Source organism: Bufo bufo, chromosome 6, assembly GCF_905171765.1.
Source record: "Bufo bufo chromosome 6, aBufBuf1.1, whole genome shotgun sequence".
Taxonomy (NCBI): Eukaryota; Metazoa; Chordata; class Amphibia; order Anura; family Bufonidae; genus Bufo; species Bufo bufo.
The window spans coordinates 45,752,284-45,824,372 of NC_053394.1; the positions used below are offsets into that span (position 1 = coordinate 45,752,284).

General features: G+C 42.2%; 1 long non-coding RNA gene across 1 annotated transcript; it reads right to left on the minus strand.

The window, feature by feature from the left end:
- Positions 1–26,892: 26,892 nt before the first annotated feature.
- Positions 26,893–31,660, minus strand: LOC121004366. The gene is made up of 3 exons (XR_005779699.1): positions 31,645–31,660; positions 30,891–30,897; positions 26,893–26,999 (listed from the first exon to the last, which is right to left on the minus strand). It is a non-coding gene; the product is annotated as an uncharacterized LOC121004366 (long non-coding RNA).
- Positions 31,661–72,089: the final 40,429 nt, after the last annotated feature.

Consider the following 72,089-nt stretch of genomic DNA (forward strand, 5'->3'; position numbering starts at 1 on the left):
GATCCCTCATGAATTATCTGCATGCCATTTTTTTGCTTTATTGTGCTTGTTTGTTCTTTTTTCCTTTTATTTTACCTTTTATGTACCTTTTTGATTTATTGTCACCTACGGTGTATTACATAAGTTTATGTATATGCTTTGTGTATATATGTATATGACACTGATATTCTCTGTTCTATAGTGTCTGATGAAGGCTAATACAGCCGAAAACGCGTTCACATGAATGTCGCATATTACCTGCAAAAATAAATTGCAATCAAAGTATACCTCTCACTGCTGTGATTTTTGTTAAACTACACTCTGGGGTGGGAACCCTATCCACAGCGGAGAAAACCCGGTGTGAACAAATTTGTTCTACTTATTACGTTTCCCTGATTTGGAACGCACCAGGAACACCAAAATGGCCGACAACACCTTATCCTTTGCAGATAACGAGATTTCATCCGTTCTGGCGCAGGTCACCTCATCCAGTGATTTCCTCCAGACACCGGCAGTTGAACTGCAAGAACGAGATCTGGAACGTGAGACCAAAAAGCTGCAAAATTTCGAGCTACATAGTGTTACGCTGGCCGAGTACCTCAAAAACAAGATGATCCCTAGGGGATTACGCATAAGGACACGTCCGACGTTTTTTAAGGATAATCCAGATTATTGTACCAAATTCGAACAGATCCTCAATAAGTGTTCGATAGATATCATGACGCTAACCCTGATGTATATCCATTCAGCTATGACTGAACTTAAAATCAAGATTCGAGCAATAGAATCTCAATTACTTGATCTCCTATCTAAAGATGAATACAGTACTCTACAAGAGAAGATATCCACTATCCTCCTAGAAAAACGGAAAGAAATCGAGTTCTCCAAGAAAAAGAAATTTCTGCGAGACACAGAAGATTATAAAAGCAACAGAATCTACCATTGGCCAGACTTCACCGGATTTCGACCAAGGAAAAGTGGAAGAGCATCCTCCATGGACTCTCAGAGATCAGCTTCGAGCCAGGATTCCCGCCAGCCTGACGAACAACGCAGACCTAGGAATACCCGAAGACCACCTAGAACTGGGACAACGCAACAACAAATGTCATCCATCACTACCAGATCTCAGGTACCGTATAATTCAATTAACTCACATTCCACGCACCCGTTACCGTCATCTGAGTCATTGGTGATTAATATCTCCTCGACTCCCCTCAGTCCATCCGAACTGACTTTATTGCAAAAAGGACTATCCTTTTGCCCCTTATACTGTTTAAACAGTTTTGAGCTGGAACTTGACTTATTGCGCTTTTTCAGAAATATTCGCCTTCGAACACATTTCGAAGACGAAAATAGGGAAGTGTATCCTACTCCTGACAAGGAAGGTTCACTCATATCATCACGGGACCTAGGCTTACGTACCAAAAGTACATACATGCCCCCCCGTAACCAACCAGCCGTGGAAACCTTTATCAAGCTGGTACAAAGAGACACTGATACTTTTATCAAAGGGGTTAGAGAGGGCCAATACAAGTACACGAATAACCTGACCAACACAGAAAGAATATCCCTAGAGGCACTTAAACGGGTAAAAAAGCTGATTTTGAAACCTGCAGATAAGGGTGGGGCACTTGTCGTGATGGACAAAACTCAATACGTGGCAGAAATACACCGCCAACTTAACGATACAGAAGTCTATACAAAATTAGACCACAACCCCACGACATCTGTAGCCACCTTAATCAATAATACCCTTAGACATCATTATACAAAGGGCACTATTGACACTCCAACTGTCAACTTTCTAACTAAAGCCTACCCCATCACACCGGTTTTCTATATATTACCCAAAATCCATAAAGATCTCCATCATCCTCCTGGCCGACCAATAGTAGCATCCACTGAGTCCATACTATCCCCTCTGTCCATCTTTCTTGAGAAGGTCCTTACCCCTCATGTTAAATGTACCACATCTTTCCTCCTGGACACTACCTCATTCCTCAAATTAATTAGACAATTGGACCCATTACCACCCAACACGTTTCTGGTCACCTGGGATGTCACTAGTCTGTATACCTCCATCAAACACGAAAAGGGCATTGAGGCAGTTATGACTATGTTAACCAGTACCGATTTGCACAAGGACATCATCTCACTATGCCTTGACCTCCTAAAACTAGTACTTCATCACAACTTTTTTATGTTCCAAGACACATTTTACTTACAGGTACAGGGTACCGCGATGGGTTCAAACGTGGCCCCTCCTTATGCAAACTGTTTCATGGCACAGTTTGAGTCCACCTACATATACCCGTCAGATCTCTTCACAACACATTGTAAGCTATGGAAAAGGTACATAGACGACATTTTTTGCATCTGGACTGGAACAGAAGAATCTCTCTGCACATTTCACAATCATTTAAACTCCATTTGGCCAGAGCTCCAGTTCACCATCCACCATAGCAACTCATCAATAGCCTATCTGGACACAGTTGTCACCATAAATCCCCAGGGCAAACTCCAAACAGACCTTTATCGCAAACCGACTGACCGCAATAGCCTACTTCATTTCTCTAGTTTCCATCCACCCATGACAAAAAAATCCTTACCATGTTCACAATTCAAAAGAATACAAACCATAGTAGACGATCCCGCCATATTAACAAAAAGGGAGGATGAGATGAAACAGAGGTTCAGGTCCAGGGGTTACCCAGAACAGACCCTCAAGATTGATATCAAAAATAAGAATCCAAGAAACAACAACAAACGTATCCCATTTGTCCACACCTTTCATCCAAGTACTAACAAAGTCTTACATATCATCCGCAACCACTGGCCAATTCTCAAGAAGGCATATCCTAAAATAGAGGAATTTCATAACCCAGTGCTTTCATGCAATCGTCGTCCCCGCAATCTACGAGATAACCTGGTGAGGGCAGACCTGGGTTCCGATACACGTTTACCTAGACAGATCTTTTTACAGACCCAAAGAAAAGGCACATTCCCATGCCTCACATGTTCCCAGTGTTCCAATGTACAGAAAGGTTCCCAATTTACGCACCCCCAAACTGGTAAAACGTTTAACATAAACTGCTTTTTTACCTGTGACACAGACTTTGTAATCTACCTTATAAAATGCCCTTGTGGAATGGCTTATGTAGGCGAAACTACTCAGAAAGCCCGAGACAGGATCTGCCAACACAAATCTACAATTCGGAGGAAAAACCTTCTGCTACCAGTCCCAGCACATTTTGATAAACATAAACACTCCATATCCCAATTAAAATATCAGGTAATAGAGCAGGTACCTCCACCCCGTAGAGGGGGCAACAGGATCAGAAATCTCAAATTCAGAGAGGCCTACTGGATACACACGCTACAGACGCTTCATCCTAAAGGAATGAACAAAGAGTACGAGATCCAATGTTTATTATAATGTGGTTATGTGTATATATCCAATTATCATATTAACCTTTTTTTTCCCCTTTTTCTGACAGGCTTCCTGATCCCCACCTCTTGGACCACGTGCCGTCTACTGTATCCTTTACCTACATTTCCTACTAACTTACATCAATATTATACCATGTCACATTACACAATAATCATAGTACACTAGTTCTGTATACACACTGTTCGACATTACCAGTATATACTTCCACATTTGGCCATGTACACAGTATATTTTCCCTTCACATATAACTACATTATGTCATGTCCATATCTTCCTTTTCCCTTCATTATTCTATTCCACACCATTCCTTATTCTTTTGTTTTCTTTTTCCAGTCCCCAGTGTTGTTTCAGATGACTGCATCCAACAGACCGACTCACTTCCGGTCGTTGGAACGCAGTCACGTGACCCGATGCGTTCCATTTGCCGATTCACTTCCGGCCAATGGAACGCACGGCGTCACACGTGCTCCATTGCCCAGATCCGCCCCCCTCGCTTGGCGCGCTCTCCGGCACACATTTAAAGCAGTGGATCACACTGCTATGGGCACACATCGCAAACCACTGGTGCTGACAGCACCCAAACTACACCTGTGTGTCCTACATTCTCTCCCTCAATCTCCAGCGGCAATGGTAGGTCCTCCTGAGTGGGGATTAAGCTATCTATATGACAGATTGATATGACATCTTTTTTATCATACTTGGAGTCACTTACCTGCCAGATATGTTATCCTTATCACCATACCTGTGGTTATCCATTTTATCTTGTTATCAGATTGTTATGTCACCTTCATTATCATATTAGGGGTTATCTACTGTTTGATATGTTGTTCTCATTACCATATCAGTGACTATCTCAGGCTATAACTCATTAGAATGGACAGCATTAGAGGACCCTTATAGATCTGGTTTTATCCTTAATCAATCTCTTCAGGCACCACCGCATCGCCATACAAGTCCTATGTTATATGTCAGCGTGATATTTTGTAGCTATTGAATTGGAATTCTACATCAGGATGATCCCTCATGAATTATCTGCATGCCATTTTTTTGCTTTATTGTGCTTGTTTGTTCTTTTTTCCTTTTATTTTACCTTTTATGTACCTTTTTGATTTATTGTCACCTACGGTGTATTACATAAGTTTATGTATATGCTTTGTGTATATATGTATATGACACTGATATTCTCTGTTCTATAGTGTCTGATGAAGGCTAATACAGCCGAAAACGCGTTCACATGAATGTCGCATATTACCTGCAAAAATAAATTGCAATCAAAGTATACCTCTCACTGCTGTGATTTTTGTTAAACTACACTCTGGGGTGGGAACCCTATCCACAGCGGAGAAAACCCGGTGTGAACAAATTTGTTCTACTGATCTCACTGATATGTAATATTTCTTTCTTTTGAAAGCTTTTTGGTACTGAACACAGCGATTTTCCATCATCTGCATCATCTGTCCCTTCCTGCAGACGCCAGTCCCTAATACTGCTGAATTTAACACTTGTTAAAAAAAATAAAAAATGCTGCACTGCTGTCAAACACACACTTTAGTCCTGAAGAGGACTGTTTTGTCTTTCGAGAGCTTTTTGGGAGTTCAATCGTCGTAATTTTAGCAAACCGCTATATGTCCCTGCCTACTGTCTCCTCTCCCTGACGCTGAATGATCCGAGCGCGGGACGTCGGCTCCTATATAAACTAGTACCACGTGTTCCAGGCAGCCAACCAGTGTAAGGCTTATAGCTAACATGGCTATGGCATTACACTGGAGGGAATTAATTACCTGAACGCTGATTGGATGCTTCAGAAGGCGCCAAACGTGTGGGCCGGAGACTCGAGCAATGCAACGAGCCCACGTGGTATTCGGCCGAGTACCGCCAGGAGCCGAGCATAGCGATGCTCGAGCCGAACCCGTACTCAGCCGAGCATGCTCGCTGCATCACTATTTATTTTATTTTAGATTTTTATTATTATTTTTGCTTTTTATACAAATAAACTTTTTCCAGAAGGTGGTGTGCCCATTATATTTATCACATACTTTTTTCCATTTTGGTGGTTTGGATTTTGGGTTTCCAAACAGATAGTGCATCCAACAATTTCCTTTGTGTGTAGTGTGAGCCCCACCATTCATTTATAATTATTTATGATATATAACAATGTTTCTAATCTACTCTAATATTAATGAATTCTAAAAAGTTTGTTAAAACAACATTGACTTTTTCATGTCTTTAAAGATAAAATCATCCCACTATGGTGTGATCATAATTAAGATTCATGAGGCTTGATTTTACTAAGTATCCATTTTCATTTTCTCTGGTATTGAGATGCACCTTGATAAACAGTTGAGTTGAGTGAATTGACCCTAACAAATCAATTCATCTCATTGGACAGAGTTCTTCATTTGTGAGGGGCTGTCTCTTCTGTGAAGAAGCACCCACTTGCCGATTGATTGACAGGACTGGACATTTAGCCTGGCCATCAAGCTTTATGAGCAGGTGCCATCTTTAAAGTCCTGCCCAGCGTTGTACATGTAAGATGCTGAGTGGGTCATTTTCTGTAGAATTCAGAGGTCTAAGCATTGCAGCAGTAATACATACCATATGTATTGTGAAACTAGTCTAAAGCTTATGAGAACACCTAACTCATTGAAAAAGGGTAAGTACACTTTGACCACCATAGAAACTATTAGTTCACTAGAAGGGGCCTAGGTGTTATTATAATATAGACCTTGCAAAGCTCATGAGAAGTATCCAACTCATTAAAGGGCAAATATGCTTGGAATAGTATGGACCCCAAAATGCTGTAATATTAGGAGTATGTGAAACTGACCTGAGTCTGAGCCTCTGTACATCAGTTGGAAGGTTAGGTCAATCTGAAATATCTTGACAAACCCTAAAGTGAAACTCCTTCTAGACTTCTACTTTTTGTCTACCTTTCACATTCATAAGAACCAAAGACATTGGATTAGATCATTCTGGTCATTGTTTTTCTGGGTACATAAATACATTTGAGGATCTTTTCAACGTCTTTCTTGCAATTTGTATTCACATAAAAAACTTGCACAATATATTGGCAAAACCCTTGAATCTTCAAGTTCTAACCATTTAAGATGTTAAGGCCTAATTCAATTTTTTGGAACTATCCAAGCTAAACATATCCTTATTATGTGGTCACATTAAATCATTACATTTCCAAACTTTTTCCCCCCACGGCGTTTATTTACTTGGTAATGTGCAAACAGGGAAGTAATGTACCAGCATTATACTGTAGAGAGATTACTCCGCACACAAACGTGCTCTAAAGATGTGGGATATTGGAATTGCAGGCTCGGTGGTTGTTTAGCAATTTGCATATAAAATGCCAAATCCTTTCTGGCTTAATTTACTGTGACTATATAAATGAAGGGATAAGTTCATTATCTGTGATGAACAGAATGAAACACTTAACCAGTGAACCCCATAGCCTAGTTTTTTGTGGAGGTTACACGCTAATCTTCGACAAATATTTTATTTTAAGATTTAGATGTATAATTTATATTATGAGAAGATTAAATGTTCATTGTTTGTGCTGCAAACATCACAAAAGCTCTTGTAACATTTGATATGTTACTGGGAAAATATCAATGCATTCGGAAAGTCTTCAGACCCTTTAACTTTTTTTCACATTTTGTTATGTTGCGGCCTTGGGCTAAAATAAAAATTCTATTTTTCCCCCATCATTCAGCACTCAATACCCCATAATGGAGAGGTAAAAACTGTATTTTAGAAATATTAGCAAATTTATTAAAAAGGAAAAACTTAAATTTTACATGACACTTGAAATTTAGCTGTGTGCCACTCCAAACTAACTGATTCGGGAAAAAGGCTTGGTAAGAGAGCTAACCAAGAACCCAATGGTCACTCTGGCGGAGCTCCAAAAATCCTGTATGCAGATGGGAGAAACTTCCGAAGGTCAACCATCACTGTAGCACTTCACCGATCAGGACTTTATGGCTAGAAAGAATCCTCTCCTCAGTAAGATGCATGAAAGTATGCAAAAAAGCCCATAAAGGACTCTCAGAATGTCAGAAACAAGACTCTTTCGTCTGATGGAACCAAGATTGAACTTTTTGGTTCATGTTTGGACGAAACCAGGCACTGCCCAATACCATCCCTACACTGAAACATGATGGTGGTAGCATTATGTTGTGGTGGTGTTTTTCAGCAGATATGACAGGAAGACTGGTCACAGTTCTGGGAAAACTTAATGTAGAAAAGTACAGAGCTACTGTATTCTTAAAGGGAACCTGTCACCTCCAACAAACATCCCAAGCCGGAAGCAGTACCTTAGAGTAGCCAGCAGCATGTTTGTAACGATCCTTTTCTTCCTGCAGGCAGATAAAGCAAAAGCTGCAAAAACTTTCTTTAATCCCCTGCCGGCGCGCTTCTCTAGTCAGGCTTGAAGTAACGGAGGCAGCGACCTCCTTGCTTCAAGTCACGGCAACCACGTCCCCTTCCCTGCCCCTTCTCTGTGATTGACAGCGCCTATACACAACAGTTCGGCTGGCTTTGCCGAACTGCCGGCTGTCAGTCACAGCGAAGAGGCAGGGAAGGGGGCGTGGTTCCGTGACTTGAAGCAAGGAGGCCGCTGCCTCCGTGACTTCAAGCCTGACTAGAGAAGCGTGCCGGCAGGGGATTAAAGAAAGTTTTTACAACTTTTGCTTCATCTGCCTGCTGGAATATAATGATCGTTACAAACATGCTGCTGGCTACTCTCAGGTACTGCTGCCGGCCTGGGATGTTTGTTGGAGGTGACAGGTTCCCTTTAATGAAAACATAATCTAGTGTGCTCTGGACCTGAGACTGGGCTGAAGGTTTAATTTCCAACAAGACAATGACCCTAAGCACATTGCCAAGACGACACAGGAGTGGCTTAGGGAGAACTCTGGAAATGTCCTTGTGTGGACCAGCCAGAGCCCTGACTTGAACCCAATCAAACATCTATGGAGAGACCTGAAAGTGGTTGTCCACCATCGGTCCCCATGCAACCTGACAGAATTTGATAAGATCTCAGTAGCAGAATGGCAGAAAATCCCTAAATCCAGGTGTGCAGACCTTGTGGCATCATACCCAAAAAGACAGGAGTCTATAATCACTGACGAAAGTGCTTCAACTAATTACTAAGCAAAGGGTCTGAATACTTATATCAATGCAAGATTTTGTTTTTTCCTTTTTAATAAATTAGTAAAGATTTCAAACTTTCTGACTTTGTCATTATGGGATATTGAGTGGAGATTGAATGATGCTTAAAACTTTTACCTTTTTTCATTTTAGCAAAAACATTCACAGTGCAGGTGGAAAAAGTATGTGAACCCTTGGATTTAATAACTGGTTGAACCTCCTTTGGCAGCAATAACTTCAACCAAAGGTTTCCTGTAGTTGCAGATCAGACGTGCACAGCGGTCAGGAGTAATTCTTGACCATTCCTCTTTACAGAACTGTTTCAATTCAGCAATATTCTTGGGATGTCTGGTGTGAATCGCTTTCTTAAGGTCATGCCACAGCATCTCAATCGGGTTGAGATCAGGACTCTCACTGGGCCACTCCAGAAGGCGTATTTTCTTCTGTTTAAGCCATTGTGTTGTTGATTTACTTCTATGCTTTGGGTTGTTGTCCTGTTGCAACCCCCATCTTCTGTTGAGCTTCAGCTGGTGGACAGATGGCCTTAAGTTCTCCTGAAAAATGTATTGATAAACTTGGGAAATCATTTTTCCTTCGATGATAGCAATCCGTCCAGGCCCTGATGCAGCAAAGCAGCCCCAAACCATGATGCCCCCACCACCATACTTCACAGTTGGGATGAGGTTTTGATGTTGGTGTGCTGTGCCTTTTTTTCTCCACACACTTCCAAACAACTCAACTTTGGTTTCATCTGTCCACAGAATATTTTGCCAGTACTGCTGTGGTACATCAAGGTGCTCTTGTGCAAACTGTAAACGTGCAGCAATGTTTTTATGGACAGCAGTGGCTTCCTCTGTGGTATCCTCCCATGAAATCTATTCTTGTTTAGTGTTTTATGTATCATAGATTCGCTAACAGGGATGTTAGCATATGCCAGAGACTTTTGTAAGTCTTTAGCTGACACCCTAGGATTCTTCTTCCCCTCATTGAGCAGTCTGCGCTGGGCTCTTGCAGTCATCTTTACAGGACGGCCACTCCTAGGGAGAGTAACAGCAGTGCTGAACTTTCTCCATTTATAGACAATTTGTCTTACCGCGGACTGATGAACAGCAAGACTTTTGGAGATACTTTTATAACCCTTTCCAGCTTTATGCAAGTCAAACATTCCTAATCATAGGTCTTCTGAGAGCTCTTTTGTGCGAGGCATCATTCACATCAGGCAATGCTTCTTGTGAAAAGCAAACCCAGAACTGGTGTGTGTTTTTTATAGGACAGGGCAGCTGTAACCAACACCTCCAATCTCATCTCATTGATTTGACTCCAGTTGGCTGACACCTCACTCCAATTAGCTCTTGGAGATGTCATTAGTCTACGGGTTCACATACTTTTTCCACCTGCACTGTGAATGTTTACATGGTATGTTCAATAAAAACATGGTAACATTTAATTCTTTGTGTGTTATTAGTTTAAGCAGACTGTGATTGTCTATTGTTGTGACTTAGATGAAAATCAGATCACATTTTATGACCAATTTGTGCAGAAATCCATATAATTCCAAAGGGTTCACATACTTTTTCTTGCAACTGTATATTATAATAGTAGAAAGCCATAGCATAAATTTAAGAGGTTGTCCGCATTGGAAAATACGCCATACACAGAGGCTCTGCTCTGTGCTAAGGCTACATGTATGTTCACATGCATCAAATATCCATAGTCATCCAGATCCATATAGAAATCCAAGCCTTACACTTGGATTTCTGCTGTGGATGTGCTGCGGGTTTGCAGCAGATCTGTACAACAATTAGCCCCATTGTTATTCCACCCAATTCACCACATCCATGGTATACATCAGATTTGATGCTGATTTTACCATGTGTTGAAATCAGTGTCAAGCCCAATTCATGTTAAGGAGCAGTGCAGCCTCTGTGTACTGCTGCCCACTATAGATTGTGGTTATGACCTAATGGCTTTCCTTGGAGAGCGTTGTGAGTGGCCTCTGTAACATTCAGCAGAGAAGGAGAGGAGAGAGATAACAAGCATCAGAAATGTTCCAGATTTCTGTATGAAAAAACATCAATTGTTTTCCAAAAATGATTACAAATGAATTAAAATGAAAATTCCTCCTGCTCGATACACACATGTAAGCATGGAGGTTTAAGTACAGTCACTATATTTGGTCCTTTGATATTTTACATATTCAATGTAAGCCTTCATCCTTTCATGTGATGTTCCTCATACCATAAATGGAACGTCTTCAAAGTCTGGATGGATAGTTAAGAGGAAATTTACATTGCAGCAGATGAAAGAGGCTCTGATATAAGTAGGATGGGGGAAAGGCTTTATATTAAGCATGTTTAGAGAAGTTAGAGGTTGTTCTTGGAGAACTGATAGCCTCAATGACTCTATTACTGTATCACTGGTACAGAACAGAATCATAGTCTTTAAAGAGTAGGCTTCATTCTCAAGATCAGTGAGTATCCTGGCATTCGAAGCTTCTCTGTTCAGAAAGTGATGGCATGTCCCAGCAATATAGTCCATCTCTTTATGAGTTAGAAAAGCCCTTTTAAAGTGGTCCCTTTAGAAGTTTACGCAAATGTTTATTGAATTCATCAAAGTAAATGTGAATTTTCTCAAATTTGGCATGTATTTATCACAGTTATGTCTCTAGGGCAGTGTTTCTCAACTGTGGTTTGCTGAAATTCAGTCAGAGGTTCCCAGGCAGCAGAAAGGCTTGTCACTTTAAATTATCCAAAGCAGTTGACAAATCTGAGCCAAATCTGAGCCAAAAGATAGCACTGGGCAAGAATTATGTAACTCTTTACTTGCCCCTAACCATTATTCTTTACCTTATCAGAACTGAAATAAAAGTTCGTCAGGAATGGCAAAAAGTTCCAGGTTTTGCCCATTTCAATAGCATTGAGAATCACAGCTGTATACGAGACTCATACTGTCTTTGATGTGTGCAGCATAGTACATGATCATAACACTCAATATACTTTGATGTAATTTGTTTAAGAAGAGACTTTGTGGAACATTGAGAAACAGTCTAGAACTAAACAACATTGTTACAGGCCTGTCACGGCCACGGTTTTGGCCGTGACTCCTTGGGAGCCGCATACAGTTGCCCGCGGTTTGGGTTGTTGTTTCAACCGCAGCTTGAGGCTTGTTGTTGTTTGCCTCAAGTGCGGTTGCCGCGGACAACAGGTATGTGTGCGGTCCCTTTGGAGTTTGTGTGCGTGTATGTATGCACTGTCGTTTGTCTGTGTGCACTCTGTGTAGTGTGTGGTGTGCACGGACACCTTTCCTGCACTGTGGTTGCCCGTTTGTCGTTGTGTACATGTGGTGGCAGTGTCCCGGCCTTGGGGCTGACTCCCAGGACACGGTTGCCACCCATGTAGTTGCCTGCGGCAACAACCACAGTGTGTTTGTTGTGTTGGACACTGTTCCTTTAAGTTGTTGTTTTCCCTTTCCTGTGGTGCTTGAAGGGTTAACTCCCTTCCCAGTGTGTGTGATGTCACTGGGTGTGTCTGACCGTTGGGTGTGGCCTCTTAGGCCTATAAAGCCTCTCACTTTGGCATGGCTCAGTAGGTTGCTTCAGTCATGCTTTGCTGTTGCAGCCTCCTGTGATTTCCATCTTCTTGTAAGGGCCACCCTTCCGGTCATAAGTTCTAATACCGTGATGTGTTGTTGATGTCTTGTGTCTTTGGTTTTTGTGCAGCTATGGATGTCCTGGTCCCTGTGTGTCTTCATGTGTGTGCTGTTTACTTTTGTCTGTGTGGACAGCCTTTCCTAAGCACGGGTTCCAGTCAGCAAGGCTGAGACAGATTTGGTTGGGACTGTTTGGTTCACCTGTCTTATCCATAGTCCTGTTTATTTACCCCCTTCTTCATGCTGCTTGGCCAGTGAGACTCCTGCTCCTCCGTGCCTAGGAGGAGTGGGTTGTCTTACCCTGCTCCTTAGCCCAGGGACCGGTCGGAGGGTAAGTCAGGGATCCGAGGTTCCTGCGCATGGGTCCTCCTACCATCAAGGTCGGCCCATGCAGGTAGGAGACAGGGTCAGCGTTAGGCACGAAACAGGAGGTGACCTGCTCCCTAATTCTGTGTTCCTGGCGAGTAGCGACTGGACATCATCCGCCACCGCACGGCTGAGGATTTCCCCCATCCTCAGTCGTGACAAGGCCCTCCTGTGTTATCTAGATCTTTCCATAGGAGTGAATAGACCATTTCCAGTCAAAGTCAGTATGGCCAAAATTCTTGTAATAACACCTAAAGCTGACATCTTTAAGATCTGCTCTTGGAAGCTACCATGTTACTTTACACATTAGAAACACTTAAAATGGTATCTTTAACCACCTCAGCCCCCAGTGCTTAAACACCCTGAAAGACCAGGCCACTTTTTACACTTCTGACCTACACTACTTTCACCGTTTATTGCTCGGTCATGCAACTTACCACCCAAATGAATTTTACCTCCTTTTCTTCTCACTAATAGAGCTTTCATTTGGTGGTATTTCATTGCTGCTGACATTTTTACTTTTTTTGTTATTAATCGAAATTTAACGATTTTTTTGCAAAAAAATGACATTTTTCACTTTCAGTTGTAAAATTTTGCAAAAAAAACGAGATCCATATAGAAATTTTGCTCTAAATTTATAGTTCTACATGTCTTTGATAAAAAAAAAATGTTTGGGTAAAAAAAAAAATGGTTTGGGTAAAAGTTATAGCGTTTACAAACTATGGTACAAAAATGTGAATTTCCGCTTTTTGAAGCAGCTCTGACTTTCTGAGCACCTGTCATGTTTCCTGAGGTTCTACAATGGCCAGACAGTACAAACACCCCACAAATGACCCCATTTCGGAAAGTAAACACCCTAAGGTATTTGCTGATGGGCATAGTGAGTTCATAGAACTTTTTATTTTTTGTCACAAGTTAGCGGAAAATGATGATTTTTTTTTTTTTTTCTTACAAAGTCTCATATTCCACTAACTTGTGACAAAAAATAAAAACTTCTATGAACTCACTATGCCCATCACGAAATACCTTGGGGTCTCTTCTTTCCAAAATGGGGTCACTTGTGGGGTAGTTATACTGCCCTGGCATTCTAGGGGCCCAAATGTGTGGTAAGGAGTTTGAAATCAAATTCTGTAACAAAAATGACCTGTGAAATCCGAAAGGTGCTCTTTGGAATATGGGCCCCTTTGCCCACCTAGGCTGCAAAAAAGTGTCACACATCTGGTATCTCCGTACTCAGGAGAAGGTGGGGAATGTGTTTTGGGGTGTCTTTTTACATATACCCATGCTGGGTGAGATAAATATCTTGGTCAAATGCCAACTTTGTATAAAAAAATGGGAAAAGTTGTCTTTTGCCAAGATATTTCTCTCACCCAGCATGGGTATATGTAAAATGACATCCCAAAACACATTCCCCACCTTCTCCTGAGTACGGAGATACCAGATGTGTGACACTTTTTTGCAGCCTAGGTGGGCAAAGGGGCCCATATTCCAAAGAGCACCTTTCGGATTTCACAGGTCATTTTTTACAGAATTTGATTTCAAACTCCTTACCACACATTTGGGCCCCTAGAATGCCAGGGCAGTATAACTACCCCACAAGTGACCCCATTTTGGAAAGAAGACACCCCAAGGTATTCCGTGAGGGGCATGGCAAGTTCCTAGAATTTTTTATTTTTTGTCACAAGTTAGTGGAAAATGATGATTTTTTTTTTTTTTTTTTCATACAAAGTCTCATATTCCACTAACTTGTGACAAAAAATAAAAACTTCCATGAACTCACTATGCCCATCAGCGAATACCTTGGGGTCTCTTCTTTCCAAAATGGGGTCACTTGTGGGGTAGTTATACTGCCCTGGCATTCTAGGGGCCCAAATGTGTGGTAAGGAGTTTGAAATCAAATTCTGTAAAAAATGACCTGTGAAATCCGAAAGGTGCTCTTTGGAATATGGGCCCCTTTGCCCACCTAGGCTGCAAAAAAGTGTCACACATCTGGTATCGCCGTACTCAGGAGAAGGTGGGGAATGTGTTTTGGGGTGTCATTTTACATATACCCATGCTGGGTGAGATAAATATCTTGGTCAAATGCCAACTTTGTATAAAAAAATGGGAAAAGTTGTCTTTTGCCAAGATATTTCTCTCACCCAGCATGGGTATATGTAAAATGACACCCCAAAACACATTCCCCACCTTCTCCTGAGTACGGAGATACCAGATGTGTGACACTTTTTTGCAGCCTAGGTGGGCAAAGGGGCCCATATTCCAAAGAGCACCTTTCGGATTTCACAGGTCATTTTTTACAGAATTTGATTTCAAACTCCTTACCACACATTTGGGCCCCTAGAATGCCAGGGCAGTATAACTACCCCACAAGTGACCCCATTTTGGAAAGAAGACACCCCAAGGTATTCCGTGAGGGGCATGGCAAGTTCCTAGAATTTTTTATTTTTTGTCACAAGTTAGTGGAAAATGATGATTTTTTTTTTTTTTTTCATACAAAGTCTCATATTCCACTAACTTGTGACAAAAAATAAAAACTTCCATGAACTCACTATGCCCATCAGCGAATACCTTGGGGTCTCTTCTTTCCAAAATGGGGTCACTTGTGGGGTAGTTATACTGCCCTGGCATTCTAGGGGCCCAAATGTGTGGTAAGGAGTTTGAAATCAAATTCTGTAAAAAATGACCTGTGAAATCCGAAAGGTGCTCTTTGGAATATGGGCCCCTTTGCCCACCTAGGCTGCAAAAAAGTGTCACACATCTGGTATCGCCGTACTCAGGAGAAGGTGGGGAATGTGTTTTGGGGTGTCATTTTACATATACCCATGCTGGGTGAGATAAATATCTTGGTCAAATGCCAACTTTGTATAAAAAAATGGAAAAAGTTGTCTTTTGCCAAGATATTTCTCTCACCCAGCATGGGTATATGTAAAATGACACCCCAAAACACATTCCCCAACTTCTCCTGAGTACGGAAATACCAGATGTGTGACACTTTTTTGCAGCCTAGGTGGGCAAAGGGGCCCATATTCCAAAGAGCACCTTTCGGATTTCACAGGTCATTTTTTACAGAATTTGATTTCAAACTCTTTACCACACATTTGGGCCCCTAGAATGCCAGGGCAGTATAACTACCCCACAAGTGACCCCATTTTGGAAAGAAGAGACCCCAAGGTATTCGCTGATGGGCATAGTGAGTTCATGGAAGTTTTTATTTTTTGTCACAAGTTAGTGGAATATGAGACTTTGTATGAAAAAAAAAAAAAAAAAAAATCATCATTTTCCACTAACTTGTGACAAAAAATAAAAAAATTCTAGGAACTCGCCATGCCCCTCACGGAATACCTTGGGGTGTCTTCTTTCCAAAATGGGGTCACTTGTGGGGTAGTTATACTGCCCTGGCATTTTCCAGGGGCCCTAATGTGTGGTAAGTAGGTAAATGACCTGTGAAATCCTAAAGGTGCTCTTTGGAATATGGGCCCCTTTGCCCACCTAGGCTGAAAAAAAGTGTCACACATCTGGTATCTCCGTACTCAGGAGAAGGTGGGGAATGTGTTTTGGCGTGTCATTTTACATATACCCTTGCTGGGTGAGAGAAATATCTTGGCAAAAGACAACTTTTCCCATTTTTTTATACAAAGTTGGCATTTGACCAAGATATTTCTCTCACCCAGCATGGGTATATGTAAAATGACACCCCAAAACACATTCCCCAACTTCTCCTGAGTACGGCGATACCAGATGTGTGACACTTTTTTGCAGCCTAGATGCGCAAAGGTGCCCAAATTCCTTTTAGGAGGGCATTTTTAGACATTTGGATACCAGACTTCTTCTCACGCTTTGGGGCCCCTAGAATGCCAGGGCAGTATAAATACCCCACATGTGACCCCATTTTGGAAATAAGACACCCCAAGGTATTCAATGAGGGGCATGGCGAGTTCATAGAAATTTTTTTTTTTTGGCACAAGTTTTTTTCTCACAAAGTCTCCCGTTCCGCTAACTTGGGACAAAAATTTCAATCTTTCATGGACTCAATATGCCCCTCACGGAATACCTGGGGGTGTCTTCTTTCCGAAATGGGGTCACATGTGGGGTATTTATACTGCCCTGGCATTCTAGGGGCCCTAAAGCGTGAGAAGAAGTCTGGAATATAAATGTCTAAAAAATTTTACGCATTTGGTTTCCGTGAGGGGTATGGTGAGTTCATGTGAGATTTTATTTTTTGACACAAGTTAGTGGAATATGAGACTTTGTAAGAAAAAAAAAAAAAAATTCCGCTAACTTGGGCCAAAAAAATGTCTGAATGGAGCCTTACAGGGGGGTGATCAATGACAGGGGGGGTGATCAATGACAGGGGGGGGTGATCAATGACAGGGGGGTGATCAATGACAGGGGGGGTGATCAATGACAGGGGGGGTGATCAATGACAGGGGGGGTGATCAATGACAGGGGGGTGATCAGGGAGTCTATATGGGGTGATAACCACAGTCATTGATCACGCCCCTGTAAGGCTTCATTCAGACGTCCGGATGCGTTTTGCGGATCCGATCCATCTATCAGTGCATCCGTAAAAATCATGCGGACATCTGATTGGAGCTTTACAGGGGGGTGATCAGGGAGTCTATATGGGGTGATCACCACAGTCATTGATCATGCCCCTGTAAGGCTTCATTCAGACGTCCGGATGCGTTTTGCGGATCCGATCCATCTATCAGTGCATCCGTAAAAATCATGCGGACATCTGAATGGAGCTTTACAGGGGGGTAATCAATGACAGGGGGGTGATCACCACAGTCATTGATCATGCCCCTGTAAGGCTTCATTCAGACGTCCGGATGCGTTTTGCGGATCGGATCCATCTATCAGTGCATCCGTAAAAATCATGCGGACATCTGAATGGAGCTTTACAGGGGGGTGATCAGGGAGTCTATATGGGGTGATCACCACAGTCATTGATCATGCCCCTGTGAGGCTTCATTCAGACGTCCGGATGCGTTTTGCGGATCCGATCCATCTATCAGTGCATCCGTAAAAATCATGCGGACATCTGAATGGAGCTTTACAGGGGGGTAATCAATGACAGGGGGGTGATCAGGGAGTCTATATGGGGTGATCACCACAGTCATTGATCACGCCCCTGTAAGGCTTCATTCAGACGTCCGGATGCGTTTTGCGGATCCGATCCATCTATCAGTGCATCCGTAAAAATCATGCGGACATCTAAATGGAGCTTTACAGGGGGGTAATCAATGACAGGGGGGTGATCAGGGAGTCTATATGGGGTGATCACCACAGTCATTGATCACGCCCCTGTAAGGCTTCATTCAGACGTCCGGATGCGTTTTGCGGATCCGATCCATCTATCAGTGGATCCGTAAAAATCATGCGGACGTCTGAATGGAGCTTTACAGGGGGTTGATCAATGACAGGGGGGTAATCAATGACAGGGGGGTGATCAGGGAGTCTATATGGGGTGATCAGGGGTGATCAGGGGCTAATAAGGGGTTAATAAGTGACGGGGGGGGGGGGTGTAGTGTAGTGTAGTGGTGCTTGGTGCTACTTTACTGAGCTACCTGTGTCCTCTGGTGGTCGATCCAAACAAAGGGGACCACCAGAGGACCAGGTAGCAGGTATATTAGACGCTGTTATCAAAACAGCGTCTAATATACCTGTTAGGGGTTAAAAAAAACACATCTCCAGCCTGCCAGCGAACGATCGCCGCTGGCAGGCTGGAGATCAACTCTCTTACCTTCCGTTCCTGTGAGCGCGCGCGCCTGTGTGCGCGCGTTCACAGGAAATCTCGGCCATCGCGAGATGACGCATATATGCGTGACTCTGCGCAGGGCTGCCACCTCCGGAACGCGATCCTGCGTTAGGCGGTCCGGAGGTGGTTAATAAACATTACTAGTGTTGAGTGAATCGAAGCCAAACTAATGGACTTCGATCCGAATTTCAGGAAAAAGTTGATTAGCTGCGAAGCCGAATTTTATTGCGCTACATTTTAACGAATCTATTTTTCATGAAATGACGGTAAAAAACAAACAAAATATACTTACCTTATCCATTTAATGGCAAAGAGCTCATCACGGCCATCTTGATTATAGAAATTGCACGAAATCTCACTCATGGTGATGTGTGATGCTGGCCAGCGTAATGATGTTAAGCGATTTCTTAAATCAAGATGGTCACAACGGATGGATAAGGTGAGTATGTTTTTTTATTTTTTTAAACCTGATTAACCCTATAGGGACATTAATTTTAATCTCAGATGCCGCGATCAGCGATGAATACAGCATCTGAGTGGTTCAAAGATGGAGGGCAGCTAAATGAGTATGTAAAGGTGCATATTCCCTCAACAGGGTGTATATTTTGCTCACCTGTTTGAGTTGTGTGAGAATGGGCACAAATCAAGCAATAGTGTGGAGCAAAAATGGGAGGGTCGGTGCAGCCGATGCTATCTGGAAACCCAGAGGCAGGAGCCTGTTAGTCAATGGAGTGGATGCAAGGGGTGAAGATGCTGAACTGTTTGAGAGTCACTTCTGGATGGTAGCTTGCAGGCACCGGAGAGATGACAGACTGTAATATGTTTATTGCATGTATTTCAAGTGGACAATATATTTTGGGGTACCCAGGACCCCTTTATCAAGTCTGAATTTATGTGTCTCCTGGATAAAAGCTGGTTGGGGTTGCGGCTGAGCAGATCTAGCACTGAATCACCTGTAAGCTATCATCCAGAAGTAAGATTCAAACAGTCCAGCCGCTTCTCCCCTTGTAACTCTGAAATTCTGGGAAGACTCTTGCCAGAATATGCCCAGCTTCCTCCATAAAGAGATATAGCATCTTCCATAGTTTCTCCTAGAATCAACGGGCTGTCTGTGCCCTCTATGGAAGTCTTTCATGGCAAGAGAAACTCTTTGACATTGCTCTCTGATCTGCTTGTTAGGTGAAGATCCTGAATTATTTCTATTTATTCAGAATTCCTTAATTAGGTAATTTGAAAATGACTCTCATAGTCTCCATGTATCTACTTTTAATAAGCAACAAAAAAAAAAAATCACGAAAACCATAATCCTAATAATCGTCCTAATAAAACCCATGTAAAATATACCTATACCACAATATTGTCCAAGGCCATTGGTCATGATTTGTCCTTTTTACTGCAGGCTAATATCCAGAAAAAAAAATCATTTTCCTTAATAGGTAAGATAAATTAGAGATCGTAAAAGTTTTATGAAGACTGAATATTCTGTTTCCAATGCATTACTAATTGAAAACTAGGCTTATGCCATAATGTGCCTCTGAAAAAGACCAACAAATTGTAAGTCTTGCTACAGTGCGATATACGGCACATACATAATTCCGCTGCAGTCAGCCACAAAGTACGGGGAGAGCTGGAGTGCGGTTTAATCTATATCACTGGAGAAGCATTTTAGCTCTGAATTTCAATGAGAATGTTAAAAGGTACATCTTCAATGCATTGCATCTCCCATTAACAACAATTGTCTACATTCCCGCAAATGAATCCCTTCTCCCTTATGTCCCCCATCAACTGAAATCGCTTACTTCTCTATTCTAAAGACGCAACAAACAAGACTACAAAATACGTACTATCTGGGAAAAGCTCGCCGTATCGGTGCTAATTAGCAGATGAAACCTTGTTAAACATTTAAAATTATCATTTTTGCCACGCAACAGCAGCGAGGATCCCATTGCTAAATTATTCTATTCAGGTTACGTAAGCCTCATTTTCAAGAAAAGGGAGCTTGGGGATATAAATTGTTTTCAGAAATAATTTCGAATTCATGGCCATTCAGAGCATGGGAGCCGGAGACGATGACGGGAGCAAGAAGACTGCAGAAATGCCTGATAGCTGTGTTAGACTGTCGATGCCTTACAGTTCCACTATGCGTCTTCTAGAAGGCTAATTATCTTTATAATTACAGACATGACACGCTCATCGTTAATTTGATACAGGTTTCGCATTGTTTAAGGCCTGTGGAAATGTTTACAGCTTTGGATGTCGGCAGCTGTTATAGAATGTAAATTGGGGGTAAGATCCTATTAACATCAGTGAAGAGCGGCGGAGAACTATACTTGAGCCCAGGATTAGTCACAAGTTGTAGGCGCCCCTTTAGATTTGAATTTGCCCTATAAATGGATATTTAGGCTTCAAGTACCAGGCTGAAGTCCAGATCTTGTATGGATGTGACCATCGTACACTGCTGTAGGCTCATACTCATAGTTGCCAACAGTTCTACATTTTTAGAGACTTTCCATAATTTTAAAAGACAGACCCGGCAAATTTGGCCCAGTTTAAAAAAAGGATGGGCCTCATGTTACCCCTGCCCACACTGTATGTGAATGGCCCCACTGTACTTGGGGGAATACTGTACCTTTAGGTGTCTCTGACCTTATAATTGGAATTAGTAATTAGTGATGTTCCTTTTGGAGCTATATTATGGAGGTATTCACTTATAGGAGCAATGTTCACACCACATGCACAGAGTGCCTTTGACTTTTGAATTTGTAGGGACCCTGCATGCCAATGTACTAGGTCTGAGCACATGGCTTTTCTATGGGCATCATATCTTAAAGGAGATGTCTCATTATATTCTATTACATGGGACATCATGACGCTGGGAGCGTCAGGTCCTTCCAGAGCAGAGCGAGTATCAGCACGTTCAAGTGGATGAGGTGAGTATTTTTTTTTTTACCCAGCCAAATTGGTGCTGCTATGTGTGTGTGGGGTTATTTATACTTACGGCATTATTGGAGGCCTTTTTATACTAGAAGAACACTATTGAAGGAGGGACACTATTCGGGCTATTTTATACTAGGAGAACAATATTGGGTGGCATTTATATACAGGTTGGCACTATGGAGCGCCCTTACATACACTGGGGCTACTATGGGGGAATTATATTCACTGGGGGCCCTACATGGGGCCATTTTAGTTACTGGGGGCATTGTCGTGGTGAACTGAGCACACTGCAGGGGTTGGAATGCAAATAAACCAATGAAATGAATCTATTTTTCATGGTCATTTGTGACGGCCAAAAAAACAAACGGATGCCAAATGGCTTCAAAACGGGCATTAAAAATGCACAAATGGCCAGAAAATGGTTTCACACATTGATGCAGAATGGCTACAGTGAGTCTGTTTTTTAAAAGCAATTTTTCTTTTCATTGTTGTGTGAATGCAGCCTAATTCTATTGTTATTTAATTAAATCTGGACAACACCCTTGAAGGGAAAATTGAGTAAATGACATGTAAGGACATTTTTTTTTACGACTTTGTTGCATAGACTTTTAAAAATGACAAATGATCACAGTGAAAAATATCCTGAAGTAAGCTGGAATGCAAACAGGTACAAATCATGCATTTTCCTAATTAAAAAGCAATACAAGAGGATTGGAGTCACTGTAATCATGGGCCATTGCTTTTTCAAATTTTCAGGCGGAACGCAAACAAAGAAAACTGCAAGACGCGACAGACTGGAAACAAGATTGGCAACAGAAAGGCTTGGAGTTTAAACAGGATTAATATGCTGAAAAACTAAAATTGCCAAAACAATTAGCAAATATTGGAGGAATGACAAAATGAAACGTCAAAGAAATCTAACAGAATGTTCAACCTATGCAAACATTGAAATTATACTTTTTTAACAATTACTTTTCATAAAATTGTGTTTCAATGACAGGAAAATCATTAAAAAAATTCTAATTAACCTCTTCCTGAAACAGCCATTTTCCATTTTTCTCATTTATGTTTATTACTCCCTGACTTCCAGAAACCATATTTTCTGTTCACATAGACATATCAAGGCGTTTTTGTTTGCAGGACAATTTGTACTTTCTAATATTGCGTAAAAAAAAAATCCCAAATTTTTTATGGATTTCGTTTTTATAGTATTTCCTATGGGGTAAAAATAACATGTTAACTTCATCAGGATGCAAATCAGGATGAGCACAAGGATCCAAAATGTATTGTTATTTAGTATTTTATAGTTTTTCTCATGTTTTCATCATTTGAAAAAAAAAGCTTTGAAAAAATATTTTTTTTCTTTCAGTTGACATCTTCTGACCCCAATTACTTTTTAAAATATTTTTTTTTTATATCTAGGGAGTTGGATGAGGCCTTAGTTTTTCCAGTCTGATCTGTATTTTCATTTATACTATTTTGGGCTGTGTATAACTTTCTTATGGGAGGTGAGGCGACCAAAAACATTGAATCGGACATTTAGATTTTTTTATTTTATACTGTTCATCATATAGGATAAACACATATCATTTAATTGTTCAAGCATTTTTTGAAATGGTGATTGAAATCATATTTTATTGTTTAACATGAGGAAAGGGGTTGATATTTTCTAAATATTTTAAAAAAGTTTTTTAAAACTTTTTTTGTCATTCTTTAAAAACTTAAATGTCACATTTATTTTTCGTCCCCCTAGGGTACTTTAACATGCAATTGTCTGATTTCTTCTATTATAGACTGCAATGATTTAGTATTTCCCCCTATGGGAGAATCAGTGCCTTCCTGCCTATGGAAGGGTTTGATGGGAACTTTACTGTGATAGGCTTCGGAGTCTTCAGAAGGCACTCCCAGTAAATGCCGCTCAGATTATTCCACTCAGATGCCGTGGTAGCAATTGACCACATCATCTGAGGGGTTAAAAGTCTGTGATCGGAGTTGATCTGATCATGGACTTTGCCTCTGTTTTAGACAGCAAGCACCTGGAAGCTATGACACCTGCTCTGCTACTGAACGAGTGCCATCTTTAAAGACCCAAAATCCACTGTACATGTACAGCAATGTCGAGAAGGGGTTAATGAGGTTGTCCAGATCAGAAAAACATGGCTCCTTTCTTCCAGAAAACAGAGCAAATCTGTTCACAGGTTGCATGTGGTATGTAAGCCCCATTTACTTCAACAAAGTTGAGCTGCAATGCCACACTTATTATGGGTAAACTGCATGGACGCTTTAAAGAGGGTTTTCCAAGTGCAGCCTCCCTCTACAGAGTAGCGGTTCACTGCAAAGTGCAAAATAATGTATTTCTGTGTAAAATATACTTTTATTGTAAATGAGTGCACATGGTGTTAATAGGCAATACTCACAGCAACCGCTAGATGGGGCTGGTGTCACCGTGTCTATACAGATAGGAGTAACATTCTAGTCCAGGGGTGGTCGTGGTCCATTTTAGCATGTTGAGAGGCAAAGTGGCGCTGAAGATTTGAAGCTTTAAAATGTAATATTGATTTCTGGCATATCAAGCAGAATGGCTTCCCTTTCCTCTCAATGAAAAAATACAAATCCTCCCACTCCGGTAGAAATGTTCTGTGTTCATCTTCATATTTACGCTTGGCTTTATGTTTCCCAGACACTGCCATGTTTAGTGTGGTGACTTTGCAGCATTCTCCTTACTGAGGGGTGGAGGCTGGCTTTGATTTTGCTTGGATTCCCATTTTTTTTTGGTTTCCTCCAATTATTTTTAGTCCTATGTAAGACACACCTAGGTTTTAGAGGAGGAAAATATTTTTTTTAAAAAACAATCCTCCTCAGAACTCCAAAATGAGACCCCTAATACTCGGATGAGACATCACAAATCAGACACCCCCATGCTCTGATCACCCACAATGCTCAGATGATCTGACATGGGGGGAGTTATGAGCATGGGGTGTCTGATTTGTGGTGTCTTATGTGAGCACTGGGGGGCTTATTTTTTGGGTCTGATGAGGATTTTGGGGTCTTATCTGAGCTCATACTATCCCCATGTCAGATAAGACCCCCATGATCAGTACTTCAATCAAAAACTGTGGACTGTTTTCCATGTGTAGGAGGCTTATCCTGCTGTACCTCTGCTGCCGCTGCTCTGAGGACTGTGGCGCCCTATCCACAGTGACCTGACGTGCGCAGGCTCAGGTAGTAGCGTGGACCCCATAACTTTTTTTTATAGTTACGTGTGAGGGCTCATTTTTGTGGGGTGAACTGTAACTTTTATTGATACCAATTTCGTGTCAATTTGGTGTGTATCACATTTTTATTCGTGTTTTTTAGGCCTCATGCACACGGCCTTGAATGGGTCCGTGATCCGTCCGCACAGCAAAAGAGTTGCAGAGGCACGGACAGAAACACCACGGATGCACTCCATGTTCCGTGCCTCCGTTCAGCACCGCAGCTCTGGATTGCGGACACATTCAAGTGAATGGGTCCGCATCCGTGATGCGGGCAGCACACAGCCGTTGCCAGCATATTGCAGACCTGCTGTTTGCGGGACCCCAATACGGCCATGGCCGGGCAACGGCCGTGTGCACGAGGTTTAGGCAGATGAAGAGATGGGAAAATGGCGAATTGGCTGGATGTCTGCTGTTTTAAAAGACAATATCGCCAACGAGTCATACGGTGGTAGGATAGTGGATAATCATGCTAATTAAGTGTAACTATTGGGAGGATGATTAAACAAGGGTATATAATACTGCACATACGTTTTTTAAATTTTATTTTGCAGCATAAAATACGAGTGCAGCAGTGTCATTATCATTTGGAGGCAATTACAGTCATAAACAGTGAATTTTGTGGCCATTTTGCATTGCCACTAGTGTTAAGCAAACTTCTGTTTACAAGTTCGGCGTACAAGGTTTAGGTTATCTAAGAATTTAGTGATGGATTCCGCTGGTAACGGAATCTGTAATGGAATTCTTACCTGAACCTTGTATGCCGAACTTGAAAACAGAAGTTTGCTCATCTCCAATTGCTCATCCCAAGAAACTACATGGCCAACAGGTGAGCATACCAGAGAGAATTTTCTTCCTTTGGCCATGCTGTTTCTTAATAGGTTACAAAGTCGTTATGTAACTGCAGAAATACAAATATGGCTGACTGTCAAAATGTCCCTCCCAACCACTGTGACTGGGTTATCTACCAGCCGCACATTGCCCCTCACATAGCTAACACTTCAAGCTGCAGCCCTTAGGCAGCACTGATGACATGCAAGCTTGTGGTTGCAGAAGTTGCCCAGCGAGCGTTCAGTACAGTGAGCAATGTGCTCACCCTTAAAGCCACCTCCCGCAGCCTCGGTCTTCTCTTCTTGCTCCTGTACTTTATGACAGCAAGGAGGCGGTGCTGATTAAGTCCCGCGCAGAATGTCCTCAAGCGTCAGGATGTTATCACTGTAGGACTGCTGTGAGTACTTATTAGCGTGGCACTGCAACTCTCGGCAGTGCTGCGCTTTACACTTTGTGACACCAAACCAATGAGGGGCGTTTGGGGAGGCATTGGGCCTCATAAAGACTACAGGCCCGTGGCTGCCGACTATTATAATCCGCCACTGATTAGCTGGAACGCTCCCCTGCGAATCTGCGAGCCGCCTATGTAGACAGAGCGTTGCAGAGAGGAGGAGCCGCAAATGAAGTTGTAAGGAACCGCATGCGGCTCGCGAGACGCGGGTTGGCCACCCCTGTTCTATTCAATCAGTCTAATCAATCAGTTAAGACAAGGTCATTCTAGTCTGAGAGAACAGTGAGAACAGATGCAAAATGTAAGAGCTGACAGCTTAGCCTATCCTGGACCTAGATGCCATCCAGGGCAAGGCTAAAAAGACTTTTATCTACTGGAGAAGCAGGCCAGATGAAGAAAGGAAGTGTAGAGTCAAAGCCATTGGCGATCTGCTGTCGTAAGAGGACCACTAAGTCTCCATTGCTCTGTGTTCAGGAGTTTTCTTCCAGTACATGGATACACACTGCAGATTGGCCATATGTATGAGTACATTGCCCACATCTCACAGGGGAAGTATAGACTGGAAACCTGTTCAAAAAAGATGTACAACTTATCCTGCCATTTAGGGTCTGCCCTTTCTGTTGTATTGTTTTACAAGAAGTTTTACGCCTCATGTCTGAATGCTTAAAGGGGTTTTCCGAGACTTAAATACTGATGACCTCTCCTCGGGAGGTGCGCCCTTTCACATCACTGCATGAGCCCAGGGACCATCAGAACTGTGAGTACTAATACTCCCACCCACTCACTCACCCCACCACTGCACACTGTACAAGATTAACTCATTGAAAATAAGACAGGATTTCCAGCTTCCAAAAAAGACTTTGTTCTTTATTCCAAAAATGACACAGGATAAAAACAATCTAACACGGCAAGCAGGTCTACATGTTTCAGATGCTCTAATACTGAATAAGGATCAGTATTAGAGCATCCGAAACATGTAGACCTACTTGCCGTGTTGGATTGTTTTTATCCTGTGTCATTTTTGGAATAAAGAACAACATATTTTTTGGAAGCTGGACATCCCGTCTTATTTTCATATAGTTTGCAACTGGTGCCCCTTCCAAGCACAGTCCGTGCTTCCATCGCAAGACTGACCAGGTGAGCGCCGCCTACGGAACTTTTATACTTTTGTGCCAAGATTAACTCATTGTACAGAAAAATTCTGGAAATCCTGATAATCTGACCTTTCACAAAAATAGTCTTAACCATGTAAATTAACTAATTGTCCTCCACATTTCTAATAAAGAAGAGGGCACTGGAGTAAAATTAAAGTATCTATGTAGTCCATATGCATAGATCCACATTGACCATTTCAGACCTCTAGTGGTGAGATGCATCAGAGAAATCTCAAAACTCACAAATATCGGTGGCTGACGTCAGGAACACAGCACCAGGTTCTACCTCTTGTTAAGTGACACAAGCATTCAATAGCTGTATTCACACCAATCAATATATCCTGAATCCACCGATTACTGGCAAAGTATTGTGCAAAAAAACAACACAAAATAGGTTACAAAGAAAGAATGCATGGAGAAGAAGGCAACTATGGACTTATGTTAACATAATCAGTGCTACCTAGGCAAGGTTTTTTACATTTTCTAAAATGAATGCTTTTATGCACAATACTATGGCAGTAAAGGGTGGATTGAGCATATTCCTATTGTTGCGAATACCGCTATTGAATGCTTATGCATCAGAGAAATGTCATGGTGTCCCATTGCCAAATAATTGTTAGGTAATGGGGCAACAATAGGATGCTCGTGGTCAGTGCTTGGATCAAAAAATTGCATAGTGTTAAAAAGTGAACATTCCCTGCATGAGATTAGAAAAAATGTCAGCTTTTTTTCCCAGGACTAGCAACACTACTATCTATAGATTGTGTCTGATATTGCATCTCAACCATGGTCAGTTGAAATTGGCTATATTGTACTCATCAACAACAGTAATCGTATACAACCCCCTAATAAAGTTGGTATGTTAGGGTACAGATTGATTCTTCCCAAATCAAAAATGCTCCAATTGATGTATGGAAGTCGAGGGTCTCCTAGAACTCATATTTTCTCTCTCTTGTCTTTCTCTCTCTCTTTTTTTTACTTTTAAATTTTTTTTCTCTCTCTGTCTCTGCCCTTTAAAGGTAGGTTGACAAAAGGGATTTTGGCTGTGACTATTGGCAGAATATTATGCAAAAAAGCCTCCTGGTCAGACACACGGGAGGCAGGTGTCTGCTCAGAAAAAGTTTTGGTATCAGACAAAGTTTCACCCATTTTTCTTTGAAAGCAAGGGTCCAATGGCATGACTATCCAGTAGTCATCACTACAGATGAGCGAATTTCTCCAAAATTTGATTCGGCTGCTTCGCCGAATTTTCCAAATTTTGCATTTTTTTGTAAGTAGTGGGTGCAATGACAGGGAGCTGCAATAGCGCTCCCCATCATTGTACACCTCAGATGCCACGCTCATACATGATAGCGGAATCTGAGAGTAAAAACTGTGTCAAATTAACAAAAAAATAAAATAAATCATACTGCCTCCATTTGCTCACGGCCATCTTGCTCGAAGATCTGGTGCGAAATCTTGCATCAAATGTCCCCACGCACGGGATTTTGACTGAGATATTCAATCAAGATAGCGGGGGCCGGCCACACAATCACAAAGAAATTCGGCTTCGCAGCTAATCGAATTTATCCTGAAATTCGGATCAATTTCCACTTTTTTGGATTCGATTAGCTCAACTGTAGTCATCACTTTGCTTGATGCAAATGATACACTTGTCAGTGTGTAAGCAACCAAGCATGCAGCTTGCCTTGCTCGACAGCATGCCCGAGGACCCAATTTTTTAAGCCTCCGCTTCCACTGTATTGGTCATGGCCAGTGTTGTCATCATCATCACCATCATCAGATTCGTCCTCCAGCACCACCAACTCCTCCTCCGCCTGGTCCTCCTCCAGCTGTAGCTTCTCATCCTCATGACGCACAGTACAATCACTGCCCCTATCTTATCCCTAATGATAAAACCTTGTGATTCAATCAGGGGTCAGGTGATATTCTGTCTTCATCTTTCCCTCACTGTGGCGACTTTAAAAAATGTAAAATGGAAGGCGCTGTTTTGCACAATTTATTTGAATTGAATCGCCAACTTTTTGGATTTATTTGGAAGAACAATTTTTGTGAAATTTGTCATGAGTCTCATTTGTTTAGAGGATTCCCTAATCTCTGCTGGTATGGTTTTTATTGCAGATGTTGCTTAAAAGAACTCCTATCACTAGCATAATAATGCACTGCTCGGGATTATTATATACGTATGTGGTTGGAATTTATTAGTAGCTTAAAAAACTAAATCCAGTAAAATACATTTTTGTCCTATATTTTGTATCTCAGTTTTTTTCTCTTCCACTTCAAACAATTTCCATGTTCTTTGTTCCCGCATCCTTTCTCCGCCAGTCAGACAGATTAAAAGAATATCAACAATATGACGTTCAAACAAACAACTGGAGCCCAAGGGTTTTACATTGTCAGAATTTTAGCTGCCCTGCCTTAGTGCCTTGTGTGTGTATAAAATGTCTTCCCATGGGATCATTACTAGAGAATGTTCTGTATTGCCGAGATTTTTAAGTATGTTTCTTTGCATAGGTATATGTGGATTCTCATGATGCATAACTGAACTGACTGAAATCTTTGATGCCACAGAAATAATTTCAGCAGAAATACGAAGGTTCTGCAATGAATAGCAATAGGCCTGGTTTTGTAGAAAATGTGTCAAAATCCAAGTAGAGCCCCTTCCTCTGAACATATTTAGACAATTTATTTTCGCTATAAAATTCCTACATAACAAATCTGTAGATTATCTAAATAATACCTCTATCTAGTGCCCTCATAATACTGCTCGGGAGCCGCTAGGGGCCCTAGGCAATTACCTGGTATGCCACTCTGTAAAACCAGTCCTGATAACAGGCCCAGCCCTAGAGATTATAGTATGGACTCGGTGCTCCGGTGCGCTGTTTTTCCAGGTCTGGGGTGCTTGGGGGCAAAACAAACTATTTGAGATTTGTTTTTGGCCATTAACAAGGATAACTGTGATGTTACTGCAATATAATGAAAATTAAATAATGCTTAAGAATTTCAGTTAATCTGGTCAAAATAGTCCCAATGTTGGATTCTAGGAAGTTGCCAGATGGTCAGACATTTTTAGAGCATAGATTAAAATCGCTTAGTGCAAAAGTCTCTGCCTGAAATATTCCTAATATGGCCTCCTGCACACGACCGTTGTGTGCACCCGTGGCCGTTGGCCCGTTGAACGTGTTTTTCTGCGGTCCTATTGACTTTCAATGGGTCCGTTGAAAACTCGGCTACTGCACCGTTTTGTCACCCGCGCCCGTGACCCGTCTTTCCAGGCCGTCAAAAAATATAACCTGTCCTATTTTTTTCACGGCTAACGGTTCGCGGCCCCATTCAAGTCAATGGGGCCGTGAAAAACGCGATTGCACACCCGTTTGACATCCGCGGCCGCGTCCGCGCCCGTTTTATTTCATCTTCTGGCATGGCCAAATTGTCTGGCAAAACTTGTGGCAATAAATTGAAAAAAATAAATAAATCAGGAAGTTGAAGGTCACAGGATATGCTAATTTCTAGCAATCTGTGGTAAACAGCTTGTGTGTGGTGAGGGTGGCATTTCTTCAGCTAAAAATTTCATCCACCATGCCACGATGGAATGTGGACAAACTAATAACCCTGGTACAGGAGAGGCCCGAGCTATGGGATAGCAGGCAAGATGCATACAGTGACCGCATAAAAAAGGATGCTTCGTGGGAGCAAGTGGCACTGACCATGCGCCGAAGCGAATGGTCCAAAGCGGATAGCCGAGTCCGGGCCCAATTAGGTAAGTGATAGTAATGTAGTTGGCCTGTCCTTGCCCCCTGTGTGGCCAAAAGATGTAGTTTTAATTTCCCTGAGGTGACAATAGTATTTATTTGGTGGTCCAGACTCGTTGGGCATAATGGCCTGTACATGGCTTTTCAACCCGACATCTTTTTTTCCCCTTTCTACTTTTTGGAGCTCACAAATGTGTATTATGTCATTTCCAAACAGTCAAACAAACCAAAACACGCTGGGCGAGTTGCCGGGACCAATTCCGGCGGGAGATGGCCAACAAAGGCCGGAGTGGTGAGGGAACCTCCCGGAAACGGCCCTACATTTATACTGCCCAGTTGCAGTTTCTGCGGCCAGTAATGGAATTGAGGCCGTAAGTATTATTAATGTATTCTTTAAAATGTTTACAATTTTCTCACTTACCTTTCAATTTGGACTTGCAAAAGTGGCCAATAAACTAATGGATACAGTGGTGTTCTTGTATAGAAGACCTATTCTTTAGGTAGGGCAGCCATGTCCTAACTGACTACATTCAGCTCTTTTCCAACTGAAACTCCCAGCATGGCCGAATAGCTAGAAGCTACCCAGTCCTGCATGGAGTTGTAGTTGGCCAGCAACTGGTGGGCAACAGTTTGGACATGCCTGGTGTTGGATGGCAACCTCATTTTTGTGGTGGAGTCAAACCAGGGGCCACCGCTTTTGAGCTGTGTATGATGAGACGACACGTGTAGTGTGCAGATGTCGCCTCCCCTCTCTGTTTTGGACGTGTCGAAGCAATTTATTGTCCCTCGTGGAACATAGATATTTGCAATTCAAACCAGAAAAGAGAATGGAGATGACACTTGTGCACTGCACGCATTTTTTTCTCATACTGTAGATCATTGGGTTTTGCGGCTCCATGTCACACAGCAATAGTTTGAAAAGCTTTCCGAAACCCACACGTTTTAATGGGAGCCCTGACTAGTGTTTTTTGGATGTAAATGTTGGGGCAACGTGAGATTTGGACCATTGAGACCTATTATCTAACTTTGGCATGTTTAAGAAATGGTTTCCCTATAGGGATTTCCTATGTTAGTTATATACCTTAAATGTTAGTGCACCAAACCCCTTCATGGATTACTTACATTGGTCATATAAAATGGCCCAAACCAGCTCCTATGAAAAAGGTTAATAATGTAGTTCAAACTACGCTTGACCAGCAGGAATCAAACTACTACTCTCACCCTGGTCAAGTGTGTCCTGGTACATGTTGTTTCTCATTGGATGTTGTTATACTACGTACAAATTACAACGTGTAACTTTGGATGGTGGTAGCGGGCCACATACAGGCGACCAGGACTGAATTTCAGCACTGGTTTTGGTCCTTGAATGAGGAATCCTCTTTTGGGGCTGGACAGCTCCAAACAGCAAACACTGTTTTGCCATTACAGTAACATTCTGCCTTTCCAAGACTTATCCCATCAATAGTTTTTAAATGCAATCAAAATGTGATTTCCCATTTTCACATAGAAGCTGTTATTCTTTGTGTAAAAGCAAATCTATGATGTAGGCTGCCACTCCGTATATATATTTAATTCACACAGCTGTTTTATTTCAATAATATACTTGATGTATTTTTAAAAATGTTACAATCAAATTAGATAATGGTTTATTGTTTTTATTTCAAATACAGTACTGTGGACAGTCTGGATCCGTCCCCAGATTCGGACACGTCGGGGAGTGAAACCCCTGCGGTTTTCTCCCCCCAAAGAAGTCCTGCTCCAACGCCGGCTGAGGAACCAGAAGACTCCACACTGGCCGAGGCCCCCCTACCACTGGCCAGTCCACCCCGGATTGGACAGCCACAGCCAAGACGTCGCCGACAAGTCCCTCCCTCTACCTCTGGGCAAGAGAGTCGGGAACTGATTAACGCCCGGCTCATCGAGTTTCTTGCCCAGAGGAGGAGTGATGGTGTGGAGGAAAAAATAATCCGGGGCTTAGGGCCGCTAATGAAGCACATCACTCCTTTGGAGCATCATGAGTGCCTTGCTTCATTAGCGGTCGTAATAAAGATGTTTGCACTCCCCAACCATGGGGACATTCTGGCAAAGATTAATGCCATGAAAGTGGAAATAGAAAATGCTGGCCAGCAGCAAAGGGCAGGAGCCTTTGAGGGAGCGGCCCAAACATTTCAAGGGCCTTCTTATCACCCTCAACCCCAGTATGGACCACACCAGGGCCCAATGCAACAAGTGGGTCAGCCCCTTTACCCGGGCAGTTTCGCTTCTGTGGCACCTCCACAGGCCCATGTAAGGCCACGGTCCTCCTTTACACCGGGTTCCTTCACTCAGGACCTTCTTAATTTGTAATCTTTTTTGTCGTTTTTGCTCTTTATATGGTTTTACCTTAATGTTTGTCCCATTGTTTACCTTTGGATTACGGTACTAACAATATTCATCATAAATGTTGTTTATGCAAAAAAGTAGGCGACTGGTTTTTATTTCGCACACTCCACCGAACATTTCCATGACAAATTTCTAATTGTATCAAAAACCACACACACTGTAACTGACAAAGCCACACTTTATTTAGATGATCAACATGTTTATTTTTGCATACTGTCATGATGAGGTATTAGAAAATTTTTTGGAACGTTCCAAACAAAAAGAAGATGATTAAGTCAAATTACATTTTAACCAAATCATCTTTTATATTACTTTATCTGCCAATTTAAATTAGGGTTGTCCAAAAAATCTCAGCCCGCAAGCCCACGTCAAGGGTCCTCATTATCTTGCGAGTCCCTACACTCAACTACCACAATAAATTTCTAGTATTCTATCTAGAAAATAAAAAAAAACTAAAGAGCCCAGAAGATTTTAAAAACTGCCACGAATAGCGTCCCTCTGCCATGGCACGGACCCCTCGGAGCTTGAAAAGTAGTCTGCATAGAGTTCCCGTACTGCAATGCCTGCAGTCCCAGGTCGTCTATGCAGGGTCCTTTCCAAACCCAAATCTGAAGACGTAGGAAGCTCTTCCATGTCAACAGAAGAGGAAGCCTCGTGAATTCTGGTGAAGTTGTGTAGAACAACACATGCTTTAATCACCAGGGTAGCATTATCCGGAGCCATCTGTATGGATGACAAAAACACCCTCCACTTGCTAGAGAGTATCCCGAAAGCGCACTCAACATACCGACGGGCACGAGTCAACCGGTAGTTGTAAATACGCCTCCTGACATCCAAACCACGCTTTGGAAAGGGCCGCATAACATGTGGAGTCAATGCAAACCCTTCATCCGCCACGATGACAAATGGAGCCGGCGGACCTGCATATCCGGGCAGTCTTCTGGACTCTGGCAGGGCAAGCTGGTTGGCACGAAGCCGCTCACCCATTCTAGAAGCACTAAAGATGCGAGCATCCGCAGTGCTTCCGTAGGCCCCGATATCAACCATTATAAACCGGTAGTTACTGTCAGCAACTGCCATCAGCACTACCGAAAAATACTGTTTATAATTGAAGAAACGGCTCCCTGATTGTGGCGGTTTCTTTACACGGATGTGCTTGCCATCCATTGCCCCGATGCAGTTTGGAAACTGCGCAGAATTTTGGAAGCCCTCAGCGATCCGAAACCAATCGTCCACCTTGGGCTGCGGCATCACCGTCTCTCAGAGTTGCTGCCAGATGACATGGCAAGTGTGTCGTACAATACTCGAGATCGTCGAGGTTCCTAAAAGAAACTCAAAATGCAGGGATGCAAAAGAGTTCCCAGTTGCAAGGAATCTGTAGAGAAAAAAAAAAGACAAACAGTCAACCAAAAATCTAAGGGAAGAACAGATTCAACATTCAAGTATAATGTGGTATACACTCCATGCTTGAAAGCACCCTATGTCTAAGGGTGTGGCACCTATGGGACGGGTGCCAGAGGCGGCACTCAAGGCCCACTCTGTGGGCACCCACAGCCATTGAAGCGACTATGGTTTATAAATATACACCCATGAGTTTGCCAAGCATTCATCAGCACAGGGCACACTATGAAATCTACTGGCAGCACTGGATTGAAGGCACAAATTCGTGCAAAATGCTAAAATGCAATTCCAACAAACTATATTCTCGTACCGTATTCTTGTCAAATTGCTGGGTTGCCATTTTGTAAATAAAGCTACGGAACTGGATACAACATTGCCAACTCTGTCTGATAACGTCTCCACAACACTGCCCTATGTCCTCGGTTGATTAAACTGTCACAAAAATAAAGGTGTATATGCCCGAGACACTACCAGCTATTGGGGTGTGGGCAGTACTAACACAACTAAGTTACATCATCTGAGGTTAGCCCCTTTAAAATGCTGAGAGTGTTGTGCACGTTCGAAATATTGACAACATTAGCCATGATGAGGACGTTTGATGGAAATCGCAGGGGTTGGGACCAGCACAATCCTACGAAATAGGGTACAGACCGGTATACAGCCTTCTAACAGGGTGGTGCACGCAGATAGACATCCTGACCGAGGGTCCAACTTTTTTCCAAACCAACAATAATCCCCTGCACTCGCCAGTAATCCCAGAAAAATAAAAATAAAAACACTCAGACAGGCAGGTTACAGACTGCAGTAACATGGCTGACTGACTAAATCCACCAACTTTTGAAACAAACTAATGGCGAGTGCAGGGGATTCATGGATTGTCTGGAGGCCGGGAACTGAACTAAAGTTTTAAACTTGCACAAAAGCAAGTTAAAAATAAACAATACTGGGATGTTAGGTGCCAGGGATTAAGGGGACAAAAAAACAACACCAACCGAATGAATTAAAAAACCAAAAAGGGTAAAGAAACGTTACTTCGGGAAACATGAGCACATGTCTAACAGCAGCCATTTTCTAGCACATGTTCCTCCTGACAGAAGCACCGCACATTACTGTTTTAACTATAAAAGTACTATACTGCTTACCTCAACGTGACGATAAGCCTTTCCTCAGGAGAAATGCTGCGCCTCATATTGGTGTCCATGAAGGTAAGGACAGTACGTAGAGACGACAGCAAGCAATCAAATGTAGGCACTGTCATCCGACAGAAGGAATAGAACTTCGCAGGATGCAGGCGCAGATCTTGGTAGAGGGAATGAAAATGTCCTTTCCGGTACCGTTGGGAAACTAACGGATGGACCCAAAATCGTCGCCTTCTACTCGGTTCCTCAGGCAATAAAGGACTGCGCGGACCACATTGCCAGGAAACAAGCCAATGCAGTAAGAACTCTTCCTCTGAATCAGACATGGTAATACAGCAAAGAGAAGCAGCCAAATGAATCTCTGTACTCTGTGAAGACTACAGAAAATGGCCACAAATGCATACTCAGGTGACCCTCATTTATACCAGCATCCTGGGCGGAGTTCTTAAAATACAAATTTTTTCACCAGGAAAATAAATTCTGGCGGGCCGCAAAAAAAACGGGAACACGGACACACGGAAGCACAACGGAATCAAAAACGGTCACGGATCACGGAACAACGGAACCACGTTTTGCGGGACGTTAAAAAATACGTTCATGTGCAGGAGGCCTAAAGGTGTATTTCAGGTTAATAAATGACCCCCTCTTGTATTGAAAACTAGAAAAAAAAAATTGGTAAAAAAAATAAAAAAATAACAATTCTGCCATGGTTTTTCAGGTTTTGTTTTTATGGCATTCAGTATGGATTAAAATGACATGACAAACTTACTGGCAATACCAATTATATAAATACCATCTGCAGAGGTGTGTGTGGGCTTGTTTTTTGAAGCTCACCCCAAAAAGCCTTATGTACCCCAAAATGGTACCAATCAAAACTGAAGTTTTGATTGGTACCATTTTGGGGTACATAAGACTTTTTAAGAATTTTTTTGGGAGGGGCAAGGTGAACAAAAATTGGTGGATTTTTATTTTCTCTTTTATGGCATTCACCTGCTAGAAAAATATGTTTATACTTTTTTATTATTGTTTCATTATTGTTTATTTTTATATGGAAAATTTGGAAAGAGGGTGATTAATTTTCAATTCTTTTTTTTGTTATTTACATATTTTTTAAAACTTTTTACATTTTTTTTACTGTCATTTTGAGTCCCCTTAGGAGACTTGATTAGGTTCTCTACAGATCACTTGTACAATAGATTGCATAAGAATACTATTGCAGTCTATGGAATTTTACAGGCTTGGGGTGCATTCACACAAACGTGGTTTGGTTCCGCATTTTTTGCAGCTCGGATGCGTACCCATTCACTTCAATGGGGCTGCAAAAGATGCGGACAGCAGTGCGTTTGTTGCCCACTTCCGTTGTTTCGTTCCGTGGCCCTGCAAAAATGATAGATCATGTCCTATTCTTGTCTATTTTGCGGACAAGAATAGGCATTTCTATAATGGGCCGCCCATTCCGTTCCGCAAATTGCGGCATCTGTGTTTTGCGGATCTACAATTTTCGGACCGCAAAACATGGAATGTTAGTGTGCATGAGCCCTTACAGCTTATTATAACAGGTCTGAGAGCCTTCACAAGCTCCCAGGCTGTTATAGCAACTGATCAGAGCACCACAATTTAGCCTCGGGGGCTCCAATTGGAAGAGCCTGATGTATTTTCTGCATCACAATTGTATATTCTAATGGACTCTGTCCGACTAACAAATCTTTTTGCTAAAAAAAATATTCCAAAACAAACCATTGCTTCATCTGATACCACAATGTAAGTATAAACACCAGTGGACACCAGTGCAGTGGGTTGTGAAACAGACTATTTGTTACCACCGGATATCATCGCCATATATGTTGCTGTCACCTGTGTTAAAGAATGGGGTTGGATTCAGAGTGTCATAATACATGTTTTCTGGACAAATTTATTCAGACCTGAATTAATCTGATGGTCGCTTTGTTTAAATTAGACGCAAAATGAATTTTTGGGAAATTCACTAATCTCTAGCAGTAATTCTACCACAAGCCACATCTGTGTTAGGCCACGTCTTAAAGGAAATGTGTAATCAGAAAATGACCTATTGTGTAAGGTTACTTTCATATCTAAGTTTTCCTTTCTGGTTTGGGGATCCGGCAGAGGATCTCTAAACCGGAGGAAAACACTTCAGCATTGTCTCCATTCATTTTCAATGGAGACAAAACTGAAAAGACTAGAACAAAATGCATTCCGTTCCAGTTTGTTGCATTCGCATTCCGGACACAAAACCGCTGCAAGCAGTTTTAAGATAAAAACATGAAAACATGATTTAGGCTACTTTATCAAAAATGAACAGATTCAGACACGAAAAAAACACATCCGGCATCCCTTGACTTAAAATGGTTTTAGTGCTGGATCCGGTAAGTTCATTTTCAATATAATGCAACCGGAATGCAGCGTCCCACTCATGTACGTGGGAACTGCAAATCTTGCTATGATGTATGTTGTATCATGTTGTATTGCACTTTTGTATAAGGATCCCTGATAACAGGCTGCTGCACTACACACATTCCACCACTAGATGGGGATAGCACCACAGTATATATACCTCAGTTCACGCCTAGTTAGAGTTAGTTGGTGAGATGTAGCAGAAGGAGTAGTGAGGAGCAGGGGGAAGGAGAGGACGCCCTCCTCTCAGCACTCTGGAGCTCTACGGCCTAGAGTAGCCCGGACCTATCTCAGTTACCAAGGCCAAGGAAATAGGCAAAAAGGTGGGACCTTGCTTCTACGGTTTACCCTTCCGGGGTGCCCAGTGAAAGAATATTTTCTATATGAAGACAAAGGAGGACAATAGCCATTTTACTAGGCTTTTAGGCACCTTTGTATACAGGTGAAGGACGTATAGCTTCCAGCAGCCTCACCGTTTATTATTACAAGTACAGAAAGGCGATCTGTAGCAACACTGAAGTAGAAGATAAGGATCATAAAACCACCATCACTGAGAACAAGGACCAGATTCAGGACTAAATACCTGTGAGTACACAACCTCACGACATTACCTAAGTCAGGGGCGCAGCCGCACAAGCACCCAGAAAATCCAATCACCATCAAGGGCACCTCGATCACCACCTGGCCGGTGTCGCATGTAATAGAGTGTGCCCCGGAGAATCTACAGTCGTGGCCAAAAGTTTTGAGAATTACATAAATATTAGAAATTGGAAAAGTTGCTGCTTAAGTTTTTATAATAGCAATTTGCATATACTCCAGAATGTTATGAAGAGTGATCAGATGAATTGCATAGTCCTTCTTTGCCATGAAAATTAACTTAATCCCAAAAAAAACTTTCCACTGCATTTCATTGCTGTCATTAAAGGACCTGCTGAGATCATTTCAGTAATCGTCTTGTTAACTCAGGTGAGAATGTTGACGAACACAAGGCTGGAGATCATTATGTCAGGCTGATTGGGTTAAAATGGCAGACTTGACATGTTAAAAGGAGGGTGATGCTGGAAATCATTGTTCTTCCATTGTTAACCATGGTGACCTGCAAAGAAACGCGTGCAGCCATAATTGCGTTGCATAAAAATGGCTTCACAGGCAAGGATATTGTGGCTACTAAGATTGCACCTAAATCAACAATTTATAGGATCATCAAGAACTTCAAGGAAAGAGGTTCAATTCTTGTTAAGAAGGCTTCAGGGCATCCAAGAAAGTCCAGCAAGCGCCAGGATCGTCTCCTAAAGAGCATTCAGCTGCGGGATCGGAGTGCCACCAGTGCAGAGCTTGCTCAGGAATGGCAGCAGGCAGGTGTGAGCGCATCTGCACACACAGTGAGGCGATGACTTTTGGAAGATGGCCTGGTGTCAAGAAGGGCAGCAAAGAAGCCACTTCTCTCCAAAAAAAACATCAGGGACAGATTGATCTTCTGCAGAAAGTTTGGTGAATGGACTGCTGAGGATTGGGGCAAAGTCATATTCTCCGATGAAGCATCTTTCCGATTGTTTGGGGCATCTGGAAAAAGGCTTGTCCAGAGAAGAAAAGGTGAGCGCTACCATCAGTCCTGTGTCATGCCAACAGTAAAGCATCCTGAGATCATTCATGTGTGGGGTTGCTTCTCATCCAAGGGAGTGGGCTCACTCACAATTTTGCCCCAAAACACAGCCATGAATAAAGAATGGTACCAAAACACCCTCCAACAGCAACTTCTTCCAACAATCCAACAACAGTTTGGTGAAGAACAATGCATTTTCCAGCACGATGGAGCACCGTGCCATAAGGCAAAAGTGATAACTAAGTGGCTCGGGGACCAAAACGTTGACATTTTGGGTCCATGGCCTGGAAACTCCCCAGATCTTAATCCCATTGAGAACTTGTGGTCAATCCTCAAGAGGCGGGTGGACAAACAAAAACCCACTAATTCTGACAAACTCCAAGAAGTGATTATGAAAGAATGGGTTGCTATCAGTCAGGAATTGGCCCAGAAGTTGATTGAGAGCATGCCCAGTCGAATTGCAGAGGTCCTGAAAAAGAAGGGCCAACACTGCAAATACTGACTCTTTGCATAAATGTCATGTAATTGTCAATAAAAGCCTTTGAAACGTATGAAGTGCGTGTAATTATATTTCACTACATCACAGAAACAACTGAAACAAAGATCTAAAAGCAGTTTAGCAGCAAACTTTGTGAAAACTAATATTTGTGTCATTCTCAAAACTTTTGGCCACGACTGTAGTGCTGTTCTTCCCTTCACTGCACTGCTGGCCCAGGGAGGCATCTGCTAACCGTGAGTATCAGATGAACTGCTGCACCCGTCGGCCCATCGTGAACCTCACGCGTTCTCCCCTGGGGACCGGCACGTTGTAGGATCCCTTCTGAACGCATGCAGCTGGTTGTATTGGATGCATTTTGCTGTGGTTTTGAGATTCCATGCTGGATCCCAAAACCGGACAGCTATAACGCATATGTGAAAGTAGTCTAAATCACGTTTTTTTATGTTAAACATATTTTTAAAGAATTTTTGATGATGTTATTTTTAATTTTCCATGTCATATCTATATTTAAACAAAAACCTTAAAATTTTGCATTGTGCGCACTGGCATTAAGCCGAATAATAGTCTGTACAGATCACTTTACTACAGTTACCTGCTTATGTGTCACTTTAATCCTGCCTGTAATGATATCACCTCTGTGTATAGATAAGACGGGATCCACCATTCAGAATAGGTGATTGTCAGAGCTTATCTATTCTTCTTTTGTACAATGACCTCTGCACAGGTCACAGAACATGCCTAGAAAACTCTCCCATAGAAGTCAATGAGGTCCCTCCTGACCATTGTGTCTATGGACCATGGGGCTGCCATAAAGACATTTTCTTAATGCTTTCTAAATGCTGTTGAGAACAGATCAGGCAAGATGGCCATTCCCATAATAAGGTTCAGAAAATACAGGGTGGGCCATTTATATGGATACACCTTAATAAAATGGGAATGGTTGGTGATATTAACTTCCTGTTTGTGGCACATTAGTATATGTGAGGGGGGAAACTTTTCAATATGGGTGGTGACCATGGTGGCCATTTTGAAGTCAGCCATTTTGAATCCAACTTTTGTTTTTTCAATAGGAAGAGGGTCATGTGACACATCAAACTTATTGGGAATTTCACAAGAAAAACAATGGTGTGCTTGGTTTTAACGTAACTTTATTATTTCATGAGTTATTTACAATTTTCTGACCACTTATAAAATGTGTTCAATGTGCTGCCCATTGTGTTGGATTGTCAATGCAACCCTCTTCTCCCACTCTTCACACACTGATAGCAACACCGCAGGAGAAATGCTAGCACAGGCTTCCAGTATCCGTAGTTTCAGGTGCTGCACATCTCGTATCTTCACAGCATAGACAATTGCCTTCAGATGACCCCAAAGATAAAAGTCTAAGGGGGTCAGATCGGGAGACCTTGGGGGCCATTCAACTGGCCCACGACGACCAATCCACTTTCCAGGAAACTGTTCATCTAAAAATGCTCGGACCTGACACCCATAATGTGGTGGTGCACCATCTTGCTGGAAAAACTCAGGGAACGTGCCAGCTTCAGTGCATAAAGAGGGAAACACATCATCATGTAGCAATTTCGCATATCCAGTGGCCTTGAGGTTTCCATTGATGAAGAATGGCCCCACTATCTTTGTACCCCATATACCACACCATACCATCAATTTTTTTGTTCCAACAGTCTTGGAGGGATCTATCCAATGTGGGTTAGTGTCAGACCAATAGCGGTGGTTTTGATTGTTAACTTCACCATTCACATAAAAGTTTGCCTCATCACTGAACAAAATCTTCTATGTAAACTGAGGGTCCTGTTCCAATTTTTGTTTTGCCCATTCTGAAAATTCAGTGCGCCGATCTGGGTCTTCCTGGTTGAGATGCTGCAGTAGCTGGAGTTTGTAAGGGTGCCATTTGTGAGTAGCTAATATCCGCCGAAGGGATGTTCGACTAATGCCACTCTCCAGTGACATGCGGCGAGTGCTACGCTGTGGGCTCTTGCTGAATGAAGCTAGGACAGCCACTGATGTTTCTTCATTAGAGACAGATTTCATGCGTCTACATTTTGGCAAATCCAACAATGAACCAGTTTCCCGAAACTTAGCAAGCAGTTTGCTAACTGTAGTATGGGAGATGGGTGGTCTCGTAGGGTGTCTTGCATTGAAATCTGCTGCAATAACCTGGTTACTGCGTTCACCAGACAGCAACACAATTTCTATCCGCTCCTCACGTGTTAACCTCAGCGACATGTCAATGGCTGTAAACAAAGAGTAACTTGTAACTCATGAAAGAATAAAGTTACGTTAAAACCAAGCACACCATTGTTTTTCGGGTGAAATTCCCAATAAGTTTGATGTGTCACATGACCCTCTTCCTATTGAAAAAACAAAAGTTGGATTCAAAATGGCTGACTTCAAAATGGCCGCCATGGTCACCATCCATCTTGAAAAGTTTCCCCCCTCACATATACTAATGTGCCACAAACAGGAAGTTAATATCACCAACCATTCCCATTTTATTAAGGTGTATCCAAATAAATGGCCCACCCTGTAGAATAAAAAAATCTGCAATCAGAAAATAAAAAAAGATTAGAAAAAGAATAAGTACTGCTATTTTAACTGGCAGAAAAAAACTAATTGGTGACACATTTCCTTTAATTTTTGTAAATGATAATAAGGGCCATGAATAATTGCATTAAAAATTCTGTGTGAAAAAAAATGTAATGACTCAGGCATTTTCATGGACAAAGGGAGGAAATATATATGAGTTATCAAGACTTCAGAGAGCAGTCATCTCATTAGCATGACAGATAGCTGCAGCCAAATTAAATTAACCAGATGTTTACCTTCACTTAAGATAATCATAGTATTAATGGAGCAGGCGATTCTGAATAGAGTTGGCCATTTCTAGTTTGGGAAACTGATGAGCGGTAGTTGTGTGTTTTTATCGCCTCTTCCAGATGCAGCTGTTTGAAATAAACCTGTCACTCACAGAAAATACATTGCATATAAAACCGTCACAATATGCAGAAGCATCCCTTCTGAAAAATTAAAAGAAACGGATTACTAAAGGCTCATGTCCTGTGCTCACAGCATCGACTATCACGGCAACCAGTGGTAACTGAAAGTACTTATCACAAATTCTGGAATATAGATATATACACGTTCTTCAGCTGGACATGCATTGCAAATCCTCTTGCTTTTATATACAGCATTTGAAGGGAATGTGTCATCAGAAAATGACATATTGTTTAAATCACGTTTTTACGTTAAAGGGGTTTTCCGAGTCTTTTATACTGATGACTTATTCTCTGGATAGCAAATGAAGAAAGGTAGTGGCAGCATCTCCAGTGAATCCTTTATTGGACGGACTTTACAGAAAGTGTGACATAAAATCAAGCAGCAACGTTTCGGCTGTATCCCAGCCTTTGTCAAGCCAGGGATAAAGCCGAAACGTTGCTGATTTTATGGCACACTTTCTGTAAAGTCCGTCCAATAAAGGATTCACTGGAGATGCTGCCGTTACCTTTCTTCATTTGCTATACGGTCAACTGCTGAGGATCTGCGGTCGTGGCTGGGCTGTTGCATAACCGGTGTGGCCATTTATGTCCGTGGGTGCTGCTCTACAAACACTTTTTTCTATTATTCTCTGGATAGGTTATCAGTATCTGATTGGTGGGGGTCCAACACCCAGGACCCCCCACTGATCAGCCGTTTCAGGTGGCAGCGGTGCCTGCAGTAGCACCGTGGCCTTCTCACTACATAGTCTAGGCCATGTGTCACGTTTATCGGTCAAGGTCATTGAAGTGAATGGGGCTGAGCTGCAATACCAAGCACAGCCGATATACAATGTATGGCTCTGTGGTGGCCTGGACCGTGGGAACACACATAGGGCTTCACTTTTTCCTATAGTGTGCAAGGCTGGCCACCACTTGTGGACTGCTGGGTGGTTGTATAATGTGATGAAAAAATGAATCCAGCCAGCAAAGGAGATAATATGGACAGTGCCTTGTATTAACTGTCTCTACATGATAAATGCCACTTACTTAAGTGACACAACCCCTTTAAGGATCACAATAAAGACTAATACAGTGCAACAGTGAGCAATCACCATATAAGCATCCAACCAATACTGGGTATAACAGCCATTAAGATTATTACATATAAGCTAATAGACCATTAACGGTTCATTTCAATTACCCTGAAGAGCAGATGCCCCCATATAATAAAGACAATTCAGAAAAAAGAAGAAGAAAAAGACGAGAGAGAAAAAAAAAGTGGTGGGGAAAGAGAAGGGGATGGAATAAATATTCAGCGGATTGATTGGGAGTTTCATCATAAACCAGTTTAGTAAGGACCTGTTCTGATGTCATAACAAAGTCAGGAATTTGGGGGAATTCATGAACATATTCACAAGATGCCACAGTTTCAAGAAAATCTCTGCCTTCTCCTGATGATCAGCAATCAATTCCTCCATTCTCATTATATAGCAGAGTTGTCTGGCCCATTCACAAAGAGAAGTTGTTGCCTTATCCTTCCAATGTTGAGGAATCATCATCCTGGCCACCGTCAAAAAATGCCTTGACAAACCTTTTTTCACTTGGGCTATAGAAGAAGAGATAAGTTTAATTAAATGGTGTTAGTTATCGATTTCCCAGAAAATTTAGCCTACATGTGGAGGACTTGATCCCAAAATGTACGAATTAGCAGACCTCCTCACCATGCAACATTGAACCCAGATCTTTTTCGCAGTGCCAACACATAGCTGACACTGTAGGAAGCATGTGATGTAGAGTAGTTGGGAAGTAGTACCACCTTAAAAGAATTTTGTAATTCTTCTCTTTTGCTTGAGCGGTCAAAGAGATACCATGGAAGAATGAACCCATCTTGAGAACCGCATCTCCTGTAAAAGTAACCTGAAGATTAGAGATGAGCGAATCGAATCCCACGAAGTTGAATTCGATTCGAATTTCAGGATAAATTTGATTCGCCTAGAAGCCGAATTTCCTTGTGCTTCGGGTCAGCGAATCGATTTAACCTGAAACAAAAAAATTCAAACTTACTTCCTCCATTTGCTCGCAACGGGCCACCAGCCTCCATCTAGCTTGAAGATCTCAGACAAAATCCCGTGCGGCGTGTCATACGTCACCACGCCAGCTGGCGTGATGACATAATCTCGCGCTGCACAGGATTTTGGCCAAGATCTTCAAGCATGATGGCAGCGGCTGGCCTGTCGCGAGCAAATGGAGGCGTTAAGTTTGATGAAATGGAGAAAGTTAATTTTTTAGCGATATCCACAATTTATTGGAACTACGATGTGACCACTCAATCTAGATCTACCTGTATGCCATATAAAATGCATTAGAGTCTTTTGGATTGTAGAAAAAAATCCTTGTGGAATACCGATAGGGATCATCTGAAAAACACAGAAAAATTATAGATGGTATTTTTAATTTTGCAGGCAACTAATATTAGTCTCCTCTTCTTCTGTATGGATTACTTTCAGGAGCCATCTCATTATCATTACAGATAGGTTTACAATTCCAGATATCAACTACATAGATAACACAGGATCCACCATTCACAATAGGTGATATCACAGCTTATCTACTCCCTCCTAACTGCTGGACAGATCACGGAGCATGCCTAGAAAACTCTCCCACAGAAGACAATAAGTCCCCTTCCTGTCCATTGTGTCTATGGCCCATTTTGGCTGCTGTAAAGCATATCTATAAATGCTGTTAACAACAGCTCAGACAAAATGGTCGCCCCTTTAATCATAATCAGAAAGTAGAATTAAAGATATGTGTCACTTTCTGGTTTTAACTGAGAGAAAAAATATACACCCTGTACAGAATTATTAGGCAAAATGAGTATTTTGACCACATCATCCTCTTTATGCATGTTGTCTTACTCCAAGCTGTATAGGCTCGAAAGCCTACTACCAATTAAGCATATTAGGTGATGTGCATCTCTGTAATGAGAAGGGGTGTGGTCTAATGACATCAACACCCTATATCAGGTGTGCATAATTATTAGGCAACTTCCTTTCCTTTGGCAAAATGGGTCAAAAGAAGGACTTGACAGGCTCAGAAAAGTCAAAAATAGTGAGATATCTTGCAGAGGGATGCAGCACTCTTAAAATTGCAAAGCTTCTGAAGCGTGATCATCGAACAACCATGTTCTCAATGAACCCAAAAAACTAATTTATATCAAAGCTGAATATTTTTGAAAGTAGTTTTTAGTTTGTTTTTTGTTTTAGCTATTTTAGGGGGATATCTGTGTGTGCAGGTGACTATTACTGTGCATAATTATTAGGCAACTTAACAAAAAACAAATATATACCCATTTCAATTATTTATTTTTACCAGTGAAACCAATATAACATCTCAACATTCACAAATATACATTTCTGACATTCAAAAACAAAACAAAAACAAATCAGTGACCAATATAGCCACCTTTCTTTGCAAGGACACTCAAAACCCTGCCATCCATGGATTCTGCCAGTGTTTTGATCTGTTCACCATCAACATTGCGTGCAGCAGCAACCATAGCCTCCCAGACACTGTTCAGAGAGGTGTACTGTTTTCCCTCCTTGTAAATCTCACATTTGATGATGGACCACAGGTTCTCAATGGGGTTCAGATCAGGTGAACAAGGAGGCCATGTCATTAGATTTTCTTCTTTTATACCCTTTCTTGCCAGCCACGCTGTGGAGTACTTGGACGCGTGTGATGGAGCATTGTCCTGCATGAAAATCAGGAAGGATGCAGACTTCTTCCTGTACCACTGCTTGAAGAAGGTGTCTTCCAGAAACTGGCAGTAGGACTGGGAGTTGAGCTTGACTCCATCCTCAACCCGAAAAGGCCCCACAAGCTCATCTTTGATGATACCAGCCCAAACCAGTACTCCACCTCCACCTTGCTGGCGTCTGAGTCGGACTGGAGCTCTCTGCCCTTTACCAATCCAGCCACGGGCCCATCCATCTGGCCCATCAAGACTCACTCTCATTTCATCAGTCCATAAAACCTTAGAAAAATCAGTCTTGAGATATTTCTTGGCCCAGTCTTGACGTTTCAGCTTGTGTGTCTTGTTCAGTGGTGGTCATCTTTCAGCCTTTCTTACCTTGGCCATGTCTCTGAGTATTGCACACCTTGTGCTTTTGGGCACTCCAGTGATGTTGCAGCTCTGAAATATGGCCAAACTGGTGGCAAGTGGCATCTTGGCAGCTGAACGCTTGACTTTTCTCAGTTTATGGGCAGTTATTTTGCGCCTTGGTTTTTCCACACGCTTCTTGCGACCCTGTTGACTATTTTGAATGAAACGCTTGATTGTTGTTCAATAATAAAATTAATCCTCAAAAATACAACTTGCCTAATAATTCTGCACTCCCTGTAGGTGATGCATTCCATTTAAAGTGACCCTCCAGGCTCTACCTCACTAAGACTCATTTTCTTTAATATATTTGTGATAGCTGCCTAATACTTTATCTTCTCCCCAATGGTTAAGTAATCTGTACTTTATAATCAGTCTATCCTTTCTGTAATAGTGATCAGCTCTCCATGCATTGAATAGGCAGAAGGGCAGTAGGAGGGCTAGGCTAGAGCTAGGCTAAAAAGCAGCCAAGATGCAAAAACTGAGTTAAATAAATAGCAGGTGGTCATTACCTATAGGGTCATGACTTGACTGTTTTTTTTTTTAATACTAAATGCTTTATTTATCATTTCTAGCATATTGGTATACTCGGTTAAAGGGAAGGAATATATCATCAGAAAATGACTATTGTGGGGTTTTGCTCTGGTAGACAGGCTAGCGGACGCAGTATAGAGGCAATCACAAAGTCTTTAACTTAAACAGTTCGGTGTTTATTCACCCATAAGGAAAAACAAAATGACCGCTCACAGTCTTGGTGTTTGTTCACACCATGCAATGTCCATAGAACAAAATCTTCACCTGGTTAGCAGTTTTCCACCTGCAGTCCACAGCCCTTTAGCACGGCATGAATTCACAGGTCCCAAAACACAGAGACCTCCCAGCTTCTCTGTCATATGGAGTATAAACCACACCCAGCTGAGACTGCTGGCTGGGTTTTATATAGGCCAAAAAAGACCTGGCCTGGAGCGTGGGGAGCAGCCACCCACTCAGCACTTTGGCTACTCCTAGTAAGAGCAGACCCGGATCGGCTTTACAGCCATACTAACACTAGCTGACGCTGACACTTAAAACTACCGGCTCTTACCTCACCGAGGCCAGGAATCTCGGTTACACATACCTTCCATCAATGACGGCTCCTTGTGCCTTCCTACACTATTTAAATAAGGGTTCACTATAAACATACATTTTTTTAAACATTTTTTTATGCTTTTCAAATTTTTTTGTGACTATCCATGCAAAAAAAAAAAAATCCAAGGCCATTGGAACAAACTCAGTAGGTTGACATTTCTTGTCAGCAGATTGCTTTCAAGCTTTGCTGTGTATACTTGGACAGAGTCAGCAGGGTCCTCCCCTTATCATTAGAAGATGGGGGACTGAATTACTGAATGGTAGCTTTATTGAGGGAAAACTCCTGGAGGCCTAGATGAGCTAGGATAACAACCATGTCTCAGTTTCTACCTTTAAGGTGGTGGAGTCACCCCTTCCTGACATGTTCAGGACTGTTGCTGCTGATTCACAAATCTCTGGCAAGGCCTAAGAGTGACCATACATGTTTAATAGCTGTCAGCCGAACAGCTATGTCTCTTGACTCCCTCCCAGCTTTCCCACACACGTTCGGTCGACTGTGTATGTGTATTAAATGGGGAGAAAGCCACTGCCAGACACTTCTAGCAGCAGCTTATCTTTCAGGAGTACAAAAGGATCAAGTGAAAATATTCAGACGTCATCTGTTGGGGGAGAATCAGGAGCTACCCATACACATTAGATTGTCGGTCGAACCTGCCATTCTTGGCGGGTTTGGCTGACAATACATGCATGGGGGCTTTAAGTCAGGATTGGCTAGCGTGACGTAACTTGGTAGAACATAAGCTGTAGGAGGGTAGAAAGTATGCTTTATGAGTGGTCATAGCAGTGGGTGAAGAATGAGTGTCTCTGCATAGAGGGAGTGACTGAGATGATTTGAAAAGCAGATGGAGGTAGGATCCTCCCCGCAAACTGACTGAATGTGAACAGAGGCGTGAGTAAAGCTGGCTGTTTTCTGCTGCGTCTGTGACATAATTTGCAACTGACCTGTTCCGGTTCAGCTTACATACTCATAATTCTACCTAGAAAATCCACTCATTATAGCCACCATTGAGAACATATCATGGAGCGTCAGGTAATAATTTTTGACAAGGACAAGTAATCATTGTGAGATGAGCTGATTTTGTGCCCCATATTAGAAAACAGCATTACTCATGTTATAATGATGCTATACAACACTGGCTCACTACACAGTATAATGTGATTACATATAATGGAATAACAAACATTAGCCTGCAAAGTGGGGGTCCAGATATAACATTTCTATAAGAGTCCAGAGACCGTCTAGTCTTGACTGTGGGTCACTAATAAAAAGCATTATTTTGTATTCATTAGAGGAGATTAGGAGTGTAATCAATATAATGAAATAAAGAGAGAAATAGTGGTCATGGGGGCCTGGGGCAGACATTTATTGATAACTCCAGGACTAATCAAATTAATTAATAATTTAACTCCCTGAATTGGGTATTCCTGCAGTAAGGGACGAGGAAGTGGCCGTGCTGCTGATGGTGCACGCAGAGGCCGTGGCCCTGGGCGCGGTGAAACTGAGCCTGCTGCCAGAGCACAAGAAACACACTCATACACGATACCTAGCTTCACCCACCATGGAGAGTCTTGGCAAACAAGTGATCCCACACTCGGATATTCCAAGGAGCTGTTTTCATCGCCATTCCTTAATTTGTGCCTCTCGCCAAGCCCGCTTGAAGAGGGACATGAGGAGATCTTGTGCACTGATTCCCAAACTCTGGAGCATTCACAGTCAGAAGAAGATGATGGTGGGGAACGGCAATTAGTGTTCTGTCACCAGCCGCCAATATTTTTCACGGGTGTGCAGTCCCAGCCTTACACCAATATGTGTCCCGTAACATCACCTGTGCCCTGACCAACGCAGGACCTTACAACTATTGGATGTCCAAGCTGGACACGTGGCACGAACTGGAGCTCTATGCCTTGGAGGTGCTGGCCTGCCTCGCCGCCAGCATTTGGTCAGAGCGAGTATTTAGTGCTGCTGGGGGCATAATAACTGATAAGCGCATTCGCCTGTCCACTGAAAATGCTGACATGTTGACTCTTATAAAAATGAACAAGGCCGGGATTGCCTTTGACTTCTCTACTCCACCAGAGGAAAGCGGCTGAACATAAAGGCACTCTAAATGTGGCTTTTATGGTGTATTGAATACACTGTATTCCCATGCACCCCTTCTACTACTAAAAAGGGTATATGGTTCAATCTCCCTTTTCTCCTCCTCCATCATATCAACATGCTTATTAGGCTGCCCCCGCTCTTAATGTTTTAGAGGGTCAGCTCAGCAGCAGACCCTCACCCTAAAATTTTTAGATGTTCAGCTCGGCAGCAGGCCCTCGCCCACCAAATTTTTTAGCTGGTCAGCTCGGCAGCAGGCCCTCGCCCACAAATTTTTTTAGATGGTCAGCTCGGCAGCAGGCCCTCGCCCACAACATTTTTTAGATGGACAGCTCGGCAGCAGGCCCTCACCCCTAATGTTTTAGATGGTCAGATCAGCAGCAGGCCCTCGCCCCTAATGTTTTAGAGGGTCACCAGCAGACCATCAATCATAATTTTTCAAGGGTGTGTATGATGCCCTCCTTTATGTGTAGTAAAGGGTGTATCGGAGTGCCTCTTCCTTGTAATTTTTGGCAGCACTTGCATTTTATATAAAAGTAAATATACAGGAAAGAATGTTTCCTAACAATTTTTCCTATAAAATTTTGTACGTATTATTGTCAGTTTGTAAAATTGGCGTACTACTCGGACAACATCGTTCCCAGCAGCGACCTAAGAGTCCAAAATGCATCTATACATCCTCCCCATGCTGTTCCCGAACCATTTCTGTGGTGTTTCCATCAATTTCTGACCTTTTACTATGAACCAGACACCCAGAGGTGCCTTATTTAATGCTCGGGTTCTTTCATTGACTTCCATTGTGCTCGGGAGCTCAGTAGGGCACCCGAGCATCCCGAGGTGTTCTACTCAAGCACCCGATTACTTTGGTGCTCGACCAACACTAGTCATTGCCAATAAGCATCATTGAAGCTCTAATGAATTCTATGACAGATAGGAGTTGTAACATTGTTTTGTTTGTGTTGCGTTTCTTCACTCCACCCCTCCCACTAGAAGGTTCTAGTTCGGGTAGAAATTGTATATAAAGATAGCAGTCAGAGTCCCTAGTGTTCTGCAGTTAGGGAACAGTGCTTAGAAGTGGAGACTCTGCCAGACTGTTGAGTGACCAGATGAAGACGCTGAAACGGGGTTACTCGGCCACAGACCCGAGGCCACCAGCTTTTGGATAGGGTACCAGCCTCCTGAGAGAGGGGGGGACAGCTAGCTCAGGCCTTTCCACAGCGTCAAACCCTTTTTCTGCCCAGGTGGCGACTGGAAAAAACAGTCCTTTATTATTTTGCACCTGAATTCCACCAGTAAAGAAGCACACTGGTTTACTGCCCTGAGTGTCTGGACTTATTACCCATTTGGGTGCACCACGCCTAACCATCCCCTCCAGAGAGCAGCAACACATGGTGACACCTCGATGGTGACCAGGGGACCCAGGGTAGAGTTGGAGCTACCCCAAACCACTACCTTGGAGTTATTTTAGGGCAGGTTCAATTGGTGAAGATTTCATGCAGGTTTCAGAGCATACTCCACACTGAAATATATGTGCAATAAAATGAACAAACTGCCTCCCTTTGATTTCAATAGAAATTCTGCATGGGACTTCACGTGAAAGTGGATTTTTTGGGCTAATCCTCATGCAAAGGGTCAGCCTCAAATTTCTGCTGTGGATTTTCTTGCAAATTAGCATTGTATTTAGAGGTGAGCGAAGTTCTCAATACTTCAATTTGACTGCTTCGCCGAATTTCACAAAGAAATTCACTTTGTGACAAATATCTTTTTACGAAGCACATTTCTTTGTGAGTAGCAGGTGCAATGATGGGAAACGGCGATGGTGCAGCTCCCATCATTGAACCCCTCAAATGCCGTGTTCATTGCTAATAATGGCATCTGAGATGACCAATGAGGATTGTCAGGGGTTAATCTATTCAAAAAATAAAAAATACTCACCTTATCCATTGGCTCGCAAAGAGTCTGCCACAGCCATCTTGATTGAGAATTCGCCACAGCCATCTTGATTGAGCATCCCGCACAAAATCTCGTGCTCAGTGACGTATAACGGCAGCATGATGACGTTATACGTCTCTGCGCATGAGATTTTGCGTGGGATCTTCTATTAAAATGGCTGTGGCATGCAAATGGATAAGGTGAGTATGAATTTTTTTTTACCGTCATTTTAGATAAAAATCCTTGCGGCAAGTTTAATTTTCCCTGAAATTTGGATCGAAGTCCACATCGTGAACTTCGATTCTCTCAACACTAATTGTATTTTTCAGTGTGTAAAATCTGTCAACTGTACTTGCCCTTGTGCATACAATAAAATTAATGTAAAGGATTATTTAAAGGGGATTTTTTGGGATTTTTATACTGATGACCTATCAGTATCTGATTGGTGGGAGTCTGACAATGGGGACGCCCGCCGATCAGCTGTTTGAGAAGGCAGCGGCACTAGCAGTGGTGCCGCAACCTTCTCTCTTCTTTAACTAGGCTGAGTGACGACACGTACATGTCTCACGTGACCTAGGTGCATCACAGTCCCATTCAAGTGAATGGGGCTCAGCTGCAATGCCAAGCACAGCCGCTACACAATGTACGGTGCTGTGCTTGTCCTCACAGAAGTGCTGCTGCCTTTCCAAAATAGATTTTGGACCCCCACCGTTCAGATACTGATTACCTAAAGGGTTTGTCAGCTTCTTAAACTTTATTAACTTTGAATAGCAGCGTTTTGTACCTTGTAATAAAAATACTACTCATGCTTCCTGCTGCTCGATTCAGGCTCCGTTCACCATTCTTCTAGTCTCCGTCCTGTAATCTTCTTGACAGACTGACTTCTGTGGTGCCATGTCTGCAAACAGCATGTCACTGCTGGGACATGTTACTGCTGAGGCCAATTATTTGCTGTAGCAGCACACGTGAGCACAGGAACTGGAAAACTGTATGGAACCAGGACAGACCAGCGGGGAACAGGTAAATATATAACTTTTTTTCAGCTGGTACAACATGCTGCTATTGAAAGTTATAAAAGTCCAAAAGGCTAGAAAAGGTGTTAGGAGAAGTTAAAAAAAAAAGCGCACACACAAAATATCTTTTGCAAATTCATAGTTACATAGTTACGTAGTTAATACGGTTGAAAAAAGACATAAGTCCATCAAGTTCAAACCAAGGGATACAGTAGGTGGGGACGCGAATCCCAGAAGGAAGTGAGACTTGGATTTCTACATGTTTCTATAAGCATTAATGTTTTTTACTTTTAAGAATTCATCTAAACTCTAAACTCTTTTTGAAGCTGTCCACTGCTCCTGCTGTGATCACGTCCTGAGGAAGTCTATTCCACAGATTCACAGTTCTTACAGTAAAGAAGCTTTAACGCTTCTGGAGACTGAACTTTTTCTTCTCCAGTCGGAGGCAGTGCCCCCCACATTTTACATGGAACAGCTTTTTCGCCGTATTTTTTTTATGGCCCATTTATATATTTGTATAGGTTAATCATGTCCCCCCTTAGACGTCTCTTCTCAAGACTAAATAAATTTAATTATTTAAATTTTTCTTCATAACTAAGACCCTCCATGCCCCTTATCAGTTTAGTCGGTCTCCTCTGTACTTTTTCCAGCTGCAGTTCCAATAATATAATAATGTATTATATTTTGCAAAAAATTATGAAACAATACAAGACCAAGACCTCATAAAATGAAGCAGTGAAAAAATAAAAAAGATATGGCTTGAAGAATTCAGAGAGGGGAAAATAAAAAAAATATATGCTACTTCCTCAAGGCTAAAATGATCTGCGTCCTTATGGGATTAAAGATAACATTAACAAAGATAGAAATCATCTCTGGAGTGTTATGTAGAAAATATATGCAGCAGCATCCTTACTATATTTTTTATTTTTATTTGGAAGAGCTTTTTAATTGCTAGTGTTGAGCGCGAATATTCGAATTACGAATATTTATTGTGAATATCGCAACTTCGAGAATTCGAGAATATTTCGAATATAGTGCTATATATTCGTTATTAGTTATGAGCGGCAGGGGCAATATTCAAATTTGCGATATTTCACGAATATGTGGTAGAATATTTGTCATATATTCGCGAATATTCATATTCTAGATTAAATCTGCAATGTAAAAATTGCGTAATGCAAAGTGGGTCAAAAACTAAAATATAGCACTATAGAATATAGTGCTATATATTCGTCTTAGAATATTCTGCATTTTTTTTCATCTGAAGTGAACAGTCATTGGCCCACAAGCAACTTAAGCAGGGAGGAATCATGACTTCAGATGAAAAAACATGACGAATATTCTAAAAAACTAATATATAGCATTATATTCTATAGTGCTATATATTCGTTTTTGACCCACTTCGCATTACGCGATTTTTACATTGCAGATTTTTTGCAATCACATAAATAATCTTATGTGATTTTGACATTGCAGATTTAATCTAGAATGCAAATATTTGCGAATATATGACGAATATTCTACCACATATTCGCAAATTATTGCGAATTCGAATATTGCCCCTGCAGCTCATCACTATTAATTGCCTGATTTGATTAGACCTTTGATTAGAAGCTTTTCAATACAGCACTTGATATTACACATTCCTCAATGCCTCAGTAATCCATCATACGCCAACCATCAGACATCTAACAGAAGCATCACTGTAAATAATCTTATCCTGTGTCCAGCTATCACTTGATCGCTAGGCTTGTGCATGTTGTGCAGCTGATGGTACAATGTGAGCAGTCAGCAGCCAGGAAGATTTGCTGTAGTCACAGCTTCCACGCTACATGGCTGGTTACTTCTATAAAATGAGCAGACACCGGTGAGGAAAATAAGTGCTTATAAGTAGAAGACAAAGAAGGGAAGGTCAAATATTCTTTTTTTGCCATATGTTTTATTCAAAGTCCAGGGGAGAATTCAGCCGTTCTGCTGCCTGAGGCAAAGACTGCAAATGCAGCAATAGGAAAAATAAAGCACAAACAGCAAGTTTAAACTTAGGTTGTCTTCATTTTTTTTCTTCTTGGGCTCTGGGGGGGGCTTGGTGATGTGTAAAAAGTTTATGAGGTGTGTGCTTCCTTGTGAGCCAAGTAGAGGGGGGAACGGGGGAAATTGGGGGGTACGTCACTATCGGTGGATCCAACAGGGTAATCAGAAAATTGGTGGCAAATTAGACCACGTCATTGTTCAACACACATGTCACACAGAATTATAACGTGGAATGTCCGGGGATTAGCCGATAAGGTTAAAAAAAGAGAAGTCTTTGATTTAGTAGCCAAACATCTTCCTGCCATAGTAGGACTGCTCGAAACGCATTATACAGTTGAAAAATCTATTTATTATAAGAAAGAATGGGCCCAATATGATTACCATTCGTACTATTCGTCTTATTCCCGTGGGATTAGCGTATATATTCATAAACAGGCCGAGTTTGAACCCTTTGATCAATTGATTGATCAAGAAGGTAGATTTATTTTTTTATATGGTCGATGGAATCATATAGTATGTATCCTGGCCTTTTTATATATACCTCCCCCATTCCTCATATGCCCTTAGTAAATTGGCTGAATTTATCCGTAACAGGGACAAATGCCCAGTTTTAGTCACGGGGGACTTTAACTGTGTTCTGAATAAAGAAAAAGATAGGGTATCCCTTTCCTCTCAGTGTGGGGGAGCATCTGGATCCAGTACTTTGTTGCATAGGATCTGCCAGGAGATGGCTCTTGTTGATGTCTGGGACAAAACCATTTTTTTCTTGTTATAGTAGATCATACAGCACCATGTCTAGATAGATCTAGCTCTTGTCAGTATATAATTTTTTGATAGGATCAAAAAAATAAGTTATGAAGCCCACGGTATCTGAGATCATTCCCCGATTTTACTCTCATTTGAGATGTCCGGTATGAGGAACGTAACTAGATCATTTAGGCTAAATCCGTACCGTATCCAGGTAATAGGTGATCAAGAGAATATTGGGAGAGAGATTGTAGAATTCTGGGAATTGAACATGGGATCGTATCATATTCATTTTTTCTGGGATGCTTTTAAATCATTTTTATGGGGATTGTATTACTCAAAGATAAAAAAAAAGAGAGTGGCCTTTGCTAAAATGGAGAAGCTTCTGGAGGAAAATTTAAAGAGACTAGAGACTATATTTGCAACAACAATAATGTCGTAATGCAACAACGACTAAGTGAAGCTAAGGAGAAATATCTACTTCAAATAACTCAGAAAGCCCAACATAAGATCTTCTTCTTAGGTCAGAAAATGTTTTGTGAATCAGGGAAACCAGGTAGATCACTGTCATCAGTGATATCTAATCAACGGGGGCACAATAGTTAGATGCCTGAGACTAAGGAACGGCAATATAACCTATATTCAGGATGTTATTGAAGCAGAATTTACCAGGCATTTTTCTGCTTTATATCAGTCTGAGTTAGCAGGGAAGGAAGATAGAATAGTAACTTATTTAGATAGGCTTGTACTTCCTGAATTGACTGAACAAAATTGTGCAGCATTAAATGATCCTATCTCTCTGACCGAATTGCAGGAAGTCATAAAGAACATTAAGGGGAATTCCGCCCCTGGTAGTGATGGACTGCCTTTTGAGATTTATAGACGCTTTGGAGATAGAGTATTGCCGTTCCTATTACAAGTATTAAACGCTTTCCGGGTTTCAGGTAGCCTCCCCTCCTCTTTAAGGGAGGCCTCGATCACGCTTATACTTAAAAAAGAGAAAGATAGTATGGAGGTTGGATTTGATCGTCCAATCTCATTAGTAAATATGGATTATAAGATCTTGGCAAAACTTTTAGCCAACAGGCTTAAAAAGGTGATACATAAACTGGTGCAACCGGATCAGACAGGTTTCATCCCTAAACATCAGTTGAAAACCAATATTCGTAGAGTTTTTTTTAACATTCAGTATGGGGAGGACGAGGACCACTCCATACTTTGACTTGACGCTGCTAAAGCATTTGACAGGGTGGAGTGGTCCTTCCTCTGGAGGGTCATGGAAAGGATGGGACTGGGGACAAATTTTATTAAATGGGTTCACCTACTTTATCATCATTCAATGGCTAGCATTAATATCAATGGGGTTAGATCAGAAGCATTCCCTCTTCATCACGGTACCCGGCAGGGCTGTCCTCTCTCCCCGTTATCATTCTCTCTATTTTTGTAACCCCTAGCCTGTAAGATCAGGACGGATAAATCTATTGAAGGATTCGGGGGAAGAGGGATAGAGGATAAGATTAGCTTATATGCGGATGATATTATTATTCTTCTGAAATCAGGTTGGAAGGGTCTGTCCTCAGTGATTGAAATTATTGATGAATTTGGATTATTATCAGGGTGCAAGCCAAACTGGAGCAAGTTTGTGCTCCTTTCTTTAAACTGGCCTGTTCCGTGTAATATCAATAATGTACAAGTATTATCGCCCACAGACTATTTAGAATATCTGGGGATGAAAATTAGTGCTGACCTACAGAGATTTAATAATTTGAATACACTCCCGATAGTATATCAATAGAATTAAAGATAGGATTAGAACCTGGCAGAAACTACCGTTATCACAGGCAGAGAGAATAGCCCTTGTTAAAATGTTTTTTGTAACGGGGTGCCGAAGGCGCACTCAGTCTCCCATCAGCCGCAGACCTGCTGCTTAGCTTCGGGAGCGAGGATCTGTGTTTGACCTCATTAACAGGTCGGCTTTGCTAGTTAGGAGGCTCCCTGCTCCTAGGTCTGCCTTGAGCGCCGAGCTTATCACTCGGTGCTCGACTGGTCGGTCTGTCGGTCATGTGACACTGGCCACGTCACATGACCCTCACTCCCCACTATAAATACAGGCAGCCTGCTGGCCACAGGTTGCCTGTTAATTTAGGTTCCTGGCATTTGTTGGATACCTGTATACTTACCTGATCCTGTTCCCTGACGATCCTTTGCCTGCTCCTCCTGTACTGCGCATCCCTCCTGGTATTTTGACTTCGGCTTCCACCTGACTATTCTTTGCGGACTCCTTTGATACTTCTCGACTCTCCTGGTATTTATGACCCCGGCTTCTCCTGACGATTCTTTGCTTATCCCTCTGTACTGCGTTGTCCTCTTGGTTTTGACCCGGTCCGTTCACTATCCGTTATTTGTCTTGTCTGTCCTTCCCTCACGTATCCTATGTTAGGGACTGCCGTCCAGTTGTCCCCTGTCATCAGGACTTGTGAGGCAAGTAGGCAGGGCCAGGGGTGAGGGTGGAGCGCAGTGGTCACTATCCTCCCCCCTGTGTGTGTGTGTACATGACCGTTACAGTTTTACTTACGATTGCGTTTTATGTTCTAACCATTTGCCCAATATGGATTGAAAACTTTTTTTATAAGTTACTGGAAAAATTATTAAACGATCTAATATGGGGCAGGAAACGCGTAAGAATAAAGCAACAATTCCTATGGTTGGCAGAGGGAGACGGTGGTCTTTCGCTCCCTTTTTTCCAGGGATATTACTTTGCAGCCCAACTACAATGGTGTATGTATGGAGGGGAAGATCACCTTCTTCGACTCCTTTCTAGAGGATGCAAAGGCCCCTTAAATGGTATCTTCAATATATTGGAGACTGGTTATTTGGGTACTCTGCCCTATAAGAAGTTTAGGACAATTTTGGGTTTAACTCACGCTTTACTATTCACTCCGCTATGGAATAATATACACTTAGGTGAATTTCCTTTAATATTTGATCAAAATTACTGGGTTCAGAGAGGTATAACTACATTAGCACAGTTAGCTAAATCTCTTAGAGAAACTACTACCGGGGGTGGAACTATCGTCACTTTGTGAATTTAGATATTTTCAAATTCAACACGCTTATGCTTCCACTAAGGAAAAAAACCTATTTTTATATTCAAGAACAGAACTTTATGGAATTCTGTTTTTAGGCTAATGGAACCTTGCTCACTATTTCACAGATATATCACAAAATTCAAGTAGAATTAGTTAAGGTGATAAAATTTTATAGTGTTTCTAAATGGGAGAAGGAGTTAGGATGTTACAACGCACTTAATTGGGGAGAAATATATAAAAACATAAAAAAATCATATATTTCTAGTAAATATCGTTTAATACAATTTAAGATTATACACCGATTGTGTTATACTCCCGTATCGCTCTCCAAGATGTTTAAAGATAAAGATCACAGATGTTTGAAATGTCACGGAGAGGCAGCAAGTTATTGTAATTTATTATGGAATTGTCAGCATATCCAGAATTTTTGGCAGCAGATTTATACAGAATTGGGTTGTCATACAACATCTAAATTGGTTCCTCATATAGAACAGGCAGTCTTTGGTTTATCTCTTAATAATATTAATTCTAAACAACAGAAACACAGGTGCCCCTTTGAGGACCAAGGGATGTATTTGTCCCATGTTTTTAATTGCCTGTATCATCTGATTAAGAACTTAAAATACTTTTTTTTTTTGTTTGAGTCAAAATATTAGTTCTTATCAACAAATGGATCTAGCTTTTTGCCAGTTATTCCATGAAATGGCTTAGTTACAGCAACTGAAGTGTACGAACTTCAGTTGCTGTAACAAAAAAATTTAGCTTCTTTTGGCCTTCCATTAAAAGTAACCTAAGTAGTCACATTTGTCCCGTGTCATAACTCCTCCCCCAAAAATGACACAAGTGTGTAAATGGTTTTATTTATTGTTCAAATACATTCTTAAATGGAAAAAATATATAATTATTTTTATATTGATGACGGTAATCTTATGGTCCTCAAAGGGTTAACTGGTCTACAAATAGCTAGAGTCCTTATTGTAAACAGGTGGGGATCAGAAAATAACCCCGATGTTATGAAATGGAGAACTTTAATGAATAAAGTATGTGAATATGAACATATGATTCATATGGTTTAGATGTTTGAGGGTGTTGGGTCCACCGATGGTGACGCTGGGGTGGGAGCAGGTGGAATTGGGGGATATAACAAATGTACTATAAACATTTGAGAATTTATATAATAATTGATGTATGAGATATTATTTGATACTACTTATTGATATGTAATTTTGTAATTTTCTGAAAAAAAAAAAAAAAAAAGCACAAACAGCAAAATCTAAGCACATAAACAGCATACTCATATAGACACACAGACGTGTACGGTATTTATTTTACATACATAGCACTGATGACTTCAACAGCACTTTACAGACATTTCTATCACTTTCTTTCACCAGTGGGGCTCATAATCTATTTTCTCTATCAGTACGTCTTTGAGTGTGGGAAGAAATCCATATAAATGTGGGGCAAACATGCAGATGCTCTCCTCGGTTGGATTTCAATGTAGAATGCCAGTGCTGTAAGGCATCAGTGCTAACCACTGAGCCACCGTGCTGGATCACAGACAGTACTTACAAAGACACATAAATACTTATGCATGCATTACTACTACTTTCTGGTGGCATTAGCATTTTTGAATTTTGTTGTATTTTTATTAGGTTAAGGTGGGATTAGAGATGAATACAGTCAAATGTAAACAAATTCTATTTTGGCAGTGCATTTTGCATAACTTATACATTTTTTGTGTCACTTATGTACTGTATTTTGTCCCCCAGGGAAGAACCATACAGAGCAGTGAGCCATCCTTTCCTACTAAGGTACCATGCACAATGCGTTTTGCTATTTTGGCATCCAATAAGTTCTGATATATATATATATATATATATATATATATATATAAATATATATACTGTATATATATATATATACTAACATAATGTACGCATTACATTTTTACAATAAGTTTTATTAAGAGTGATTAACCATTTTTCTTCTGTAACTTGCAAGTAGAGATGAATGAAGTTTTAGGCCACGCAAGTAGGCACGAAATTGCAGGCAGTTTTGACTGCAATTGTATTACGATGTTCAAACTAAGAAGACAGGTTGGCATTAGCAGGAGGTGCTCGTAGGACATGTTGACTAATCTCTCAATTTTAAAATCAGTTTGAGGGTTTAGTGAGACTGCAGAGTGCACCTGTGTTTGTTATTGTTTTATTATATTACGATGTTCAGTTTTTTCCACACAAGTGCAATGCATTTTGCACGCGCGTGAGAAAAAACTGAATGTGGTACCCAGACCTGAACCCAGACTTTTTCACTGAAGTTCGTGTTTGCGTTAGGTGTTCTATTAATTTTATTATTTTCCCTTATAACATGGTTATAAAGAAAAATAATAGCATTCTTAGTACAGAATGCTTACTAAAATGTGCCTTGAGGGGTTAAAAAAATTAAATTAAATTAACTCACCTAATCCACTTGTTCGCGCAGCTGGCATCGTCTTCTTTCTTCTTCTTTCAGGACCTGCAAAAGGACCTTTGATGACGTAATCGCGCTCACCACGTGGTGAAGATCTGTCTATGTTCATTCAACAGGACCTGCGCTGACATCACCGTGGCGGCCGGACTGTTGCGAGCAAATGGAGGAGGTAAATATAATATTTTTTTTTTTTTTTTTAGACTATTTCAGGTTAAATCGATTCGCTACCACGAAGAACGAGGAAATTCAGCTTCGAGGCAAATTTTATTTATCCTGAAATTCGGATTGAATTCCACTTCGGTGGATTCGACTCGCTCAACTCTACTTGCAAGTATTACAATACATTGCAATCTGATCGATGCCATTTTTTGTCATTTCCATCAGACAAACTCTCTACCTGAGGCTTGCTGTACCAAGTGGCTGCTGATTAAGTGGAATTTAAAGAATTGGACTTCTGGTGCTGAGTGTGATTTCGTGGAAGTGATTGCAGGGGAGTGGCTTTTGCTTCCAGGTGCTATAAATTAAGCCACTGAATTCTCCCAGAGCTTGCTCTACCTGAGGCTTGCTGTACCAAATGGGCTGCTGATTAATTGGAGTTTAAAGAATCAGAGTTTAAGACAAGGAGCAAGAAACTAAGGTTTGATAGAATTTCCTTGTGTGTTGTTGGCTTAATTCTTGCTAGTCCTCCAACTACAGCAGACAGGGTCTAATTCTAACTCATATTTACTGTTTTCCTACTTTACTGTTCATTCCTATTTAAACATGTGCTCCATGGACAATGCTACTAAGTGTGTGTCCTGTGCAATGTATACGCGCCTTGAAGAGCCTTTCGAGGGTGAATTCATTTGCACTAGATGCAATCAAGTTGCATATTTGGAAGCCCAGATCTTGGATCTAAATAAGCAGCTTGAAATACTTAGGGGCATTGCAGACCTGGAAAGAGGCTTAGACCTCACTGTGCAGGCACTGACTGAGGTCAGTGAAATGAAGGTGGGAGGAGGAGGGCAAGATCAGGAATATCAGGTGAGCAGTTGGGTTAATGTAGGAAGGGGTAGAGGGAAAAGTGCCAGGGAGGCTACTCCTGAGCTGGCATGCCCTAGTAAATATGCCTGTTTGGCTGATATTAGGGATGAAAGCCCAGGGCCAGCAACACTACAGCAGGGCGTTTCTCCTAGCAACCAGGAAGATGACTGCTGCAGGAAGGATGGGAAAAGGAGTGCAGCAAAGATTAGACAGATGCTGGTGGTAGGGGACTCTATTTTTTGGGTTTGGCATATTGCGGATCGGATTGACAGATTGCTGGGTGGGGCTGGGGAAGACCTGGCGGTCATGGTACACATTGGCACCAATGACAAAGTCAGTGGGAGATGGAAGATCCTTAAAAAAGATTTTAGTGAACTAGGTGATACAAACTGAAAAGAATGGCGTGGTATTAAACAGGCAGGAAGTGCTCAAACCCACATGCAGTTGTGCATATACACTCACTTAAAGAATTATTAGGAACACCATACTAATACGGTGTTGGCCCCCCTTTTGCCTTCAGAACTGCCTTAATTCTACGTGGCATTGATTCAACAAGGTGCTGATAGCATTCTTTAGAAATGTTGGCCCATATTGATAGGATAGCATCTTGCAGTTGATGGAGATTTGAGGGATGCACATCCAGGGCACGAAGCTCCCGTTCCACCACATCCCAAAGATGCTCTATTGGGTTGAGATCTGGTGACTGTGGGGGCCATTTTAGTACAGTGAACTCATTGTCATGTTCAAGATACCAATTTGAAATGATTCGAGCTTTGTGACATGGTGCATTATCCTGCTGGAAGTAGCCATCAGAGGATGGATACATGTTCTCATTCTGTTTACGCCAAATTCGGACTCTACCATTTGAATGTCTCAACAGAAATCGAGACTCATCAGACCAGGCAACATTTTTCCAGTCTTCAACAGTCCAATTTTGGTGAGCTCGTGCAAATTGTAGCCTCTTTTTCCTATTTGTAGTGTAGATGAGTGGTACCCGGTGGGGTCTTCTGCTGTTGTAGCCCATCCGCCTCAAGGTTGTGCATGTTGTGGCTTCACAAATGCTTTGCTGCATACCTCGGTTGTAACGAGTGGTTATTTCGGTCAACGTTGCTCTTCTATCAGCTTGAATCAGTCGGCCCATTCTCCTCTGACCTCTAGCATCCACAAGGCATTTTTGCCCACAGGACTGCCGCATACTGGATGTTTTTCCCTTTTCACATCATTCTTTGTAAACCCTAGAAATGGTTGTGCGTGAAAACCCCAGTAACTGAGCAGATTGTGAAATACTCAGACCGGCCCGTCTGGCACCAACAACCATGCCACGCTCAAAATTGCTTAAATCACCTTTATTTCCCATTCTGACATTCAGTTTGGAGTTCAGGAGATTGTCTTGACCAGGACCACACCCCTAAATGAATTGAAGCAACTGCCATGTGATTGGTTGACTAGATAATTGCATTAATGAGAAATAGATCAGGTGTTCCTAATAATTCTTTAGGTGAGTGTATATACAGGAGAGCACTTGTGGCCCATTGCTAATGGCAATCCCCAGCAAAAATGCATACAGTGGAGGATGCCCGCAGCGAAACACAAGTACCACAATAGACATCCTACACAAGATAGCAATTATGTGGATGTGATAATCAATATAACAATATAAAAATATAACAATAGCAAAGACAGGTGCACTCTGCGGTCTTACTAAACCCTCAAACTGATTTTAAAATTGAGAGATTGGCCAACATGTTCTATGGTGTAGGACATGTCTGAGCCCGAGCACCGCGCCAAGGTTTCTCAATTAGCTCGGGACCTAACACTCACCTACCTGTGCCGTATGGGCAATACCAGGGGCCAGTGGGAAAATTACAGGAGCATGAGGTCCGACTCACAAACCACTCACCAGTTACCTCCAGCATGTAACCATGCTAGCAATGGGAGGAGGGAGGAGTCTGCGAGTCCCACTCAAGACTGGCTGAGAAGGCCCAGGCCTCACAGGTGCACCTAAATGTAGCCTGTGGATGGAAAGCAGGCACATTTAAATTGGAGTTTATACAGCTCCAGGCATCTCTATATAGGGAACTAGGTGAGAAGCTCAAGCCCAGGACCTCCAAGTTAGTGTTTTCAGAAATACTACCAGTGCCACGAGCCTCACCAGAGAGACAACGGGAGCATAGGGAGTTAAATAAGTGGCTCAGAAGCTAGTGCAGGAAGGAAGGGTTTGGTTTCATGGAGAACTGGGTTGACTTCTCGGTCGGTTACAGGCTCTACAGTAGGGACGGGCTGCACCTTAATGGGGAGGGTGCAACTGCCCTGGGGGAAAAAATGGTTAGGCGGCTGGAGGAGCTTTTAAACTAGGATCTGGGGGGAAGATGATGTCATACTAATAAGGGTGTAGATAGTGTAGATAGAGAGTGGGTTATAGAAGGGGACAATAAGGATTTAGTGGGGGCTGAGGTTAGCAAGGAAAATAGGGAGAAGACTGGGCATAACTATACATTTATGAAAAATAGAACTGCTGGTAACAAGAACCTGTTACATACAAAAATCAACCAAGGTAACCAAAATATCCCGAATATTCACTTTAAAGGTAATAGTAATTTAAAATGTATTTTCACAAATGCCAGAAGTCTAGCTAGAAAAATGGGAGAGCTGGGGCCTATGGTACTAGAAGAACACATAGAAGTAGTTGGTGTGGCTGAGACATGGTTGGACTGTTTGCATGACTAGGCTGTTAATAATGAGGGTTTTACACTATTTTGGAAAGACCGGGTCAATAGAAAAGGTGGTGGCGTGTGCCTGTATGTGAGGAGTGATCTGAAGACAAGTGTGAAAGAGGCAATTGTGGGTGCGGATGGTGAGGATGTGGAAACCTTATGGGTGGAAGTTCAAAGGGATATAAACACTGAAAAAATAATACTGGTGTAATCCATAGACCCCCTAACATCACAGAAGAGATATAAACGCAACCGTATAACCAAATAGAGCGGGCGGCACAGGCTGGTACAGTGGTCATAATGGGAGATTTTAACTTCCCAGACATTTACTGGAGTCATGGTTCTGCCTCAACCGCGAAGGGGAGAAAATTCCTCAACTTGCTGCAGGACCACTTTATGGGCCAGTTTGTAAAAGCTCCTACTGGGGGCAATGCTCTGTTGGATCTGGTAATTTCTAATGATGCAGATCTTGTTGGTAATGTTACTGTTCGAGAAACACTAGGTAATAGTGACTATAATATAATTATATTCCCCCTAAACTATAAAAATCAAACTCTGACCAGCAGAGCAAAGACACTGAATTTCAAAAAGGCTAATTTCCCTGGGTTGAGGGCAGCATTTCAGTGCATAGACTGGGAGCAGCTACTGTCACATAATAATACTGAGGATAAATCGGAGAGCTTCAAATCCACATTGAGTAATTGCACTAAAAAAATGTATCCCTTTAGGTAACAGGTATAAACGGCTAAAATGAAACCCCCCATGGCTTACAGATACTGTAAAAAGGGCAATAAAAGACAAAAAGAAAGAATTAAAAAAATACAAATCTGAGGGGTCAGCTGTAGCGTTTGAAAATTACAAAGGGCTTAATAAAATCTGTAAAAAGGAGATAAAATTAGCAAAAAATACAAAATGAACAGCAGGTAGCAAAAGAGAGAAAAACAAATCCCCAAAACTTCTTTAAATATATAAATGCTAAAAAACCTAGGTCTGAGCAGGTAGGACCACTAAATAATAGTAAGGGGGGGGGGGGGGGGGGGTTAGTCACTGAAGATAAGGAAAAGGCAGACTTACTAAATGTTTTTTTTTAGCTCTGTATATACAAAAGAAGATAAAGGAGCTGATATCTGTGGCGTTGGGGCTGTTAGTACATCCAGTAATATACTCTATTGGCTAACTGTAAATATAGTCCAAGAGAAGTTAAATAGGGTAAATGTGAACATGGTTCCGGGTCCAGATGGATTACACTTAAGAGTGCTTAAAGAGCTCAGTTCAGTCATTGCTGTTCCCCTATCTAGGTACTGGTACAGTGCCAAGTGATTGGTGCAAGGTAAACGTGGTGCACATATTCAAAAAATGATCAAGGTCCTCCACAGGTAATTATAGACCAGTTAGTTTAACTTCTGTTGTGGGAAAAATTTGAAGGACTCTTAATGGACTATATACAGGAGTATGTGACTATAAATAATACTATAAGTGATAACTAGCATTGGTTTACCAAGAACAGAAGTTGTCAGACTAACCAGATTTATTTTTATGAGGAGGTGAGTAGCAGCTTGGACAAAGGGGCGTCTGTGGATGTAGTGTTTCTGGATTTTGCAAAGGCTTTTGATACTGTCCCTCATAGACGCTTAATAGGTAAAGTAAGGTCTATAGGCTTGGAAAGTATAGTTTGTAATTGGATTGAAAACTGGCTGAAGGACCGTGTCCAGAAAGTTGTGGTCAATGATTCCTATTCAGAATGGTCCCAGGTTATAAGTGGTTTACCCCAAGGTTCAGTGCTGGGCCCTTTATTTTTTTAATTTATTTATTAATGATATTGAGGAGGGGAATAATAGAACCATATCCATTTTTGCAGATGACACTAGGCTATGTAGAACTGTACAGTCAATGGAAGATGTCCATAAACTACAAGGTGACTTGAACACTCTTAGTGATTGGGCATCAACTTGGCAAATGAGGTTCAATGTGGACAAATGTAAAGTTATGTATCTTGGTAGTAATAATCTCTGTGCTTCATATCTCCTAGGGGATGTAACACTGGGAGAGTCATTTATAGAGAAGGATTTGGGTGTCCTTGTGGATGGTAGATTAAATTACAGCATACAATGTCAATCAGCTGCTTCTAAGACCACCAGGATATTGTCATTCATTAAACGAGGCATGGACTCGCGGGGCAGGGATGTAATATTACCACTTAACAAAGCGTTAGTGCGGCCTCATCTGGAATATGCAGTTCAGTTCTGGGCACCAGTCCATAGAAAGGACGCACTGCAGCTGGAAAAAGTACAGAGGAGAGCGACTAAACTGATAAGGGGCATGGAGGGTCTTAGTTATGAAGAAAGATTAAAAGAATAACATTTATTTAGTCTTGAGAAGAGACGTCTAAGGGGAGACATAATTAACCTATAGAAATATATAAATGGGCCATACAAAAAATACACAGAAAATCTGTCCCATGTAAAATGCGCTCTAAAGAGCCGGAGGGCACTGCCTCCGATTGGAGAGGAAAAGTTCAGTCTCCGGAAGCATCAAAGCTGAGGTTGAGCGAACCCGAACTGTAAAGTTCGGGTTCGTACCGAACTTTTGAATTTTTGGACCCCGGACCCGAACCAGAACTTTTCAGTAAAGGTTTGGGTTTGGTGTTCGGCGAGTCAATGCCGCTTTTTAAAAGGCTGAAGAGCAGCCAATCAACAAGCGTTTAACTTGTGTGCCCTTAGAAGCCATCACAGCAATGCCTACTAATGGCATGGCTGTGATTGGCCAGTGCAGCATGTGACCCAGCCTCTATATAAGCTGGAGTCACGTAGCGCTGCACGTCACTCTGCTCTTATTAGTGTAGGGATAGGATGCTGCTGCTGTGAGGGAGAGAATAGGAAAGAATCTTTAATCTGAAGTGCTTGTTAACTCAGCGATCTACCTAGGTTTTGTTCTATGGGTGCAGTGCACAAATCTTTTTACCCTGCCCTGAGCCCAGTGACCCAGAAAAATAACTTTTATCCGTCTGTTAGTTATGTGGGCGGCGGCCATTTTATGCAAGTTCAGTGAACCAGCACAGCATATGTGCATTTGTGACAGTCAAATAGAAGCTTGAAATACTGCAATTATATTCTGGGTTTTAAAAAAATCACCCATTTTTGGCAAGACCCTACATCTGTGGCCTTTGCAGCATTTGTCATTGTTAAATACAAACTTGAAATACTGCAATAATTTTCTGGGTTTAAAAAAGCACCCATTTTTGGCAATACCCTCCCTCTGGGGCCTATGCAGCATTTGTCAGTGTGAAATTTAAGCTTGAAATACTACAATAATTTTCTGGGTTTTAAAAAACACCCTTTGTGGGCAAAATACAAAATTTTACAGCCCTTGCTGCATCTGTCAGTGTAAAATACAAGCGTTAGATACTGCTGTCATATTCTTATATTAAAAGAACACCCATTTCGGGCAAAATCCTAATTTGCGGCGTTTGCTGCATCTGTAATTGTTAAATACAAGCTTGATATACTGCAATAATTTTTTGGGTTTAAAAAAGCACCCCTTTTTGGCAATAACCTACATCTGGGGCCTATGTAGCATTTGTCAGTGTGAAATTTAAGCTTGAAATACTGCAATAATTTTCTGGGTTTTAAAAAACACCCATTTTGGGCAAAATACTAAATTCGCAGCCTTTGATGCATATTTCAGTGTGAAATACACGCATTAGATACTGCTGTTATATTCTGTTATTAAAAAAACACCCATTTTGGGCAAGATCCAAAATTTGCTGAGAATGAGGAGAGCATCGAAAAATGGAGGTGGCCCCGGTCGTGGTGCTGCTGGTGGAGCTCCTGTTGCAGGCAGAGGACGTGGTCGATCTGTGCCAGCTACACACACAAGTGAAACACCTTCGTCAGGTGCGAGTAGGCGACAGAACCTTCAGCGTTATTCGGTCGTGTCTAATGCGGCTCTACGAATGGTGAGGCCAGGACAAGTACAGGCGATAGTAGATTGGGTTGCTGACAGTGCCTCCAGTTCCTTCACATTGTCTCCAACCCAGTCTCCTGCTGAAAGATCAGAGTTAGCACCTGCAGCCGATGTCCATCAGTCTTTAAACTCACCCCCTTGCGAATCAGCCAAGCAGTCTGAGCCCCTTCATGCAGCAGTCTCTTCTGCTTTTTGATGACTCTGCTAACAGGGTTTCCCAGGGCCATCCACATAGTCCAGCCCCAGAAGTGGAAGAGATTGAGTGCACCGATGCCCAACCACTCATGTTTCAAGATGAGTACATGGGAGGACCACCGCAGCACGTCTCAGATGATGACGAAACACATGTGCCAACTGCTGTGGCTTTCGAAAGTGTGCAGACCGACAAGGAGCGCAGGGGTGAAGACTGGGTGGAAGATGATGTGGAGGATGATGAGGTCCTCGACCCCACATGGAATAAGGTCATGTGAGTGACCTGTGTAGTTCGGAGGAAGAGGCAGTGGTCGCACAGAACCACCAGCACAGCAGAAGAGAGAGCAGGGTGCAAAAGCGGAGCGGCCGTCCCCTAGACAGTACGCCTGCTACTGCTCAACGCAGCAAGGGACTGAGCACACCAAATCCAGCTCCAAGGAGTTCCCTGGCTTGACAGTTCTTCAGACAATGTGCTGATGGCAAGACACAAGTGGTTTGCACGCTGTGTAATCAGAGCCTGAAGCGAGGCATAAATGTTCTCAACCTGAGCACAACCTGCATGACCAGGCATCTAAGTGCAAAGCACGAGCTGCAGTGAAGTAGACACCTCAAAAAACATGAAAGGTCTCTGGCTCCTCCTGCTTCCTCTTCTGCTGCAGTCTCGGCCTCTTCATCCACCTCTGGAGTTAAAGTGGCACCTGCCAACCCGCAAACAGAGAATCTGCCAGCAACACCACCATCTTGGTCACTAAGAATCTCCACAATGTCCTACAGAAGTGTTCAGCTCTCCATCTCCCAAACACTGGAGCAGAAGAGGAAGTACCCCCCTACCCACTTGCAAACCATGGACCTGAATGTCAGCATTTCAAAATGACTGGCCTCTGAAATGCTGTCATTCCGTTTGGTGGAGACGGAGAGTTTTAAAAGCCTTATGGCGGTAGCTGTCCCACAGTACGTCATGCCCAACCGTCACTACTTTTCCAGGTGAGCCATCCCTTCCCTGCACAACCAAGTGGGGGACAAAATCAGGTGTGCACTGTGCTATGCCATCTGTGGCAAGGTCCACCTAACTACGGATACGTGGACCAGTAAGCACGGTCATGGACGTTAACAGCACACTGGGTAAATGCAGTGGCGGCTGGGACTGAGGCGGATAGCAGTTTGGCGCATGTCCTTCCACCATCAAGGATTGCAGGGCCCTTCAGTTTGCCTCCTATTGCTTCCTCCTCCTACTCCGCTTCCTCATCCTCTACCGCCTCCTCATCCGGTCAGCGTAACAGCTTCACCACCAACTTCACAGCCAGGGGTAAACAACAGCAGGCAGTTTTAAAACTTATCTGTTAGGGGGAAAAACCCCACACCGTGCAGGAGCTGTGGACGGGCATGGAACAACAGACCGATGGGTGGTTGGTGCCAGTGAGCCTCAAGCCCGGCCTGGTGGTGTGCGATAATGGGCGAAATCTCATAGCAGCTTTGGGACTAGCCGGTTTGACGCACATCCCTTGCCTGGCGCATGTGCTGAATTTGGTGGTGCAAAGGTTCCTTTGGTTGCCAAAATGCGGGGATGGAGTTATTGTGCTTGCCCCGCCTCTATCTAAGATTGATTAGCAACCAGCGTCCGAGGTAACGCGAGATCCGTGATTACGGACTTAAAGATCTAGTCGCGCAAATGCGCCTTGTCTCCCGAGATTTCCGGTGATATTCTCGGATTGCGTTTTGACGTCACGAGTATGATGCACTACGTGCACATGCGCAGTTAGAACAATGGGACGCGGATTCATTCAGGTGAGTAGGTATTTAAACTGGTGGCGGCAACTTATGTGCGCTGCCGGCTATCACATTGGCCACTATTGCCTTAGCCACCGTGCTGTTTGCTACTGTTCTCCCCTGATAAACCTTTGCATCATAGCTGGGGAAACGCGTCGGGAGATTTGGTCACTGGGCCACCCCATGGACTTTCATTTGTATTGGGCATCCTTGCATGGGATATCTAGGCAGGGAATCCAATTCTAGGGGCTACGTCTGTAGTAGGATAGTTCCTCCTATCCAGGGGGTTCTGCCCTGATTTAGGTAGGGACAGTATAGGCTGTTAGGGTCAGTTATCCCATGGTCCAGCCCTACTTGGTCCTATAATATCAGCTGCATTTACCGCTGCATCTCCAGACCTGGGGTACTTTGTTTTATCATCTAAGAATATCCAGGATGAATAGCTGACCCTATCCTGGACTAATCCTGTTCCAAATTATCCCACCTGAGATATATGGTATCGTGTGTGGTTACTCCATTTCTTATCAACGGTACCGTGAGTAACCGCATAGCGGTAACCTTTCCTGTATCTGCCTCAAACTATTGTGTTTA